This window comes from Rana temporaria, chromosome 2, assembly GCF_905171775.1.
Source record: "Rana temporaria chromosome 2, aRanTem1.1, whole genome shotgun sequence".
Lineage (NCBI taxonomy): Eukaryota > Metazoa > Chordata > Amphibia > Anura > Ranidae > Rana > Rana temporaria.
In genome coordinates, this window is record NC_053490.1 from 33,960,151 (window position 1) to 34,032,239 (window position 72,089).

The following is a 72,089-nucleotide window of genomic DNA, read 5'->3' on the forward strand; positions in this document are numbered from 1 at the left end:
AAGTTATGACACAATTTCACCATCAAGTGACTTCATTATACCAGAAAGTGATGACACCATTCTACCAACAACTGACGTCATTATACCAGAAAGTGATGACATCATTCCACCAACAAGTGACGTCATCATACCAGAGAGTGATGACACCATGCCACCAAGTGATGTCATTATACCAGAAAGTGATGACACCATTCCACCAACAAGTGACGTCATCATACCAGAAAGTGATGACACTATTTCACCAACAAGTGACATCATTATACCAGCAAGTAATGACACCATTCCACCAACAAGTGACGTCATTATACCAGAAAGTGATGACACCATTCCACCAACAAGTGACGTCATTATACCAGAAAGTGATGACACCATACCACCAACAAGTGACGTCATCATAGCAGCAAGTGATGACACCATTCCACCAACAAGTGATGACACCATTCCACCAACAAGTGACGTCATCATACCAGAAAGTGATGACACCATTCCACCAACAACTGACGTCATTATACCAGAAAGTGATGACACCATTCCACCAACAAGTGACGTCATCATACCAGGAAGTGATGACACCATGCCACCAAGTGACGTCATTATACCAGCAAGTTATGACACCATTTCACCATCAAGTGACTTCATTATACCAGAAAGTGATGACACCATTCTACCAACAAGTGACGTCATCATACCAGAAAGTGATGACACCATTCCACCAACAACTGACGTCATTATACCAGAAAGTGATGACATCATGCCACCAAGTGATGTCATTATACCAGAAAGTGATGACACCATTCCACCAACAAGTGACGTCATCATACCAGAAAGTGATGACACTATTTCACCAACAAGTGACATCATTATACCAGAAAGTGATGACACCATTCCACCAACAAGTGACGTCATTATACCAGAAAGTGATGACACCATTCCACCAACAAGTGACGTCATTATACCAGAAAGTGATGACACCATTCCACCAACAAGTGACGTCATCATACCAGAAAGTGATGACACCATGCCACCAAGTGACGTCATTATACCAGCATGTTATGGCGACTTCCAGGGGGGTTTCAATGGACATCTGTGCATGAACCTGCACAGATATCTTTCAAATCACCCCCGAACTCGCACTGAAATGCAGGTTTGAAATTGTTCGATTTCAAACCCACCTTTAGTGTGAATCGGGGCCAAGTCCGGGTTCACACTGCCTGCAATTTCAAAGTCGCAAGCCTTTGAAGTCAGACTCCCAGTGTGACTTCGGCAAAACTTGCATGCCACTTCTTTAGAGGCTTACAGGTCACGCTCGACCCACCTACTTCCTGGTCCTGCTGGTTCTCCAACCTTGGAGGGTGGAACGCACGCCAACCACGCGATTGCGGCTCTGCATGTTTTATGCCGGTGACAGGACTCCATCTCATCTCCCCATAATACCCACGCCTTCAACCTCAGTGCCGGGGCTAGGCACCCCATCAAGTAAGAGGCCATTTGGCGTTTGTTCTTCTGTTTTATACAATAAAAAACAATATTATTCTATGGCGATTTTTCCTTCTCTTGTTTTAATATCTCATGTGGCGTGGAGTGTTGTGCTATCAAGACTGTGAGACTGAGGGATCTAAGCCTGGGAAATTATCTCCAATCTGCCTAATTGACCTCTTTTTAGTTAAAGTGGTCCATTATTTGCGGTAAGGTGCCATCCATGAGCACTTTTGGTGGTCTTTTTATATCTTGGTGAAGGTGGAAGATCTTCTGTCTATATTATTGAAGATTCATCATTTATACATATATGGACTCTATTTTATTTCTATTTATTTCTTGGCACATTTCTCACTTTATATTGTGCAATACTATTTATTGATTGTTTTTAACAATTATTGTGGTTAATTTTTGTTATATATGGTCACTATTATTGATTTATACAATTTTTACCTCATACTCACTCATTTATATTTAGGTATTTATGCATAATATTTTTAGTGTTCACACACTATTACCTAGCGCCTCTATATTTCACTCCACTTCTTTAATAGAGGTCAATGCAAGTCGGACCAAAAGTAGTGCAGGAACCTTTTTCCAAGTTGGAGTGACTCAGATTAGAACGGTTCCATTGCACTAAATGAGGTCCGACCTCATGATGCGACAAGTGCTCCATAGTCAGAGCGATTGTCACATCAGTGTGAACCGGGCCTTATAGAGGTCAGTGGAGAATGGCCACCCCTGTTAAGCAAAGAACACAAAAATATTGCAAAGGTGTCCCCTTAATAAACAGAACTGGAAAATTGAAGGTTGGAGCAATGAAGGTGGTGTTCTCTGAATAGAAAGAAAATGACATACCAAAGCTCAACTGCCTAATTAAACTTCAAAGGCTGGAGACCAGTGCTCAGGCTGGGAAGTTCCATCCCCCAATATAGCAAATTCCCAGTCAAAAAGCTGTCAACAGAGAGAGGCCACTGATCTTGTGCCCTTCTCTGTCCTTCTCGATGGATTTATGGGACAGGGTTTCCCGCACCCAACACTTAATATCACCCCATACCCCCATGGCTTCACTGTTGGAGAATAGAACATTTGCCCCGGGCCTTGTTCCCCGCGCATTCGAGTGGTGGACCAATAAGGGTCTCTTGCGTATAGCCGACCTATATGACTGTAAGGGAATGTTCACAGCACAGGTAATGAAGGATAAATACGCTATGCCTCCTAGTGAATGTTATAGATATACTCAGATTGCGCACTATGTACAGACCTTGGCCCAAAAGAGTGACTTACAAATGCTCCTATGGAACAGTTGTGTAAACAGTATGATAAGATGAAAGGCCATATATCCTCGGTTTACATGCTGCTGATGGGAGATTCGAGAAAGCTGGCTAAGGCTGGGTTCACACTACGGTTTTCCCGTCCGTCAGCCGCATACGATTTCAGTATTGAAAACGTACGGGCCCGGACGGGAAAACGTATAGATAGACAATGCATTGCAAATCGTATGCACTCAGATGCATCCGTGTGCGTACGATTTGCTGGCAAAACGCTTTTTAAACGTACGCAAAACCGTGTTCAACCACGGTTTTGCGGCCGTTTTCAAAACAGTATGGCAAACGCATACGTTTTTCTTTAACATTAACGTCAATGGAAAACGCACATATGTGCGGTTCCATACGTTCCCGTCCTTTTCAGCCGCATACGGTTTTTCATATAAATCGTATGCGGCTGACGGACGGGAAAACCGTAGTGTGAACCCAGCCTTATATGACCCAATGGGAAACAGACCTGCAGATTGACCTAGACTTAGCAGAATGGCACTCAATTGCCGCAACGGCATCTCGATCTCTCATCAACACCTCCATAATAGAGGCAAATTATAAAGTCCTCTTCTGGTGGTATATGGTGCCTACTAGGCTGGCTACCTTTGTATCGGGTGCATCCCCCCAGTGCTTTAGGGGATGTGGCCAGAGAGGCACTGCCCACCATATTTGGTGGACGTGCACAAAGGTTAAACGGTTCTGGATTAGGATCTATAACTTTCTCTACTCGCTCACGCAGGTCAATCTGCGGAAAGCGGAACAACAAGCGTTACTGGGGAGCAGAGTGGCGGATATTTCAAAACCCACTAGACAACTAATCTCCTTCATATTTATTGCCGCAAAGATAACAATAGCTAGGAATTGGAAGACCGCAGCCCTCCCATTTGATCAATTCAAGCGTAAACTTACTTGGTTGATGCTAAATGAACGGTTGTCGGCGCTGTCGCAAGACAAGATGGAATTATTCAATAAAGTGTGGGATCCATGGATTTTGTACCTTACTAATGACCCTACCAGGCTCACACCTTAATATATTCCTAGTCAGCCCTACGGGTGCAGGAATGAGACCCCCCCCCTGTTCCCCCCTCCCTTTCTCTCAGGTACTCTTTTACCTTCATCTTGACTGTCCTTTGTTTCTGGCCTGTCCATCTACTCTTTATCTAACCTATTAAACTAGTGGGTAATGTTATAATGGTTTGCTGTTAATTTAGACTGACGGGCTCCGGGCCTGCTCGGCCTGGGGGATTTGCTCCTCAACCCCCACTCTTCTGGGTGGGGGGGGAGGGGGCCCCTAGTGTCGGGGGGCCCCTGCAGGGGCGGCGCTTGTCCCGGGTGATATCTGACCCTGGAGGACACCAATCTGAACCGCTCAAGTTTGTTTATTGCTGGGCCTGCCCTGAGAATGTGCCTTAAAATGTTTGTTTTAGCCACTCGGGCCGCTGTATGCTGCTGCTGCGGGATTACTGTCATTTTGCCAAATGCATCTTGTGAATTTAAAGTATGGTCTTGTACACTTGAAAATTCTTTAATAAACACCATTGAAACCAAAAAGCTGTCAACTTATTGGTTGAACTGGATGGTCTTTTTTTTTTTCTTCAACCAGACTACGTAACTTGGTGGACTTTTCATGGCAAAAACTCTATTGGCTATTAACATGTAGAGGGCCTATAAATGCTAAGACGATAGCACTGAGGAAGGCCGTTGTGGACGAAACACGTTGGCATTTGCAGTTTAAAGGCTGTACATGTTGTTCTATGAATTGCTAAGGGTGTATAAACTATACTAGTGCTTTCTTTTTATGAGAGCCGCTGCTCTTATATTCAAAGCGGACAGGAACTATAGTGGGAGCAACTCTTTCCGACAATACAAAAAGTATAGATGTTAAGCCTTGTACACACAATTGGATTTCCATCGGACAAATCCGTGAAATTTTGTGCGAAAGGCGTTGGCCGTGAACTTGTTCTGCATACAGGCGGCAGAACTTTTTCAGCCAACATAAACGGCACTACGTGTTTTTTCTGCTCTTTACCGCCACCCTTTGTGCAAATTCTGCTAATGTTGTCTTATGGTTAGCATTGGTTTGGAGCATGCGTGTTTGTACTTTGGATTTTATTCCGACAGACTTGTGTACACACGATCGGATAATCCGACGTTTGTTCTCGGAAAATTTGAGAGCATGCTATCCCACATTTGTTGTTGGAAATTCCGATAACAATTGTCCGACGGAGTATACAAACGGTCGGATTATCCAACAAAAACTTTCCATCACACAATTGTTGTCGAAAAATCCAATCGTGTGTACGGGGCTTTAGAGTAATTGAACAATGGTCCAGCGAACACGTACATCTCTGCTTACACACCAGAAATTTTAAAATCCCCTCTGCCTGAAAGTCCACTTATTGTAAAAGGTCAGGAAAGGCCGCTCCCCATACTTTTTTTCATGGCAGGCACTTAAACACCTCTTCCTTGAGCACCAAGTGCCTGAAACTTGTTATTGGAAAATTGTGCAGTGTGATAGAACATGACTTTCTAGCAGTGCCTCGCCTCTAGTTCATGATTCATGAGACAAGCAGAATACAGGTTGGACTTGTACAATAGTAGTATTATGATTATTATTATTATACAGTATTTATTAGACGTGCACAGCAAAAATTTTCGTTTATTTCTGTTTAGTTTCTGTCCGTTTACTGTGATTCGTAACGAGTCGTAATTTCGTAAGACGTTAGTTATCGTATTCGTACTCTTTAGTATTTTCGTAACCCTTTTTTTTTCCGTTTTCTGTTTTTTTCTGTTAGTTTATTTTTCGTTGAATCGAGATTCGTATTTTCGTTATATTTTGTATTCTGCCGCGTTCGTATTTTTAAAATGATTTTATTCGTTCCTTTGTTTTTACGTTGGTTTAATCTTCGTTGTTTTGCTATTCGTATTTACATTATATTTTCCATCATGCCGCGTTCGTATTTTCGTAAGAAATATATCTTCGTTGCTTTATGATCATTCGTATTTTCGTGTCAAATTTCCTTTGATTGTAAAAACGTACTTTTGTAGATTTTATTGCATTCGTAATTCTGTTAGAATACATTTTACAGGAACAGTAGCTGGGCCGTCATTCTCATGGCGTGCACGTGCACGTGAAGACGTGAGGCCGCGCTGCGCTCTCGGGTGAGGAGGAAGAGATAGGCAGCAACGAGAGGAGGGGCGGAACATGGCGTGAGAGAGAGCGAACATCCCCCCATACACACGCCGCATGCTGCTTCTTACCGGCTTACCACGGAGCCGTCGGGACCATCTGCAGCCGTAGATAGCGGTGCCCCGCTCGCCACATCAGGAAGACGGAGTTCAGGCAGTAAGCAGTGAGGGTATAGGAAGCAGCGTCGGGCAGGTATTGGGAGGACAGCACCCGCAACCCACACTAACCCAGGCCAGGTCCCATTGACGTGAGTATGGTGAGCCAGTGGTATACAGTGCTCGATGAGAAGTCTGCACCCCGTCTCTCTGTGGACCCAGAAGGGGAGGTACATTCTCCTTCTTAAAAATATGTCTAAACGTGTCTAAATTCTATTGAAGAAGAATTAGAAGGGCTGTAAATTGTAAACTTCTGTGGACATCATTCAAAGGGAGATACATCAGGATTGGTAGAAAAAACTTTGCTCTTGTTATGATACATGCTGTCTGTTACCCTGTATGATATGCAATATCTACTAGGGGTGTGAAATATGGTCAAATGGAGGAAATGAACTCTGCAAAGTGTTGACAGAACACAGGTATTTTTTTTTTTTTTTTTTTTTTTTGACCAGGTGGACCCAATAGCGGAAGAATTGGGAACTTTCAGATAAGCAACTGACCGTTTAAATTGACCCTGAATAGAAGGGTATACAAGGATACTTTAACTGACTGTAGGGGAATTGATCTTGTCTGACCTTAACTGATTGAACGGGACTAAATATAGAGCGGTTGGGAGGGGGGGGGGGGGGGGGGGGAGTGGGGGGGAGAGGGGGAGAGGGGAGAGGATCAGAAGCAGGCAAAACCTCAAACCTGCACAAATATAAATATACATGTTGTTTCCTTTTTTTTCTTTTTCCTCTCTCTTCCCCCCCCCCCACACTTTAAAGACATCACTTTGAAGACGGGCTTATCCTCCGATATCCTTTAAGCCACTGCGGACCATAGGACAACTATACGCATCCCCTCTGCTGGTCAGTTCATGGTGTGCTTTATTAATTAAGGGCCAGGAACGCGGATATAAGTCAATCAGACCTGCAAAGTATGGTCAGGCATATACAATCAAAACGCATGAGATCTGAGGATCAGTAGCCGGGGTTAATGAGAACCTCAAGGCAAATTGGCTGTCTGTGTAAATAAACCTGGAAGGCTACATAAAAGGGATGGATAGGATGCGTTATCATTGATAACTGGTTGTTACAGCTCATTACTATACTATTAGATTGGGCGGGGACACCTTTATCTTGCATGAAATACCCAGACCAGGTAAAACAGACATATACAGATTCAAGATCTTATCAGTAACACATGGCTTGAACGGTCTACTCTCCCTTCATTGTGCTCTGTTTTTTTTTTCTGCCCGCTGGGAAATTATATCTCACTCTCTTTTTACCCTCTTTTTGGGGAATTTTTGTATGCCCCCTGGGTTCCCTCTTTTTCCGGAGTTCCTCTCTCTTTCAGGATTAGAAAAGAAAGAAGAAAGAAATCTGAAGTTAACTTTTCTCCTTCTTTAAAGTCTTATAAAAAGGAGAAAAAAAAAAAAAAATCTAGACATCTCCCATCTCCCTCCCAGCCCGGTAGGGTACTACATCTATATCAAATTCTGTATCAATCGCTAGAAACAAAGGGTCAAGCTGGGGAAAAGAATTAGAAGGAAAGAATCTAACATGAGCAGAATGATAAGTAGATCAACAAAGGGGGACCCCCCTACCACCCCAAGAAATATAACAGCAACAAGCTCAATAAGGCCTTTTGTGTCCAGTAGAGAAAGCCCACTGGTTTCTGCGACACAGGGAGTAACAAAGCAACAACAAGGAAACAAAGCAAAAAAGATCGAAAAAGAAAAGCCCCATAGTGAAACCTCCGGAGAAACTTCTGTGGAATCAAGAGAGGAGGCATCCATGAGAAATGGATTAGAAAGCAGTAAGATAGATGCACAGTCCCCCTCAAAGGGAGAAATGGCGGAGATGTTGCTAAAATTGGAAAATGTGATAAAGGGGGAGATACAGAACTTACGGACAGATCTGGGTCACATGCTCTCCAGAATAGAATCCGTAGAGGAACAAACTGAGAGACAAGAACAAGAATCAAATTCACTAAAGATACAGATCGAACAGATCCAATTAAAACAGAGGCACATTCTCTATAAATTAGAGGACCAGGAAAATAGAAACCGGAGACAAAACCTGAGGATCAAATCAATACCAGAGAAGAGGGGTGAGGACCTTAGGACAATAATGCAAACGATATTTAACCCCATACTGGAAAGAACAGCAGACAACCCAATCATGATTGAAAGGGTACATCGAGTAGGAAATCCGAAAAAAGTGACCTCCGAGCGAACAAGAGATGTTATAATAAGGTTCAGATTCTATGAAGATAAAGAAGAAATATGGAAGAAGCTGAGGGGACAACCCCCGATAGTCTTTGAGGGGGTCGATCTCCGGATATTCACAGACGTGGCCCCAGAAACTTTGGCAAGGAGATGGCTGTTGAAACCACTTTTGAAACAGATGGTCGATTTAAACATTAAATATAACTGGGGTTTCCCTGCCTGCTTAATTGGGACAAGAGAGGGAAGATCTGCGACATTGAGATTCCCCGAGGACTTAAGTGAATTTTGCGGGAAACTGGATATTCGGGTCCCTGACCTGCCGGGCTGGGAGTAGGGGAGGGGGGCCGAAAGGGGGGGGTGTCCTCCCGGCGACGCCCCATACCTCTTTCTATCCAAACCACCCGGCCCCGTTCTAGGCTAATATCTGTCTCCCTAGGGTCCCTCTTGATGGTGTCCACCTTTTCTTTTCTTTTTTTCTTTTTTCTTCTCTTCCCACCGTCTGCTCCGAGAGATGAGGAAATCCCTGGGGGACGTTGGGAAGATGTTTGCAACTTGTCCTTTAGTCCAAAAGATCTAATGCACCTGGGAACGCCCCGTTGGCTTAAACGGGACAAGAGGGGAGAGAGAGGGGAGATTTGCAATGATAAGATTTTCCGAGGTTCTAAACAAACTCTGCGGGAAATGAGACATTTAGGTACCCGGTCTGTCGGGTTGGGGCTGGGGGGAGGGGGGGCTCTATCTCGAGGCCCCCTGTCCCATCCCCTTCTCTCCGCTCCGCCCTGCCTCGGGCCGCATTGGGTCCTTCTAGGACCTCTTTCTCGATATTCTCCTGGTTTGTCCCTCTGTTTTTCTTTCTCTCCTTTTTTTTTTTTTTTTCTTGTACTCCTCTATTTTATTCCTCGCCCCCTGTCCGCCCGTGGGCCCCGAGAGGACCCCTGGCGGAGTGGGGGGGAGAGGATTGAAGTCCTCCCCCTACCTACCCTGTCCAAAAGACAGGGGGGGGGGAGGAAAAATCCTAAACCTCACCCAGAGCGATCTGGACCAAGACATGGTAGTTGGTTCAGAGGTCTTTAATAGACCAAACGGGAGGGCGGGAGGGGGGGAAAGGGAGGGGGATGAGGGGGGGGGAGGGATAGGGGAAAGGGTCTTTAATAGACCAAACGGGAGGGAGGGAGGGGGGGAGGGGGGAGGGGGGAAGAGGGGGGAGGGATTGAGGGGAGGGGGGAAAAGCCCTGTCTCACCTGGACAACTAGAAGAGAGCGTAACCCATAGAAAAGAAAATCGCAGACCCAGACCCGAGGAGAGAAAAGGGAGGAAGAGGAGGAAAAAAAAAAAAAGAGAGCGAAGATGCCAGTAATTAAATGCCTCTCATACAATGTCAAGGGTCTAAACAGCCCATACAAGAGACATAATGTGCTAAAGGAACTGAAACATTATAGGGCAGATATTGCATTCCTCCAAGAGACCCATCTGACAATAGGGTCAAACGTAAGGATGTATTCGACAGACTTCCCCACTTGGTATTATGGAGACACCATCTCCAAGAGAGCCAGAGGGGTCGCAATAGGGGTAGCCAAGGGGACTAGGTTTGTGCCTACAGATAGACTAACTGACCCAGAAGGGAGATTCCTCTTTTTGAGAGGAAAATTGGAGGAAGAAGAGTATACCCTGGTAAACGTATATGCACCTAACATCTCCCCGACGAAGTACATATTGGGAATCTTAGGAAAATTAAAAGACTTTAGCAGGGGAAAGATAATACTAGGAGGAGACCTAAACTTCTGCATGGATCCGAAAGTGGATAAGTCCCACAGTACACTAGAAATCCAGGACACACAATTAAGAAAGGCCAAAGCTAGCCTACATAGAAATCAGCTTGTAGATGCATGGAGGATTTTTAATCCTACTCAGCGAGACTACACATTTTTTTCCCAGGTACATGGTAGTTATTCTCGGATCGACCACATCTTTGTGGATCATAGAATGCTGGAGGGGGTGGTCGAGACGAGAATAGAGCCCATGACGATCTCTGATCACGCCCCCATTAGTATAACTATAAAAATCTCGGGAAATCAAAGGCCCTATCAAAGCTGGAGATTAAATGAGGAACTACTGATTGAGGAAAAAAGTTTAACAAGGGTTAAAAAAGAACTAGAAGAATACTTTAAGATAAATGAGACTGAGGAAATTTCAGCGGCAACCCTATGGGATGCCCACAAGGCAGTGATAAGAGGGGTTCTGATCTCGGAAGGAGCAAGGAGAAAAAAAGAAGCGATCAGTAAAAAAGTAAAATTAATAGATGAGATCTATAGCTTAGAACAAAAACACAAAAAAGAAGGTAAGCAACGAGATGTATACCTAACTCTTGTCAATAAACGAAATATACTTAAAGATCTCATGAATCAGGAAATAAGAAAAGAATTCAACTCAATAGCAGGTGAAAGATACAAGTGGGGAAATAAAACAAGTAAACATTTGGCTCGGCTGGTGAAAAAAAAGAAATCAAGGAACTATATTGACAAAATCAAAAATGAAAAAGGAGAGGTTGTACATACAACAAAAGAAATTGCCGAAACATTTAGATTATATTATGAAAAATTATATTCAGTAGAACAAAAGACTTGGCAGACAGGAGAGAAAGAAAATAAGATCACAACCTTTTTAAAAGAAGCAAGACTCCCAAAAATTAGTCAATTGGATGCAGAGGGGATGGACAGGCCAATCACGGAAAAGGAAATCAAGTTAGCATTAACAAACTCTGCCTCAGGTAAAAGCCCAGGCCCAGATGGCTTTACAGTAATGTACTACAAAAAATGTAAAGAGATACTACTACCAAGGCTATGTAGGTATTTTAACGGCCTGGGGAAGGGGCACAAATTAAGTAAAGAGGCCTCGGAAGCAATTATAACTGTTATCCCGAAAGAAGGCAAGGACTTGGAGGGTTGCTCGGGCTACCGGCCGATATCTTTGCTGAACACGGATATAAAATTGTTCGCAAGGATATTGGCCGGGAGAATGAAGCAGGAAATGAATAAATTGGTACATCCAGATCAGACGGGTTTCATCCAGGGACGAGAGGGGAGAGACAATGGGGTAAGAACACTTTTGATAATCCGGAAAATGAGGTTGACGGGGTCCCCAGGTCTACTCCTGTCAATAGACGCAGAGAAAGCGTTCGACAGGGTAGACTGGGGACTCATGCTCTCTACTTTAAAGGAAATGGGGTTTGGCAGGGGGATGATGAACTGGGTGGCCGCCCTTTATCAGTCTCCTTCGGCAAAAATAAAAATAAACGGTAGCTTCTCGCAAACATTTCAAATGAAAAACGGAACGCGGCAGGGATGTCCATTGTCACCTCTACTGTTTGTGTTGTCAATGGAACCCCTGCTAGCCAAGATCCGCAACAGTCAAAAAATTAAAGGGATCAAAATAGGAGAGGAGGAACATAAACTCGCAGCTTTTGCAGACGACGTCCTCTTCTATTTAACTGAACCCAAAACATCAATCCCAAACCTATTAAGCCTTTGCCATGAATATGGAGAAGTTTCAAATTTCAAATTGAATATCACCAAAACGGAGATTATGAATATAAATGTTAGTAAGACAGAAGAAAAATCCCTGAAAAGGAACCATTGTTTCGCCTGGGTTAGTGAACTTAAATACCTTGGGATCTTGTTAGCAAAATCATTCAAAAAAACCTACGCGATAAACTTCATCCCACTGTTAAATGAAATTAAGAAAGAGACAAAAAGGGTGGAAAATAGAGCAATATCATGGATAGGACGAATCAATTATTGCAAAATGGTCATCATGCCAAAGATCCTATATAAATTCCAGATGATCCCCATAGCCCTCCCGAGAACGCTACTCTCAGCCCTTAATAAATTAATTATGAATTTTATATGGAAGAATAAGAAACATAGGATATCTTCTCAAACATTAAGGCAACCAAAAAAAAAGGGTGGACTCGCCGTCCCGGATGTTAAGAGATACTACGATGCGGTGATATTAGCAAGGGTGGTGGAGTGGGCCAGAGTCAATAAAGAAAAAAGGTGGGTAAGTTTAGAAAATGAAATATCACAGGCAAGGTTAGATAAGATAATATGGAATCCACCCAAATTTAGGACACTGGATATAAATCTACACGAGATAACAAAAAAGGCACTGAAAACATGGGATATAGTATATAAAAAAATTGAGAAAGAATACAACTCACCTCTCATAGCACTGAAAAACAATGATTTTTTTGCACCGGGTAAGACACAAGTAGGGGGGCATTGGATTAAAAAAGACACTGCACAACTAAGAGATATAATGAGTGAGGGTCACATTAGAACACTGCAGGAGTTAAAACTTAATATAAATTTAATGGAAATCAATGAGTGGAGGTACCGGCAGCTAAACCACTTTATACAGGGTCTTCCCCACCCTTTGAGGTCGGGTGACCAGTTGTCAGATCTTGAGAAAATTTGTACCACAGAAAGATCCAAAGGTATCATCTCAAAACTATATAGGATCCTACTGAGGATGGGGGAGCCGGACGTACCTCCATTCATTGAAAAATGGGAAAGGGAACTGGGCACACAGCGGGATAGGACCACAATAGAGAGATTGTTGGCTCTGACTCACTCCTCTGCGGTTGACAGCCGCACGGCGGAAATGTGTTATAAATGCATCGCTGGTTGGTATATGACACCGGATAAATTAAAACAATTTAAAGAGGGGCAGACAGGGGACTGTTGGAGGGGATGTAGATCACCAGGAAATATGGCACACCTTTGGTGGGGATGCCCCAAGATAAAAGAGTATTGGGAAAATATACTGGGTTGCGTGGAAGAGATCACAAAGAAAAAGATAAAGATGGACCCATGGGTTGTTTTATTTCATGGGGGAGAAGAAGGCATAAAAAGGTACAGGGACTCACTGGTACCGCACCTCCTGAATGCCGCTAAGAGATTAATTCCTAGAAGGTGGCAAGATCCAGACCCCCCTTTAATGTGGGAATGGATTGACGCGGTCGAAGAAACATACAGAATGGAAGAACTGAAAGAGGGGTTAGAGGGTAATAATATCTTATTAAGCACAAAATGGGAAAACTGGAGGATTTTCAAGAAAACATGGAGTTACGCAGAAAAGCTACGGGAAGAAATTTAAACGCTCCCTTAGAAGAAAATTAGAAAGACACATAGGTCTGAAGAGAATGTCTAAGGTGAGACAGGGGGGGAAGGGGTAGGGGTAAGGGGGGGTAAAAATGTGAAATGGTAAATTCTTGGTATAAAAAAAAGAAAGAAAAAAAAAAAAAAAAAAAAAAAAAAAAAAAAGAAAAATAAATATAAAAAATAAATAAATAAATAAATAGATAAATAAAGATGTATAAAGAAAAAGCAACACTAATGATGCTAAACCAAAATAGAGATGCAATGGGCTGGTACGCAGAACATGAGCATAAAACACGCACTCTATGAGGTAGAGTCTGAAGTGAGGAAAAAAAAAAAAAAAAATACATTTTACGTTTATTTGACACACTACTCGTCGTAATTTTGTAATTCGTACTTTACTGTGATTGACTTGACTGTCTTAGTTAGCACACACACCCTGTCTAGAATGAAGTCTGACGTAGAAGAAAACTAAAATATGTCAGATATTACAAATACAAATCTAGAAATTAGATGCACTGCAGTCTAACACAGAAAAAGACACAAGGAGCCAGGAGGTAATGAGAAAGAAGCTCATTGGGGGAAGGAACAAACCTCTTCAGAGGAAAGGGACAGCGCTCAGTGGCTATTGGTCAATGTCCAGAAATATTTCAGTACTAACGAAAGCTAATTTACATTATTTTGTATTTTCGTTGTTTTCATTTCCGTTTTCCGAAGATTCGTAATTTATTTTTCGATAGTTTTGATTTTTGTTTTTTATTCTTGTGATGCATTTGCCTATATGTCTCAGTTTAACTCTCCCTGCTAGCCATGTGTGTGCATTTCGGTTGTTTTCTTTTCGGTCTTTGAATATTAGTAAGTTTGCATTTTCGTTCATTTTGTTTTTCGTAATAATTTTTTTTTCTGGGTTCTGTATTTTCGTTGTTTCTATGTTTTCGTTTCTTTCTTCTTTCGTATCTTCGTTGTTTTCCATATTCGTTATTTTGAAAATATCGTTATTCGTTATTAATTGTGCTAAACCGTTCGTTCATTCGTATGTTAACGAATCAACTAAAATAACGAAAATTTACGGAAAACGTATTCGTAACTAAAAAAATTGCACATGTCTAGTATTTATATAGCGCCAATAGTTTGCGCAGTGCTAGGACAAACAGTACAGTTACAATGAAAAATCAAAAGATGGTGTTGCGCTCCCACACTAAATCATATATAAACCTGTATATGGTGAATAGAAGCAATCCCCGTTGAAGTCACGTGTGAGTGACGTAACGCGTAGGTCACAGGCATACGGACACCAGAAGTGACGCGCCACGGTCCCGAGCTCGCTGCTCGTATTATACACTGTGCATTTACCTCATTGGAAATGTGAGTACTTTCTAACTGTTGAATAAATTGTGTAATTTTAAAACGTAGTACACCAAGAGGCTCTGTATTGTCTCCAATATCTACATCTATGCCCGGCCTTTTGAGCGGCCCTTACCAGTGACCCACACTGTATGAAGTAAAGTACCTATTAGGATCCGCATACACTGGGATACCTTGGAAGGAAGGAACCCCCCTATTTTGAGTGATCAACCCCTCCACCATATTCTGGAATGCTGCTTACCTTACAGCAGTAAGGTAAGAAGGTAGTACACCTACGGGTGTTACTCACACCGAAGAGCCACCTACCATGGAAGTCACAGTGCCACCTGTCATTGTTACAGGGCACCTGTACACTGCACTCTGCACTCTGCACTTTGGATCCAGAAGAATTTTCTCTTTCTGAGATTCGTCAGCACTAACAGCGCCATTGTTATTCTATTATGGACTTTATTTAATTTTATGATCATTACACTCATCGATTTTAATACCTTTGCTTAACCACTTAACTACCGGTCGCCGTCAATTGACGGTGGCACGATAGCTCCATTGTTCTGATAGGACGTCATATGACATCCTCGTCTTTTAGAGCCACTAGGGGGCGCGCGCACCTGCCGAGTTACTGGGAACACGATGCGATTGCCCAGTAACTGACTAGGACGGTGGATCTCTGTGTGTAAACACAGAGATCCACGTCCTGTCAGGGAGAGGAGACCGATCTGTGTCCCTTGTACATAGGGACACAGATCGGTCACCTCCCCCAGTCACCCCCCTCCCCCCACAGTAAATATCACTCCCAGGGTACACATTTAACCCCTTCCTCGCCCCCTAGTGTTAAACCCTTCCCTGCCAGTCACATTTATACAGTAATCAGTGTATATTTATAGCACTGTTCACTGTATAAATGTGAATGGTCCCAAAAATGTGTCAAAAGTGTCCGATGTGACCGTCATAATGTCGCAGTCCCAATAGAAATCGCAGATCGCCGCCATTACTAGTAAAAAAAAATTAAAAAAAAATCATAATTATGTCCCCTATTTTGTAGGCGCTATAACTTTTGCGCAAACCAGTCACTATACGCTTATATTATTATATGTAGAAGAATACGTATCGGCCTAAACTGAGAAAAAAAAAATATATTTTTTTAAATTGCATATTTATTATAGCGAAAAGTGTTTTTTTTTTCAAAATTGTCGCTTTTTTTTGTTTATAGCACAAAAAATAAAAAACGCACAGGCGATAAAATACCACCAAAAGAAAGCTCTATTTGTGGTAAAAAAAGGATGCCAATTTTGTTTGGGAGCCACGTCGCACTACCGCGCAATTGTCAGTTAAAACGACGCAGTGCCAGAAGCTGAAATTTCGCCTGGGCAGGAAGGGGGTATATGTGCCCAGTAAGCAAGTGGTTAATATTTATTCACCTGAGTGACTTGTTACAGCACGAAAGCACTTTACTGTTCATTTACATATTCTTTGCTCAGTTTATCTGATATTTTATTCAGCAATTATTCTTATTTACTTTTGCTGCTATTCACCATATACAGGTATATATGATTTAGTGTGGGAGCACAACACCATCTTTTGATTTTTCTTTATACCAGTTTGTGGGTAGTGTTTGACCCTCACAGTGTTTGCGGCACCCTTTAGTTTTATAGCTGCCTCTCCATATTATTTCAGGAATACTTCTTATAACAGTACAGTTCAGTGGCGGCCCGTCCATAGCGACGCACGGGTGCCGCCCCCCCTCCCGCAGTCAAAAAAACAAAACAAAAAAAAACAGGCCCTTTAAGAACTTTCATTCGGCTAAAATGTAATTTTTACATTTTAACCGCAGTTCCGGCGGCCGTCTATAGAGGGCGCTGCAGCGCCACCCCCTCTCGCAAATAACATACATTCGTGCATAATTGCACGGATGTATGTTATTGTTGGTTGCCAGCTGCCTGGTCTATTCAGATAACCGGACATAGGGCGCCGGTTACCTGAATAACGTCAGCTGGTTGGCTGAGCGGAACTGCCTATCAAAGCCAGCAGCTCTCATAGGCTTTCCAAGTACAGCCCGCCCTCCGGCTCTCGGATGTCTATTCTCGGAACGAGGCCCCCTGCGTTCCTTGAAAAAGACTGACGGCCGTTTCAGCCAATCAGGTTCCCGGATTCTGGTTATCAGGAACCTGATTGGCTGAAGCGTCACCAAGCGGGACAAGACATCAAGGGAGGACATGGAAGCTTCAGGTAAGTTCATTTTACAAGGAAAGGGGCGACAATGGGCACAGAGAGCGGCAAAGGGGACAGAGAGCGGCAAAGGGCACAGTGGCATCAATAAAAGGGCACAGACAGCACAGTGACAACAAAGGGCACAGAGGCGACAATTAAAGGGCACAGCACAGTGGCAACAAAGGGCACAGTGATGACAATTAGCACAGTGGCTGCGTTTGATGGCATGGCACAGTGGTGACAATTTATGGCACAGTGGCTGCGTTTGGCATGGCACAGTGGTAACAATTGATGTCACAGTGACTGCGTTTGATGGGATGGCACAGTGGTGACAATTGATGGCACAGCGGCTGCGTTTAATGGCATGGCACAGTGGTGACAATTGATGGCACAGCGGCTGCATTTGATAGGCACAGTGAGGCTACCATTTTTTTCATTTGCGTCCCCCCAAAAATTTTGAGCACCAGCCGCCACTGGTAAAGTTACAATACAATTCAATACAGGAGGAATATGTAGATCTGCCAGATTTTTTTTAACCACTTGACCACTGGGCACGAAAACCCCCTTAATCACCAGACCAATTTTCAGCTTTCGGTGCTCTCACAATTTGAATGACAATTACTCAGTCATACAACATTGTACCCATCTGAAATTTTTGTCCTTTTTTTCCCACAAATAGAGCTTTCTTTTGGTGGTATTTGATCACCTCTGCGGTTTTTATTTTTTGCGCTATAAAAGAAAAAAGACTGAAAATTCTGTAAAAAAAAAAAAAAAAATCTAGTTTCTGTCATATTAGCAGGTTATTTCTCACACACAGCATATGCATACTACAAATTACACCCCAAAACACATTCTGCTATTCCTCCCGAGTATAGCGATACCACATGTGTGCGACTTTTACACAGCGTGGCCACATAGAGAGGCCCAACATGCAGGGAGCACCATCAGGCGTTCTGGAGCACCCAGGCCAATTCTGACATTTCTCTCCTACATGTAAAAATCATCATTTATTTGCTAAAAAAATTACATAGAAACCCAAAACATTATATATGCTTTTTTTTCAAAGACCCTAGAGAATACAATGGCGGTTGTTGCAACTTTTTATCTTGCACGGTATTTTCGCAGCAATTTTTTGAACGCGTGTTTTTAAAAAAAAAACAGTTTTGTGCTTAAAAAAAAAAAAAAACAGTAAAGTTAGCCCAATGTTTTTGCATAATATGAAAGATGAAGTTACGCCGAGTAAATAGATACCCAACATGTCACCCTTCAAAATTGCACACGCTCGTGAAATTGCGCCAAACGTTGCTACTTAAAAATCCCCATAGGCGACGTATTGCAAGGTATTGGAGTATTGAGGGTATTGCGGAGTATTGGGGGGGTATTGCAGAGTATGGGGGGGTATTGCAGAGTATGGGGGGGGGTATTGCAGAGTATGGGGGGGGTATTGCAGAGTATGGGGGGGGTATTGCAGAGTATGGGGGGGGTATTGCAGAGTATGGGGGGGGGGGTATTGCAGAGTATGGGGGGGGGTATTGCAGAGTATGGGGGGGGGTATTGCAGAGTATGGGGGGGGGTATTGCAGAGTATGGGGGGGGTATTGCAGAGTATGGGGGTGGGTATTGCAGAGTATGGGTGGGTGGGTATTGCAGAGTATGGGTGGGTGGGTATTGCAGAGTATGGGGGGGTGGGTATTGCAGAGTAAAATAAAAATAATGATGAGTGCAATACTCTGCAATACCCCACCCCATACTCTGCAATACCCCACCCCATACTCTGCAATACCCACCCCCCCAGGGTGGGTATTGCAGAGTATGGGGTGGGGTATTGCAGAGTATGGGGTGGGGTATTTCAGAGTATTGCACTCATCATTATTTTTATTTTGCAGAGTATTGCGCAGGGATGGCTGGATCTGTGACTGCAATTGTCACAGATCCAGCCCACAGTGCGGCGGCTGCTGCTGCCGCCCGATCCCCCCCCCCCTCCCTCTCCTCTCACACTGTACCGAACGGTACAGAGAGGAGAGGGAGGAACCGGCGTCATTACATGACGCCGGTTTGTTTACAAGTGATCGCGCCGTCATTGGACGGCGCGATCACGTGGTAAGGAGCCGCTTCCATTGGCTCCTTACCGCGAGTGCTGTTGCTGCGGGTCCCGTAGACCCGACGAGCACCGGCGATCGCGTGTGCGCGCCCGCTCGGGCGCGCACAACGCAGTCTCTGGGAGGACGTACATTGACGCCCTCCTAGAGTACAGTAACCGCTCTGTAGCCGTATTTTGGCTATAGGGCGGTTACCAACTGGTTAATAAGAAAACAAGATGTCGTCCCAGGGGGAAAAAAAAAACATTTGTAGTGCACAGTAAAGCAAAAGAATTGCAGAAGTCTGAGAACTCCCAGTTCCTCCATATGTGTATTAGAAGATGAGAAGTGAGAAGACCGGCGACAGATCTCACACCAGACACGCCTCAACTGCTCAGCTTTCTTACCTGCGGTTATATTTCTCATAAAATTACAAGAACTTCAGCTGTAAAAATCCCACACAAGACAAAGTTTTCTTTTAGATAAATTGAGAAATAAGCCGGTCAAGTTTTCACTGCGGTCTGTGACCCTGTTGGCCGGCTCTAACCTCACTTCCTGTGACAGCAGAACAAGATGACACCTGTTCTCTACCTGGGTCTTTTGCTCTGTGTGGATGCATACAGTGGTCACTCTGTAGAGGTTTTACATGCCGCTTGCCAAGTCAGGCCTAGAGTTCTGCAACGTCTGACGCAGCAGTGCGTTGGTTCTCTGCAGAGAGACCACTGCATCCACAGAGTATGCTGGAAGGAGACAGGCTTTTCTACTTGGCCATTGCTGCTTTCTAAGCTTTCTTCATTCACATGGCCGATCAAGGCCATACACTGTGCCAACAAACACCATAAAAGCTGCTGTGCTAGAGTATGTGAGACAAAAGGAGCATTTGGCTCACTCAGGGAAAATAAAGACATAGGCCCGGATTCAGAAAGAAGTTACGCTGGCGTATCTGTTGATACGCCGCGTAACTTCTAGGATGCGCCGGCGTATCTTTTTTCTGTATTCAGAAAACAAGATACGCCAGAATTTTGCTAAGATCCGACTGGCGTAAGCCTCTTACGCTGTCGTATCTTAGTTGCATATTTCCGCTGGCCGCTAGGTGGCGCTTCTGTAGATTTACGCGAGGAATATGCAAATTAGGTAGATACGCCGATTCACAAACGTACGTACGCCCGGCGCATTTTTTTACATCGTTTACGTAAGGCTTTTTCCGGCGTAAAGTTACCCCTCATAAAGCAGGGGTAAGTCATGTTAGGTATGGACGTCGGAAACGTACGAACAGCGTCGTATTTTACGTCATTTGCGTAAGGCGTCCGTGAATGGGGCTGTACGTAAGTTACGTTCACGTCGAAAGCATTGACTATTTGCGGCGTAATTGGGAGCATGCGCACTGGGATACGTTCACGGACAGCGCCGTTAGTCAAAAACATAATTTACGTGGGGTCAGCCTTCATTACCATACAACACGCACACTGCATGGAAAATTTGTATTCCGCAGGCTTACGCCAGACCACATACGCTACGCCGCCTTAACTTAGGGCGCAGGTTCTTTCTGAATACAGAAGCTGCCTCACTAAGTTACGGCGGCGTAGCGTATCTGAGATACGCTACGCCCGCACAAATTTACGCCGGGCTTTCTGAATCCGGCCCATTTACTTTATAAGCCTTGTGCGTCTCATAGAAAGCGCATTGGGACTTGTTTAACCACTTACAGACCGGAAAGGTTTTCCTGACCAGGCTATTTTGTGCAATACGGCACTGCGTTACATGCTGACAATTGCACGGTCATGCAATGTTGTAAACAAAATGTATGTATTCCCCCTTCCAAAAAAAATTGAGCTTTCTTTTGGTGGTATTTGATCACCTCTGCAGTTTTAATTTATTTGTACGAGGAAAAAAAAAAACAATGTTTTTAACTTTTTGCTATAATAAATATCCAAATTTTGAAAAAAAAAAATTATAAAAAAATCTCTTCATCAGTTTAGGCCAGTGGTCTCCAAACTGCGGCCCGAGGGCCGGATGCGGCCCTTTGCTTGCCTTTATCTGGCCCTTGGGGAACTATCCCTCCCACTGATACGAGACATTATTCTGCCATCTGACACCGACAATAGAGCACCATTTCTCCCATTGACACAACTAATAGAGCACTATTCCTCCCTATGATACCAACAATGGGGCACTATTCCTCCCCCTAACACCAGATGTTTACTCCCACTGATGCCAGGAACATTTTCACTCCCGCTGGCCAAAGTCCGGCCCTCCAAGAGTCTGAAGGACAATAAACCGGCCCTTTGTTTAGAATGTTTGGAGACCCCTGGTTTAGGCCAATATGTATTTTTCTAAATATTTTTGTTAAAAAAAGAAAAAATATGCAATAGGCATATATTGATTGGTTTGCGCAAAAGTTATAGAATCTACAAACTAGGGGATAGATTTATGGCATTTTTATTATTATTATTTTTTTAATACTAGTAATGGTGGTGATCAGCGATTTTTAGCGACATTGCGGCAGACAGATCAGACACTTTTTTGGGACCATTGACATTTATACAGCGATCACTGCTAAAAAATAGCCACTGACTACTGTATAAATGTCAAAAAAATCCCCAAAAAGCGTATATTGATTGATTTGCGCAAAAGTTATCGCGTCTACAAAATATGGGAACAGATTTATGGCATTTGTGATTTTTAGCGAGACTGCGACATTCAATTGACAGATTGGACACTTTTGACACTTTTTTGGAACCAGTGACATTTATACAGCGATCAGTTCTATAAAAATGCACTGATTACTGTATAAATGACACTGGCAGGGAAGCTAGTAACACTAGGGGGCGATCAAGGGGTTAATTGTTCCCTAGGGAGGTGTTCCTAACTGTGGGGAGAGTGTTCTGACTGGAGGAGAGAGAGATCGCTGTTTCTGATCACTAGGAACAGCAGATCTCTCTCTACTCGTCAGAACGGAGATCTGTTTATTGACAGATCCCCGTTCTGGCTCTGTGGAGCAATTGTGGGTGGCTGGCGGACACGTGCATTGGCTCCAGCGTCGTGCACGCCCCCTCCTAAAGCGGCCAACATACGACAGTCGATTCGCGCAGCCGTGCCAACTTACTGCAGCAGCTGGCCGGCAAGTAGTTAGACTACCGTAGAAGAGCCCTTATTTGTAATTTAACCACTTCAGCCACAGAAGAATTTACCCCCTTCCTGACCAGAGCACTTTTTGCGATTCGGCACTGCGTCGCTTTAACAGACAATTGCGCGGTCGTGCGACGTGGCTCCCAAACAAAATTGGCGTCCTTTTTTTACCACAAATATAGCTTTCTTTTGGTGGTATTTGATTACCTCTGCGGTTTTTATTTTTTGCGCTATAAACAAAAATAGAGCGACAATTTAAAAAAAATGCAATATTTTTTTACTTTTTGCTATAATAAATATCCCCCAAAAACATATATAAAACATTTTTTTTCCCTCAGTTTAGGCCGATACGTATTCTTCTACCTATTTCTGGTAAAAAAAAATCGCAATAATCGTTTATCGGTTGGTTTGCGCAAAATTTATAGCGTTTACAAAATAGGGAATAGTTTTTTTGCATTTTTATTTTTTTTACAAGTAATGGCGGCGATCAGCGATTTTGTTCGTGACTGCGACATTATGGCGGACACTTCGGACAATTTTGACACATTTTTGGGACCATTGTCATTTTCACAGCAAAAAATGCATTTAAATTGCATTCTTTATTGTGAAAATGACAGTTGCAGTTTGGGAGTTAAACACAGGGGGCGCTGTAACATTTAGGGATCACCTAGTGTGTGTTTACTAGTGTAGGGGGGTGTGGCTGTAGAACTGACACCATCGATCGAGTCTTCCCTATATAAGGGATCACTCGATCGATGCGCCGCCACAGTGAAGCACGGGGAAGCCGTGTTTACACACGGCTCTCCCCGTTCTTCAGCTCCGGGGAGCAATCGCGACGGAGCGGCTAAAAACAAATAGCCGCGCCGTCGTCCCGGATCGCTCCCCGAGTGGACCCGACTTCCGCATGTACCGGGGGGGGGGGGTCCCGATCGGACACAACAGGGGAAGTTGTAAAGAGCCATCTCAGCTGTGCGGTCTACACTATAAACAGCAGCATTAAGACGGACTCGTTCTATACACTCCACCCACTACGGTCTGGTAAAGTATTGACCTTCCCTTATTTGGGATGGCCTGCTGTATAATCTAATCTATACTGGCTTCTACACTGGACACGGTGCTTAGTTTCAGAACAAACACTGTCAGAAATATGTTTACATTCATTGCTGGTATACCCTGATATTGCCTCCTACAATATAATGCACAGCTATATTTTGCCTTAAAGCAATAGCGAAATACTTGCTTATATAAAGTAAGCCATCCGTGCCATCCTGAATATTGAACGATCAGAGATCAGCATCACTTGTTTATTCCTAAAACTCCGGGATTCTACTGTGATTTTTGAACAACCCCAGGACTAACCATTAATAAGTGCTCAAGTTTATCTACAACTAATATATAGTCCAATTACTAACAATCCAGGAATAACCATCCCCTCCTCTTCCCTCCCCCTCTAAGCCCATGCTCAGCCCCATCATCTTATATCGACACCCTATTGGTTCGATGCAAACAGTCTAGGGACTATACTTGTCCGTATGCACTTTAATTGTTATTATACTTTTGCATCCAATTTATTATAATATATTTTTACTGAGTGTCGATACATGATCGGTCTGAACAGAACGTGTCCGGATCACGTTAATTGTTAAATGTTTGTCTATGTCCTGTCCTTATTTATTGCGCATGTTTCTTGTACTTTTTCATTTGAAGGTAGCCATGTAAAGTCTTTTGGCCACCATTGATATACAGTACTTTCATATCACTTGTAACCTTTAATGCCTTAAACAATTTTGATACTAATAAATAATTTAAACGTATCATTGCTTCCTCCTACTGATCATAATAGTGTTGCTAAAAGTAATCCCTTTAAGCCAACTGGCTGACTTTCTACCTTTTTCTTTTTCTTCCTCTCTAAATCAAATCCCTTCCCCCCCCCCCCCCCCTTTTTCCTCCCTCTCCCTTTCCTTCTTTTTTCTTTTTCCCACCTGAAATTTTTGTGATAGAAGTGATTTGTTCTATATAAACACATCCCTGAGGAAAGAACAAACTTCTGAAACTCATCAGGTGTTTTCCATGCTCATTCTGCCATGGTGACCTTCATCACGGCAGCCCAGGGAATATGGTGAACTGTATGCACCCATGTTCCTTGCATTATGTTGGTTTGAATCGGCCATTTATAGTTGCTTTTTTTTTTATACCCTGACGACAACTCACTTTATGAATATTGTATAATTCAGGCCTCTAAAGTCCCATTAGGGGGTTCTCCTTGTTTGTTTTATATCCAGGATGTTGTCCTTGCCCACGGATTGACCGTACCTGCATTGGGACTTGTTTAACTAGTTACAAACCAGCCACCGCAGTTATAATGCAGCAAGTTGACTCCCCTGCACGAATCACCGTCATTGTACATTGGGCACGTACACGGCGATCTGTGGGCACTAGCAGGGGAGCCAACCAGCAGACTGTCTGTCGGACATCCGCAATCACTCCAGACAGTGAGAACAGGGATCTGTGAGACCTCTTTCACAGTGGGGCGGCACTTTACCGCTGTTATAGCGGTGCTTTTATGCCGCTAGCGGGGTGATTTTAACCTACATTAGCAGCGAAGTATTAATAGTGCCCATGTTGCGGCATATTGGCAGCACCATTCATTTCAATGGTCAGAGCGTTTTGGAAGCGGTGAATACAGCGTTCTCGCACCACCCTAAAGATGCTGCTTGCAGGACCTTTTTCTCTTCCTTTAATGGACGGACACAGCAGCATTGACCTTAGGGTTATATATCCTTCCTTTCAGGAGAGACTAGGCAGAAAAAAAACAGCACTTCTCTCAGTACAGCACCTCCCAGGGGGCGGGTCCATCCCACTCTCTTGCATCATGCAGCCTCTGTTTTATTCTGCCTAGCGTTAGGAGAAGACATGGCCCTTCTGGAGCCCATGTGTTCTGGAGTTTTTTTTACGATTTTTTCGTTTTTATTTGGATTTTTCCTGCATTTTTGGATCCTGGGATCTACTATCAACTGCCGACTGGGTGACAGGCTGGATCTTGATCCTTGCAGTCCCCCCATGTTCGGCCATCGAGCGTGTGCCGGCCTTTAGCTATGCCGTCTACGACATGCCCCGTTGCTCCAGGGGTGGCCGGTGAGCTATATGCTACAGGGCGCACATATGACCGGTCTCTATGGCTGAGTCACAGTGTGCCGGGCCGACAGCCATGCCGTTGGTTCTGTCTGGAATGCCTCCAGCCGGTGGTCGCAGGACGGGCAAGTAGTATCCCCTTGCCTTGGCACTGTGGTTCGGCTGGTGCATTCCTGGGGAGGTCGATTGAGGGTTCGCCCTGCTTTCCTCTCTCTTTCCCTGTTCTGGGTGGCGGCTGTGAGGTCCACCTGGGGGGGGGCTCTGTTACATGCTATTTTTTTTATTGCATTATGGTGCTGTACTGTGTTCTGCTGTGTGTTACTGGGGTTTTTAAAACACGTGTATGGCCGCCATTTTACCGGGGTCGCAGTTCTATGTATCGGCGGCCATTTTCTTGTAGCCCACATGCTGCTTTTCTGCATGTCGGCGGCCATCTTGGAAAACTGTTTGGCCTCTAGTGCCTGAAATAACGGCGCCAAAGCCCGCAGAATACTTGCCGAGGGACAGCACGGACAGTGCTCTCAGCAGCGCTGCACTCTGGTCGGGGTGGGGAGTCTCCTGCTCTCTGTTGCGGCCGGGAGGGTGGCCTGTGGGACCTGCCTTTCAGTACTAGGGCGGCATATATAGGTGGGTCAGCATGGAGTCTGAACCGGAGGCTTCTACCCCAACCACGCCAGAGTTAACCCTTAGTGCCCCTGCGACCTCAGTGGATGCTATGACGGCAGTCCTTGAGGCGTGTGTTGCCAGGATTGAAGCGGCAAGTGGCCAGAAGGGGGGGGTGGAAAGCGCCCCCTCCCTGCGCCTGCCTCTGGGGATGTCTTTGACACGGAATCAGGCCCTGCTATGGCATCTGGCCCTGGTTCCATTATGTCAGATGATGCAGGCTTAGCCCACACAGACAGTGAGGAGGACTCTGCTTCAGGGTCAGCGCATGAAAAGCAATTTGTTGGAGCTCTTATCACTGCGGTGCGGGATACTCAGAAACTTGGATTTGACGGAGGCATTAGAAATGCCAGTCTCTTTTGGATTCCGCAAGCCACCCCGCACCACAAAAGTGTTTTCTTGTGTTCCATATCGGGACAAATTGTTGTACAAGGAATGGGATCGGCTGCAGAAAGTTTTTGCTATTGCAAAATACTTTGCAGTCCGTTATCCCTTTGAAGAGGACTTTTTAAAAAAGTGGGTCTCTCCTCTGTCAGTGGACCCCCACCTTTGTGTCCAGACTGAACAAGGCTACCACGTTACCGGTGGAAGGGGCTCCCGCTTTTAAGGATCCCGCAGATAGGAGAGTTGAGGCTGTGGCCCGTCTATGTTCACAGTAGTGGGGTCGGCGGTGAGACCGGGACTCTGGTGTCGTAGACACTTACCGAACGGGCAAATTCCTTGCTGAAGGAGCTGGAGGCGCAGAATGCTTCTGAGCTCTGTGTGGACCTGGCCGAACGGTTGGTACAGGGCCTAAAGTTTGTCTGAGTCGGCCCTGGATACGCTCCCCTTGCTCTTCAGGGCCTCCGCCTACGCAGTGGTACTACGCCGCCTCGTGTGGCTGACGTGCTGGTCTGCGGACCAGTCTTCTAAAAAGGCTTTAGTGGACTTACCCTTTAAGGGTGAAAGGCTTTTTGGGGGCATCCCTGGATGACATCATAAAGGATGCCACAGGCGGTAAGAGCACTCTGCTCCCACAATCTGGGAAGGTAAAGGAGCCTCATGCCCTCCCTTACTGCCCCAAGCGTTTTTTTCGGCAGGAAAACATTTTTCAGGGAGCTAAAGCGCCCGCTGAAGGGCAAAAGCGTCCCTGGTACCGCAAGCCCAACAAGCCTGCTTCTGCATGAAGGTCTGCCCCGCCCGCATCTCGGGTGGGGGGCCGGCTTCGTGAATTTGCGGCTCGGTGGTGGTCTCTTCTTTCCGACCGTTGGGTTTGCGAAGTAGTTTGCTCGGGGTACAAGATGGAGTTTCTCTCTTGTCCACCAAACAGATTTTTTCCCCTCCAACCTCCGGGTCGCCAGAAGGATCTGTCAGGAGCTGTCCAGGATCTGCTGGTCAGGGGGGTGGTTGTACCAGTTCCCTCAACGGAACAGTTTCAGAGGTTTTACTCCAATCGGTTTGTACTCCCCAAGAAGGAAGGGGTCCGTCCAATACTGGACCTCAAGACCCTCAATTGTTTTGTCAGTGCAAAAATTCATAGAAAAAAGCAGTGCAGCGCTACAAATTAAAATGATAAGTCCAAGTAATGATCAATCGAAGTGATGAAAGGGTTAAACTGACTCCTGGAACCTCACTGGAGGTGTTCAGATGCAAAACTCCTTAAAACACAGCAAACAGATATCCTTAAGTAGAAGTGCAAGCCGCTCACCTGGACCTGTGTGTGAGCAGCAGGTCAAATGCGCTGTCCCTCAACTGAGGGGGGTATAGGTATAACAGTGCCTCCTCGGATGGTCCCTTTCTCCAAACGACTCCTAGGGATGATGTTCATCCGATATACTCTCACGTGGGATGGCGTCATAAAAGGGTATAAAGCAGACACATAGTGCTCTCCGTATGATCACAATCACAGTAAAATTTATTAAAAAGGTATGGCACTCACAAATAAAGCACCAAAAGAAAGCCCCCCGCACGCGTATCGTCCCAAGGCACAGGACTTCTTCCCTCCAACCTCCGGGTCGCCAGAAGGATCGGTCAGGAGCTGTCCAGGATCTGCTGGTCAGGGGGGTGGTTGTACCAGTTCCCTCAATGGAACAGTTTGAGGTTTTACTCCAATCGGGTTGTACTCCCCAAGGAGGAAGAGGCCCGTCCAATACTGGACCTCAAGACCCTCAATTGTTTTGTCAGTGCAAAAATTCAGGATGGAGTCGGTTCGCTCAGTTGTAGCAGCGCTCCATCAGGGAGATTTCCTAGCATCCTTAGATATCAAGGACGCGTACCTGCATATCCCCATATGCACAGAACACCAGATTTCTGCGTTTTGCGATTGGAGAGGACCACTTTCAATTTGTGGCCCTCCCGTTCGGGCTGGCCTCGGCACCACGGGTTTTCACCAAGGTGCTCGCTCTGTTTCTGGCCCTGCTGAGGCAGCGCGGGATCGCTCTCGTAGGATACCTGGACGACCTTCTTCTGAGAGCTTCTTCAAGCTCAGAATTAGAAGAGGACGTGTCTATCACCTGTCAAACCATCCGAGAATTCGGTTGGCTATTGAATACCCAGAAATCGGTACTGGTACCGTCCAACGGCTGGAATACCTGGGGTTAGTCCTGGACTCAGAGGCGAGAGTTTTCCTCCCAACGAAAAAACTACAGACATTGCAGTCTGCGGTGCAGCAGTTGACGACCCAGAAATGGGCGTTGCTTCGCATTTGCATGAGAGTGCTGGGTCACACTCGAGTATTGCAAAAAGTGATTCTGTCACGTTGGGACAAGCTCCCTTCGTCTCTGGATTACCAGATTCGGGTGAATCGCCTGGTCAGATCCTCCCTAGTGTGGTGGCTGACATCTCTGGCACTTCAGGCCGGAAAATAATTTCTAGTCAGCCCCCCAGCCGGACACACCTGCTGTGTCCGTCCATGAACGGAAGAGAAAATAGGATTTTTGTACTCACCGTAAAATCTATTTCTGAGTTCATGGATGGATACAGCACCCACCCCTCCTTTGTTTGTACTGCTTGTTTACAAACTGAGGCTGCATGATGCAAGAGAGTGGGATGTACCTGGGGGACCCGCCCCCTGGGAGGTGCTGTACTGAGAGAAGTGTTTCAACTCTTGAACTGCTGTTTTTTTCTGCCTAGTCTCTCCTGAAAGGAAGGATATATAACCAAGGTTAATGCTGCCGCGTCCGTCCATGAACTCAGAGAAATGGATTTTACGGTGAGTACAAAAATCCTATTTTTCCCCCCGTCCTGCAATCACACAGGGGTAGCTTGAGTCGTTTTTTTAGGCACTATTTTTAGCACCAATAGGCCTGAAAAGCTCCCTAGTGTGAAAGGGGTCTTAGTGTAAACAAACAGATCCCCCGTTCTGTCAGGGGAGTACAGAGAGATCTGATGTTCCTAGTGGTTAGAAATAGCATTTTCTCTCCTCCAGCCCCCATAGATAGAAACACCTCAGTAGGGAACACCCCCTAGTGTTAACCCCTTCCCTGGATTGCTGTGATCAGGCAGCTGTATTTTTTGCAGAAGAGATGCTGCATGTCTATTCTGCAATAAAAAGCCTGCCTGATCACATCAACAGTAGAAGATAAGTTCTGCTTTAAAGAATGTTACCCCAACATTTCATACTCCTGATATATGCCTGCTGTACCATGTACTTTGATGAGAAAGTATCCTGTCATGTTTGTTTGGCTTTATGTGAAATCCCTGGTTTTCCTGCCAATCCCTGTACTTTTCTATTAAAAACAGACCACACTAAGCAGGAGAGCACACCATGGTCAGCTCTCTAGTTGTGCCAGGAACTGAGCCCGCTCTCCTCCAATGATCATACTTTTCCTGGACCCCCGATGTGCAAGGTCAGTGTGCTGCCGTTTCTACCCCAGATCTTATACAGCCGAGAATGGAGGGTATGTAATCACTTCAAAAAAAGGCATTTACAGTGGAACCTCGGATTGCAAGCAATGCGCTATACGAGCGTTTCACAGTGAGCGTTTTTTTAATCGCAACTAGGTTTGCAAGTGTTTTCTCACAAGACTAGCAGGATTCAATCTGCAGGGGTGTGCAGTACAGTACTGCATTTGGACAGAGGTGTGGGGGGCGCCAGAGACCCTGTTCCCGAGTACCTCTAGCCACCTACAGTACTGCATAGACTTGCAGCGACACTGAAACCAATTATCCAAGTTTCCATTGATTCCCATGAGGAAGCTCACTGATATACGAGCGCTTTGGCTTACAAGCATGCTTCTGGAACAGATTATGCTCGTAATCCAAGGTACTACTGTATAGTGTTTTTTTTTTATATCTATACACAAAAGGTATGTCTTTCATTTTGAAATTGAATGGGCTTGTTTTACATGCACTTTGGCATTCAGAACAAAATATTCTTATGATTTTAACGAGTGCGAGGGTGAATGAAGAGATTTTAAAAGCAAAAATTGAAGCTGCACTCTACATCCAAACTAAATGGTTGCCAGGGCAATAAACTGAATTTTTGCTCCAGCTTTTACAAGCTGTTCTTTAATTCACATTATACAGGTTAAAATAACTTTTTTCCCCCACTTGACTAAAAATGGAGGAAGCACGGAATTGGGGTGGAACAGGAGAGAGGCCATTTTACAACCCAGCCTAGGTACACCCTTTAATTCAATCTTAATTTATTACCGGTTCAAAGGGATAAAAATATTGGATTATGGTAGTGGGGTGATGGAGGCTTCCCCCCCCCCCTCCCTTTTCTTACCTCTCAAAAGTTTGAGTAGATGGAAGAAGAACTTTAGAATTAAATGCTTAATTGCTTAATTATAGGCGACCGCAACATTGAATGATCTATATGCTCTACAATTGTCATGCGTTATGTATCATGTATATATTCAAAACTTTTTGAATGTTATGTATTGTGTTTGTCTTTAAAACCAATAAATAAGTTTAAACAAAAAAGATAAAGATAAGATTTTTATGGTGTTTTTTTATTTTAAAGAGTTTGAGCTGGTATCCAAAAGCATCAGGTCCTGGCCTTCAACATCCTGCAGAGAAAAAAAAAAAAAAAACACATCAAGACTCGCAGTATGGGAATGAAAGTATTACACACTTAATGGCATTACAATTGTTCATTGTAATCAACTCTCCAGGAGTTGCTTAAAGTGTTAAATTTCCCCCCTCCCCAAAAGGGGGGGACTAACCCCCCCCCCCCCTTACCTCCAGGGATGCTGAGCTGTGAAGTACCCATGCAGCCACACCAGTGATTTGAAATTCTCACTCTTCCGTGCAACACTTCTCAGAATGGATCAATAAAGTATTCACTGTGCCAAACGGTCCATCCCAGAAACATTGCAAAGAATGGCGAGATTTAAAATTCTGGGACTGCTGGACCCTATGTGGGCACTGACATTGCAGCATCCCTGGAGGGGATTTCAGGGGGTGGTGGGGTGCAGTGTTAGCACACTTAATTTTCCTGGAAAGATGAACACTTTAAAGAAATGCGACAATTAAAAAAACACCTTCTCAGACAAATGCCTCAAGGACATCAAGCAACGGGCAGTCTCGACTCAGTGAACCAGCAGCCACAACACAGAACGTGATGCAAGCAGCAGCCCACTGGGAAAAGGTTTACCCATTCAGACTCGTCATCGTATCATCACCGAAGGCTCATTTGTACCCCAGGAAAGTTGTGTTGGCTTCAGTACTTACCCATTATGCAGTGGGTACAGCCGGTGGCATGACGGGTGGCTGGGCTGGATCAGGCTTTGTTCCTTTCTGCTCAGAGATGGGAGTAGTTGGCAGGATCTCATCTTTAGGCTCCACAATGCTGACGTGGTCAGGCAGGGGCTTCTTGGGGCCAATCTTGCCACTGGGATCCCAAGGAAGCATGATCTTCACCTTGATACCCAGCACACCTAGGGGTGAATAATTCTATTAGAAACGAAACATGCATTTGTACAATTCCCTGGCTTTCATCACATTTTCCTGGTGTCCTTCTCAGACAAATGCCTCTAAATCAATCAGGAGTATGGACACAAATCCGGTGGAGACCCCACATACAGAGACACAGAACGTGGCTTTGTATAGGAGAAACCTCCATCAGAAACGTCCAAATCTGACTCGTCATCGAATCATCACTGAAGGACAGGAATTGCAAGAAACCCCACCATTTGTCTTGTTCTACCTTCACAAAGCAAAAACCTTTACTGGTTGTGACAAAAGCAAATTCCAGCATCTTCTGGACAATTAAACTTTGGTGACTAGAAGCACTTTTAGACCTTAAAAGGGATTGTACACCTGTTTTTTTTTTAAAAACCATACTTTCCTCCACTGTGCAGTTCGTTTTGCAGTGTGGCCCCCGATAGTCTTCTGGGTTCCCCCGGCAGTACTCGCAGCTCCTCACATTGGTAAACCCCCCCTAGGAGAAGCGCTCTACCCGGGGGTTACCTTGCGGGCACACTCCCGAGTTGAGCATTTGTGTCCACACAGAATGCTGGACTCAGTCCAGCATCATTGGATTTGATTGACAGCAGCGGGAGCCAATGGCTGCACTGCTATCAATCTATCCAATCAAGAGCCAAGAACCCCCGGCAGAGGGGTACAGCACATCTCCACCTGAGGCAACGAACATGCTCAGGTGAGTAAAAGAGGGGGCCGGGTCAGTGTCAGAATGCATCCCCAATCTCCCAAATATTTGCAATATAAAACAAGTTGTGGTCAATTCCATTCTTGCACATTAGTACGGAATTCTCTCCTGTACCAACAACATACCTTACTCCAATTTTACCAGTTTGCATTAGAAGCTGCAGCAATGCAGAGCCCACCTTGCTTTCTGTTTAGGGCACATCAGCATCATGTAGCCCTTTCCTTAGCTTGTTACTGACCTTCCCTTTTTGTTTACAGGACTTCAGTTTTCAAATCGAGGCCACGCACCACTTGGAAGCATAACCTGGGACAGCCAGTTTCCAGAAAGCTATGTATATAGCACACCCCTTCCACCCAGCCATGATCTGCCCGTATTGCATTGGGAAGCACAACATTAGGTCTAAAACAGTTATATTTAAATATGTTTTTAGTACAAATATGTGAAGGGAGGGGTGGGATGATACTGGGAAGACAAAACATAAGCAAATTAAGAAACTTTGTCTTTAATCTTTGACTATATTTATGCGGCCTCTTAGCAGGTGGGTTTTAAAGCAGTAGTATACCACAGCAAACAGCCAGGCCACCAAGCATAACATTTCCCCACATGCCTCAATGCCAGTTATTCCTGTAGCATGTTTCTTACTTTTTTGTGCTTTATTACTTGTTCCTGCCGAAGACGGCACCGTGTTTGTCGTGTCTACCTATTCCACGTAGTGGTATACTTTTGTGTGTGCGAGACAATCTCGCACATGCGCAGTCTTCAGCAGGAACAAGTAATGGGCCTGAACTCCGCGGAATTGCAATGCCATGGAGTGCTGATGAGGCACGGGACCTGTTATGAAGAGGCTGACGGCACCACTGAGCATGCCATCCATTGGGGACAAAATGAGCACGTGACAGACTGACAAAGATCAGGTGAGATCTACCTGGCACAGGTTGGAATACCATAAAAACACCTACACGCAAGTCTTCACTGTTGCACATGGCACCAGAGTAGGTCAGGAGACTTTACTACCACTTTAACATTGTGTGGCTGCATATATTAGTCTATATGTAAACATTTTACTGTGCTGAGTAACAAAACTGTCGTAGAAAGCTCCCAATACATACTTGAAAGAAATCTGGAGTTTTTGATCATGTGAACACTGACAGCCAACCACACGATCGGAATGCCAACCTACCGGAATTTCCATCCACTTAAGGCCTGTAGGCTGCGGTTGGAAGTGCCAAAGATTAAACATTTTATTCTTTCCTTGCAACAAATCTAGTTCAGTAAAGGATGAAAAGGGAGGGCTGAATCAGGGAACGGCTTTCTCTGGATGAGGAAGCACATTCTGCCCAATGCAGGTAGGTACTGATCCGCAGGGATCCTTTCATTCCGACTTACTCTGCACAAACTGACCCCTCAAAACCGTGGCACCATCTTTAAGCCCCTTCACTACATCAATTACATTTCTGAGTCACAGTTTAGTCCAATCTGGAGGAGGAGGAATAAGAGGCTTCTCACCTTGTCTGAGGAGGACGTGACGTACAGCTGTGTCTACATAGTAGTTAACTGGGTCTCCACTGTGGATCATCAGGCCATCCACGAACTTCATGGACTTGGCTCTCTGACCTCTCAGTTTGCCGGACACAACCACTTCACAACCCTTGGCTCCGCTCTCCATGATGAAACGCAGGACACCATAGCAGGCTCTAACAGAGGAAGAAAAATCCCAAACTTCAGACAAAAACCCTTTAGTACGTAAAAATCTTAATATGCGACTACATTTTTAACAGGTTACATGTTTAGTGTTAGAGGAGGTCTTTGGCTAGAATTATTGCTCTTGCTCCAATGCACACGGCAATACATGTGTGATATGAACAACACTGTTTACATATGTGGGCGTGACTTGCGCATTTGCTCGCTTCTGTGCACAAGCACGCTGGGGCTTTAATTTCTTTGTATTTTTAATATTTTCTCTTTAGAAAAAATCTTTTGTAATAGGAATAGTGCATGACAGGTCCTCTTTATAGAGACCTGGGGTCTAAAATAACTCAGATCGCTCCACCAGGTTGGAAAGGCCAAGATAAGAAAATAAACGGTCTCAACCTTTCCAACTTTCGTCGGCCAGGACATGACGTCATAACGTCCCGCCTGGACTTACGAGGGTCATAGAGCTCCACAATGCTGACGTGGTCAGGCAGGGGCTTCTTGGGGTCAATCTTGCCACAGGGATCCCAAGGAAGCATCATCTTTACCTTGATACCCAGGACACATGGAGGTAAATAATTATATTAAAAAAAAAAAACCATGCATTTGTACAAGTCCCTGGATTTCATTTCATTTTCCTGGTGTCCTTCTCAGACAAATGCCTCTAAATCAATCAGGAGTATGGACACAAAACCAGCGGAGACCCCACATACAGAGACACAGAACGTGGCTTTGTATAAGAGAAACCACCAGAAATGTCCAAATCTGACTCGTCATCGAATCACCGAAGGACAGGAATTGCAAGAAATCCCCAGAAATTCATCTTGCTATTGGATGTAAAAAAAACAAAAAAACTTTAATTTTATAGAATGGTTGTGACAAAAGCCAAGTCCAGCATCTTCTGGACAATCAAACTTTGGTGGCTATAAGCACTTTTGGCCCTCAATGCAAAGACAAAGGGCTCCCTAATATCCCAAGTATTTGCAATCTATGTTTGTACTGGATTCTCTTCTGTACTGAAATGACTTACTCCAATTTCACTGCACTCAATGTGCATTAGAAGCTGTAGCCATTGAGAGCCCACTTCACATTGTTTGGGGGGACATCAGCATCATCTAGCCATTTCCTTGGCCTGACTGTCATTGGACTTTCCATCTGGTTTACAGGATTTAGGTTTTCAAATCAAGAAGGCCAAGCACCACTTAGGGGCATAACCTAGGATGGTCTCCTGTTTCCAGAAAGCTATATACAGCACCCCTTCCACACAGCCAGGACCTGCCTGCATTGCATAGAAAAGCATACAAACGGTCTAAAACAATGTTATATTCAAATGTCCTTTGTATAATTCTGTGGAGAGATTAAAAGTGGGAAAACAAAACATAAGCAAATAAAATGTCAGCTTTAACCTCTGGAATAGTGTGGGACAGGTTCTCTTTGTGGAGAGATCTGGGTCTATAAGACCCTAGATCTCTCCTCCAGGCTGGCAAGACAGAAATAAAAAAAAATAAAAAAAAAAAAACATCTCGCCCTTTTTAGCCACTTACTCTGACGGCCTGTACGCAACATTCACAACGTCGTGCCCAGGCCTCCGAGGGTCGTAGAGATGACTGGGGACCACCAGAAATCTCTATGCTCAACTTCCTGCGGCAACCGATTCATTCTCTGGCTCGCCAGTAGAAACACCGGAGGGCAGCAGCATGTGCGGGAGTGACAGCACAGCTCCAGAGGCCGAGGCCGTGATACCCGGAACTCCTGGAGCGACGTCGCCAGCCGAAGCCGTGTACTGGGACCACTGCAGGGGCTTCGACCCAAGACGAGCATTTAAAAATGAACTACTCGGTCATTATGCCTTTGTCTTACAGGTTTACAGCCACTTAAAATGCTAAGTTCACCTTTACAGAAAAAAATCTATGAGGTGAACTTACACAGGACCCCTTCCTCAACCACCCCTCCCACTGACTTGGAGCACAGCGATCTCCCGTTCCGAGCCCTGCTATAGCCACTTCACCGGTTGGGCCTTAGAAATCCCCTCATTTGCAGGTCTTCCCCCACGGGTTCTGATTGGTTGGACCAATTAGAATGCTCCTAGATGTCCCTCTTGATGAGGTACGTTTCAGAGATTAAGCTGCAGGGATTGTGAAACCCCCCCCCCTCCCCCAGTTAGGTCCATATGATGCACAGACCTGGCAGCAAAAAGGGTTAAAGGCAGATAAAAAAAGCCAAAGGAGCAGCTGGAAAAACGTGAAGTGTGCAGAGGCCTAAACTACTTGCTGACCAATATATGTACTGATGGTTAGGGATACCCCAGCTTTAGAGAATACTCAATAGGTAAAAATCAACAACCTTCATGCTACTATCACACTTCACAGAAGGCATTTTCAAAGACAAGCCTGGGCAACATTCCAGCAGACTAGTCCAATATTCTCAAGCCACCGTGTGTTCATTAGATCTCATCTCACCTCCTCACAGCCAGTCCTCCCAGGAGTTTGTAACGCAGGGATTCAGCCTGAGCGATGGCACACAGACCTCTTGTGGCAACTTTTTCTGCATACAGCTAAAGGAAGAAAGGAGGAATAGTAAAACATTTTGTCCTCAATTTCCATAATATCTTTAAACAATTTCCTTCAATTAAACCAACAAAAACTGAAGTCATGCTTGTTGGCACACCCCACCCATCAATTACACCAGTCCTAGCAGCTCATCTATAGATGGCACTGTACTTGAGCTTCAGTCTAAACTCAAAAATCTAGGGGTGATATTTGATGCTAGTTTAACCTTTGAGCCACATATCCAAAATGTTGTGAGAACATCTTCTCCACTTGAGAAACATTGCTGGGCTGCATCCTATGCCATCATCCACTGCAGCTGAAAAGCTGATTCATACATTTGTTTTCCCGACTTGGCTATAGCAATGCTCTACTTGCTGGTGTACCGAAATCTATTATAGACTTTAATATGTTCAAAAATCTGCAGCCAGAATACCGACTAGGTGATCACATTACCCCTATCCTGGAGTCCTTGCACTGGCTTCCTGCCAGGTTTCGCATGGACTAAAATCCTCTTGCTCACCTATAAGGCTCTTCATGGCCTGGCACCCTATTATCTCTGAACTTGTATCAACCTCCCCACCCCCCCTCAAATTCTGGTTTGCTGTGTGTCCCCCCCCCCCTACACTCAATAGGGGACTGAGCCTTCTGCTATGCTCCAAAATTCTGGAATTTACTTCCTACGAACATCAGAGTCATCTTCTCTAAACTCATTCAAATCAAAAAACGTTGTCAATTCGTCGATTCAATTTTACATCATACCCCAGCTAATGGGATTGGTTTCAGATATTGCTTGCTCTAGATGGGATATCCATTTATTGAATGTTTGTGAATCATTCGATTTCTGATTTTGTATTTATTAGGTGCCCTACGTACCAGTGTGGTTCTCTTTTTTGCATCTTCTATTGTAAAAACTAAAATACATTTAAAAAAAAGATATCGAATAACGTTTTAGACAAGCTTTCATTTAATTGTCTTTTTAGGTTACTTCGTCTTTTCCTTGTAAAGCACTTTGAGAAGCCAACCTTAAAGTGGTTGTAAACCCGCACCCAAAAAAAAAAACAAAACAATACAAAGGCATAATGAGTTATGGCGGCCAGGGCTACGAGGACTATCTCCCTTATTTCCGGGCATCGCAGCTCCGGTGCTGTGATTGGTCGGAGCCGCCGTAACGTCACATTTAACTGAAGTAACGGCATGACACGCCATTGCTTCAGTACGCATGTACCGATGACTTCGACACATGCAGACACAGGGAGATATCTCCTAAACCGTGCAGTTTTAGGAGATATCCAGGGTAGCTACAGGCAATTCTTAATATAGGCTTACCTATAGCATAAAGTGTGTAGTAAGGGTTTACAACCACTTTAAAGGCGCTATATAAAGTTTATTAGCATATTAAGGGGAAAAGGCAAAAATTATAAGCAAAGCTGAAGAAACAGCAAATAGTAAGGGATCGTTCACAATTAAATAGATTTAGCATGTGGGCAGCTGCAAGTTATGGAGATTTGGCAGGGAGGGGTGCGATGAGCATGTGACACCAATTCTCTCTATTTGAACTGCTGAAAGCGTCACTAAACGTTGCGCTGACGTGTGGCGGCATGCAGCATCTACATTTGGGCTACAATGCAGCATGTCTAATTTACTGCAGCTCATTGCACCGCAGAGTGAACAGATCTTGTTCCATAGAAAATAAATTGTTTTCTATGTGCCCTAGTGGTGACTGGTGTTCATCCACTGCGGAAAAATACCAGTCACCACACTGAACGAACCGAACCCTTAAAAATGTTGCTTGAATTTTCCCTTTATACATACCTGTAAATAATCCCCAAATCAAACCCCTTTCCCATTAAATACAAAGATTATCCATTTTCATTCCATAAAGAAAAAAAACCTCTTGTATACAAAACCAGAGTCAGAGTTAATGTAAAAAGGGAATTGTGGATGTTTCTCAGACAAATGCCTCGAATCAGTCTTCACGCTTCACCAATCACACATGCCAGGAGTAACGGGCAGGCAGCAAAACACTGCCCATCCATACCACTGGCAGTGCTAGGAGAGAAGTTGGACTCGTCATCGAATCATCACAGAAATCATCCAGCAAAGCGAGACCAACACCGCCAGATCATCCAACAAACTCACCTCCACACTGCCCTCAGGGAAACCGAACCTCTTCTGGACTACGGCTGTCAGCTCACGGATACGGCGCCCCTTCTCACCAAGGACATTCTGGGTCCTGCAAGTAAATATATTCGTGTAACAGTTACAAAAATCAGCATGGGCTAGAATTATACCATGGTGTAAAGTTTAGGAAAACCAAGATGCCTGCACCCTCTAACAGGAAAATAGTAACTAAAGCAACCATAACCGCTTATTGGGTGCTGCAGGTGAACAGGCACTAAAGGTATACACTGCATTTCCAAACGGAGCAAATTTTTAATCATGGTTCTTTGTAGATTTTGTGGGGGGGCTTTCATGGCAGCATGGAATAGCAGAGAGTATTTACCCCTTCCTGCCCCTTCAGGGCTGGAAAGGCCAGAAGGCGAACGATTGGCTGTCACAACCGACAAGCTCCCAATAGAATGCAATTGGAGCTTTCCGGTAACCGCTGGTTACCATGGCAAGTGGTTTAAACCGGGCTGATTATATGCTGCAACTTAATTGGGTTAGGGTTATGGTAATCTTTAACCACTTAAGGACCACCGCCTGCACATATACGTCAGCAGAATGACACGGCTGGGCACATGTACGTACAGGTACGTCCTGTACCCAGCCGTGGGTCGCGGCGCGCAACCGCGGTCCGAAGCTCCGGGACCAGCGGACCCGAAGAAAGCTGTGTGTAAACACGGCTTCCCCATGCTTCACTGTGGCGGCGTCAACGATCGTGTCATCCCTTTTATAGGGGGACACAATCGATGATGTCACACCTACAGCCACACCCCCCTACAGTTGTAAACACACAACCCCATCAGCGCCCCCTTGTGGTTACCTCCCAAACTGCAACTGTCATTTTCACAACAAACAATGCATTTTAAATGGTGCCAAAAATGTGTCAAAATTGTCCGCCATAATGTCGCAGTCACGGAAAAAAAAATAAAAAAAATTCACTGATCGCAGCCATTAGTAAAAAAAATAATAAAAATGCAAGAAAACTAACCCCTATTTTGTAAACGTTATAAATTTTTCGCGAACCAGCCGATAAACGCTTATTGCGTTTTTTTTTTAACCAAAAATAGGTAGAATACGTATCGGCCTAAACTGAGTAAAAAGATTTTTTATATACATTTTGGGGAATATTTATTATAGCAAAAAGTAAAAATTATTGCATTTTTTTTTCAAAATTGTCGCTCTATTTTTGTTTATAGCGCAAAAAATATAAACCGCAGAGGTGATCAAGTACCACTAAAAGAAAGCTCTATTTGTGGGGAAAAAAAAGGGACGCCAATTTTGTTTGGGAGCCACGTCACACGACCGCGCAATTGTCAGTTAAAGCGACGCAGTGCCGAATCGCAAAAAGGGGCAATGTCCTTTAGCTGCATTTTGGTCCGGGTCTTAAGTGGTTAATAGGTGGTACCGCACAAAATGTTCCTCTGAATGACAGATTTAGCATGTGGGCAGCTGTAATTTGTGGACTGCAGTGAGATATTTTAACGAATCACAGTTTCTTTTAATATTTCATTTTATCCGAAGGGCTTAAAAGCGACACCAATTGCCATTAAGTGTTGTGCTGCTGTGGTGACATGCGGTGCCTACCTTTGAACTACAAAAAATGCAGCTCACTGCAGAGCAAATAGAATTTGTTCCATAGAAAACAATTGTTTTCTTTGTGCTTTAGTATCCAGTGTGGAAAATACCCATCGCCACCCTGTGTGTGAACGAACCCTTAAAATATTGAAGCAACCATTTTCCCTTTTTACATACCTGTAAACTCTAAAAATGACCCAAGTTAAACCCTTTTTTTAAAAAGATTAAAAAAAACGATTAAGTATACAAATTCATTTCATAAAGAAGAATAAAAACCTGTGTACAGGGACCCAAGCTACTGAAAAGGAAATGGATGTTTCTCAGACAAATGCCTCGAATCGGTCTTCATGCTTCACCAATCACACATACCACGAGTAAAGGGCAGGCAGCAGAACGCTGTCCATCCAAAACCATTGGCAGTGCTAACAGTGAAATCGGACTCGTCATCGAATCATCACAGAAATCATCCAGCATCCTGCCCCCTCTAACACAGGCAAATAGTAACTAAAGCAACCATAACTGAACACCGTTTACACAAAGTCCATTTACACCCACTTTCCCCATAAGGGTGAATTGACAGTTTCAATCAAATCTGTCTGAAAAACTGACAGGTGGACCCTATGTGTGAAAGGGGCCTTAACCTCTGTACGCCCTCCACCTTCAGTAATCTAACATGGAACTGGATTTCTTTTTTTACTCCGCATACATTCTCGTCTGAAGACAGCAGGTAGGTTTATTTTACTGCTGAAGGGTCACTGCATGACTCTCGTGTAATAAGAGCTGATCTGCTCGAAGATTTCTCATTTCGTACTTTTAGTTTCCACCCAAAGTAGAAGATTCAGACATTTGGTTAATCCTGCTCACCTGGTAGCCAGAATGATGATCTCAGTCCTGGTTGGGGTGACTCGGACTTCCACACCGGAGTAGCCATCTTCAGCCAGCTCTCGGGTCAGGAACTCGTTCAGTTCAGCTTTGAAGATGCCATCGGCGACAAACTGTAAACACACAAGTCATTTTTAATTCTATGCACTAATCCATTTCTACACTACGTACTGATCCTTACAACGTACTAATAATTGGAAACTTGGGCCTGAGCAATGCATCCTGGGAATAAGGCAACACATCCTCTCACACCCAGGACTATCAGATATTTCTGAGGGCCCCAAAAAAAGCACCATGGGAGAACAGCAAAAGGTGTGCATTAAATTTACACTCAAACTTCGGAGTATCAGATATTTGAGGGCCCCGAGTGATGTGAGAAGGGAAAAGGTGCATTAAAGATTGGTTAGGGATATGTGGCTTTCCAAGAAAACCTGCCACTCCGGCCTTAATGGGCAAGTCACCCGCCTCGTATAATGCCCCCCAAACGTGTAGAGAATTGTATCCCCATTGACACCACCTGAACCCAGGGCTTAAATGCTAAACCCCCCTCCTTTAGCAATATGTCACATCCAAATTTAGGGTGTACCATTTTGCCAAGCATGCAGGGTTCTTCAAATTTGAAATTGCAAGAGATCTGTGAATGAAAGAACTACAAGTCTCACCCTGCCTCTGGCAGACCGGTTTGTAGTTCTCAAAGGGATAGAATTGGGGTGATTAGTGTCAACTTATCCTTTAAATCAGTGGTCATCAACCCTGTCCTCAGAGACCACCAACAGGCCAGGTTTGCAGGATAACTGAAATACAGAGGTGATATCATTTGCTGCCCAGTGATTGCAGTATTCTAGTCTGCATCTCCCCAATACATAAAACCTGGCATGTTAGTGGGCCCTGAGGACAGGGTTAAGGACCACTGCTTTAAATTGGCAAAAAAAAAAAAGGTGAGTGATGTGGGAAAAGCCGGGTGTCCCCGGTCTGTAAGATCCCTACAATATGAACAGCCGTGTGTAACAAGCACGCCAATGTCATGTTCCCAATTCATTGGAAGATTATTAAGACCCCTTTCACACTGAGGCGCTATAACGCTAAAAATAGCGCCGCGCCATTCACTCCAGTGTGAAAGCCAGGGGCTTCCACATTGGAGCGATGCGCCAGCAAGACAGTAAAAAAAAGTCCTGCAAGCAGCTTCTGAGGCATAGCAGTTAGGTCCGGTTCACACTGGTGCAATACGAGAACCATGCGAATCCACTGCGGGTTCCTGCATCGCAACCGACTCGCACGGCAGTTCTCACTGCCACATGGGAACTGCTGGGGAGTGTCATGTTAACGACACCCCCATTTCAGCTCACGTGTCGCACTGCGAACTGACAGTTCGGACATGAATCAGATCGCATATGTGTGAACACACATGCGGTCCTGGTCTGAACAAAATAAGGGTCCTTGGACAGAATGAGGTGCGATATCAGCCATACTATCTATGGCTGAAATCGCACACACATTGCATGCAACGTGAACAGCAGTGCGCTGCAAATTACATGCGATGTCTGGCATCACACAAGTGTGAACCAGGCCTAAAGGGTCGCTGGTTCAAATCCCAACCACGCCACTACCTGCCTGGAGTTTGCATGTTCTTCCTGTGCCTGTGTGGGTTTCCTCCCGCACTCCAGAGACATGCCGGTAGAATAAAGTGGTTGTAAACCCTCGTTTACAACTTTATGTTACAGGTAAGCCTATATTAAGGCTTACCTGTAGCTAACAAGGATATCTCCTAAACCTGCACGGTTTAGGAGATATCCCTGTATTTGCATGTGCCGGCGTCATGCGACATGTGCACTTAAGCCAAGTGAAGCAATGACACTACGTGCCGCTGCGTCAGTTGTACTGTGCCATTCCTGCGCGCATGCAAAGGAGTGACATCGCCGCGGCTCCGGCCAATCACAGCGCCGGAGCTGCAATACACGGAAGTGATAGTCGGTGGCCCAAGGGGGGAGACGTGGACAGCTGTGGGGGCTTCGATCGGAGGCAAGTATTACATAATGAGCTAGTGTGCTACGCATACTAGCTCATTATGCCTTTGTCTTGCAGGGTCTTTTTTTGAGGTTTACTTCCTCTTTATTTGGCTTCTGTCTGAATTGGCCCTAGTATGTATGAATGCGAGATAGGGACCTTAGAGCAGGGGAGCCCTCTGATGTGGCCCGCCGAGCCCCCTGATGCGGCCCGCAATCTCCTGCTCTGGGATGGAAGACTTAAAGGTCAGTTCATTACTAAAACCACAGTGTATATATAGGCATATGTGTTCTGCAGTGGTCACTGGGCTGCTTTTAAACTAATCTGCATATGCAGAGCGGACATGGACCTGCCGCCCGCTCCACCGATTGTGGCCCGCGACCAGTTACTAAGTCGCTTAAGTGGCCCTCGCTCTACAAAAGGTTGGGCACCCCTGACTTAGAGTGTAAGCTCGGACGTGAATGTACAAATTTATTTATATATATATATATATATATATATATATATATATATATATATATATATATATATATATATATATATATATATATATATATATATATATAGCGCTGCATAAGGCTTTTTTCCAGGGGGAACTCAGTTGCACCCCCTCTTGCGCAGACCCTTTGGTGCCTGTTCACCACAATCACTTGTAAACACACAAGTCCAGCTTCTGTATTTACAAGTGACAGCTTTGTAACCCCCCTGAACTCTGCATGTAATGCAATTCTGGTATTTAATGCCCTTTTAAGACCCTTCTACTGTTTGTGAAATCTGAACTGGTCGTGGTTGAGTTCCTGCACCTATTTTTTGCGGGGAAAAAAGCACTACAAGTACCCAATTATGTGCCCCTGCCTATTGAAATCAATCTGAAGCAGCACTTTTAACCCTCAGCCGCTAGCGGTGGTTAAAAGCGCCCCGCTAGCGGCCAAATAGCACAGCGAAGACGGTAAAGCACCACTAAAGATAGTGGCGATTTACCACTGACGCAGCCAACTCCCCAGTGTGAAAGGGGGTCTTATAACACGCATGTGACCTATATGCCCACTGCAAAATATATACACACACACACACACACACACACACACACACTGTATATACTCAGGACCTCTATACAAGATACAGAGGCATTAGACACATGTAACTTGCAAACCAAGAAAAGATCTGTAACCAGGAGCACACATTATATCCCCAATACAGAGCACAGACCTCCTCAGGGCAACATGAGAACACATACATGTACATAACACACACATCTATGGTGTCTCTATGATTGAAGAGCTGTGTACAAATCCTGCACACCATATACTGATCATGACACAGATGGAAGCAGCCCTGACCCAGGCACCAATAGAAGCAGAGCTCTCCATACACAGAGTCAGACTCTCTCTCCACACACTCCAGGCACAGAATACACACAGTACCCGCACGGTGCTCAGTCCTCCCAGCCGCCATGACAGCCGGCCAGCCCAGGCCGACCTGTATCCGTCGCCATCCTCCACCGTCTTCCCTCCTCACCCCCCGCAACTTCATCCCCTGCATCGTACACAGCCCTGTCCATACCCCCAGACCTGTATTCCCCGCCGACACCGGCCCCGTCCGCCCTCACCTTCCTCTTCTTCGAGATCTGCACCGCCATCTTGCGCCGCGCTGCTGGAACGAAAGGGAGTACTTCCGGCGGAAGTTTCTAAATAAGGCGACGGGCCGCCGGAAGTAGTGTGGCTCCAGCCGCAGGGGGTGATGGGAGATGTAGTGCTTGGAGGGTCAGAGAGCTTATTATGGTTTTGCTCAGTCGGGCTCTATGGGTGCAGTGTGTGATATTATGTGTATACAACGACAGTGCTCCAATAACAGTAGTAATAATATTAATAATAATAATAATAATAATAATAATAAAGATTTATATTGATCACTGCAATCCCAGCAATCTGTTCTCCATGTCATGTATAGATGAGGTGATTACATGAGGGGGTTTGTCTGTATAATGCATACCTCTCATGTTTTTTTTAGATGGACACCTATCAGCAAAAGTATGTAGCATAGTACACCCCATCACACCCACTTAAAGGAGAATTAAACAAAAAAAAGATTAGTTAAAGCGCAACGTTGTATAGTCATTTTGTTAACTTTTACCTACAAGTAAGCCTATAATAAGGCCTACCTGTAGGTAAAACAAATATCTCCTAAACCTTAACGGTTTGGCACAGTGACTGCGTTTGATGGGATGGCACAGTGGTGACAATTGATGGCACAGCGGCTGCGTTTAATGGCATGGCACAGTGGTGACAATTGATGGCACAGCGACTGCGTTTAATGGCATGGCACAGTGGTGACAATTGATGGCACAGTGGCTGCGTTTGATAGGCACAGTGAGGCTACCACATTTTTTTCTTTTTTTTCATTTGCGCCCCCCCCCCCCCCCAAAATTTTGAGCACCAGCCGCCACTGGGTTTAAGAGATATTCCCCTCGCAATGAGCCGCTGACTGCAGCCGCGCATGCGCAAAGAGGATTCTCGGCTAAAGGCCCGGCAGACGCCGGACCTTGCCGGAAAGAAGTATTAAAAAAAAAAAAATGGGTCACTTTTATTCCTATTGGGCCCCATGCACATGAGAAGCCAGTGCAAACTCTGCTGAACACATATTAAATGCAATAAAAAATAAAAAAATTATATCATTCTAAAAAAAAAATCCTTTTTAAGAACTATAGGCGGATGTGATGTTTTGACGTTGCTTATGCCCTGCAGTGATATGGAGCCGGGTGGGGGCCATCTTCCCCCTCATTGTCTCCATATACAGCAAGGGAGCAGACACGATCGCCTCCGCCGCTGCCGGTGGCTCCGGTGAGTGGCGGAGGGCACCGGAGAGCGGTGGGAGGGGCAAGTGATCTTGCGGCGAGCTACTACCATAACAACGGTATTCCTCTTCAAACAGCCAACGTATTCCTGCGGCGGGCAGTCCGTAAGTGGTTAAACCCACAAGTTTTATTTTTTTTACCACTACAATTCCTTTATATTGGCTTTTGAAGTTTACAAATGCAGCAATTTAGAAATTGGATGAAAGATTTAGTGCTGGGAAACACTTTTTGATAGATAAAAAGTGCATTTTATATACATCTATATAGATCAGACCAAAATGAGGGACAAATGAGGAGGAAAGAGGGACAGAGGGACATTGCTCCAAATCAGGGACAGTTGGGAGCTATGTATAATGGGGTATGCACTATGTCACTCACTTACAAAAATTTAAAATATCATCAAAAAGTTTATTTATTTCAATAATTTAATTCAAAAAGTGAGACTCAGATATTTTATATAGGTGTGTTACACACAGAGTGATATGTTTCAAGCATTTCTTTCTTTTTATTTTGATAATTATGGCTTACAGCTAGTGAAAACCTCAAATTCAGTATCTCGTAAAATCAGAATATTACATAAGACTAATTAAAAAAAAAAGTATTTTTAATACAGAAATTTTGTCTTTCTGAAAAGTATGTCCATGCACAGTATAGTATGCATCCAATACCTGGTCGGGGCTCCTTTTGCATGATGTGGCGTGGCACGGAGGCGATTAGCCTGTGGCGCTGTTGAGGTGTTATGGAAGCCCAGGTTGCTTTGATAGCAGCCTTCAGCTCATCTGCATTGCTGGGTCTGGTGTCTCTCATCTTCCTCTTGACAATTCCCCATAGATTCTGTATGGGGTTTAGGTCAGACAAGTTTGCTGGCCAATCAAGCACAGCGATACCTTGATAATGTAACAAGGCACTAGTGGACAGGAGTCAAGTCCTACTGGAAAATTAAATTGGCATCTCCATAAAGCTGGTCAGCAGAGGGAAGCATGAAGTGCTCTAGAATTTCCTGGTAAAGGGCTGCACTGACTTTGAAATAAAGCAAGAAATGCCAGCAACTCGATGGCTTCAGTGAGACATCTAAAGTGCTAACATGTTTCGGCCGGAGCCCTCCTCATAGCACTAACTTTGGCCTTGATAAAACACGGTGGACCAACACCAGAATATGACATGGCTCCCCAAATCATCACTGACTGGAAACTTCACACTGGACCTCATGCAACTTGGATTCTATGCCTCCCCACTCTTCCTCCAGACTCTGGGACCTTGTATTCCAAATGAAATGTAACATTATCCACAGTCCGTATGCTGGCTGCCTTGGAGGAGAGGGATGAGTGCTGTTGTCTTGTCACATTCGGTTCCCCATCACAGATTGCTCCAGAAGTGACGATTTGTCGAGTGAGAAGGTGGCAAGCGGACATCTTGTTACACCCACCGGAGTTTTAGATTTCATAGTTATTTTCAACACAAAACTAAGCTTATATGCTTAACCACTTGCCGCCCGCCAATGACAGATTGACGTCGGCAAAGTGGTTGTAGAATCCTGACTGGACGTCATATGACGTCCTCAGGATTCTTAGCCGCTGCGCGCCCCCGGGGGCGCGCATCGCGGCGATCGTTGTTGCGGGGTGTCAGTCTGACACCCCGCAACACCGATCTCGGTAAAGAGTCTCTCACGGAGACTCTTTACCACGTGATCAGCCGTTGATGGCTCTTCCTCACTCGCGTCTGACAGACGCGAGTAGAGGAGAGCCGATCGGCAGCTCTCCTGACAGCCCCCCCTCGGATCGCCACATGGACCACCAGGGATGCCCACCAGGAAAGGGCAAAAAAATAAAAAAATAAAAAGTCAAAAAAATAAAAAAAAAGCCAAAAAATAAAATAAAAAGTCTGAAAAAAAAAAAAAAGATGCAAAAAAAAAAAAAAAGATGCCAATCAGTGCCCACAAATGGGCACTGACTGGCAACAAGTAAATCAGTGCCGCCCCACAGTGTCCATCAGTGCCACCCCACAGTGTCCATCAGTGCCACCCCACAGTGCCCATCAGTGCCACCCACAGTGCCCATAAGTGCCACCCCACAGTGCCCATCTGTGCCGCCCATGAGTGCCCATCTGTGCCGCCTATGAGTGCCCAGTGCCGCCCATGAGTGCCCATCAGTGCCGCCCATGAGTGCCCATGAGTGCCGCCCATGAGTGCCCATCAGTGCCGCCTATGTGTGCCCATGAGTGCCGCCTATGTGTGCCCATCAGTGCTGCATACCAGCGCCGCCAATCAGTGCCACCTCATCTGTGCCCGTCAGTACTACCTCGTCGATGTCCATCAGTGCCATCTCATCTGTGCCCATCAGTGCCACCATATCAGTGCCCGTAATTGAAAGAGAAAACTTACTTATTTACAAAAAAATTACAGAAAAAAATAAAAACGTAATTTTTTTCAAAATTTTCGGTCTTTTTTTAGTTGTTAACAAGGTAAATAAGTGATAAGCGCTCCAGGTATGTGACAAATTACAACCAAAGTGTATACGTGAATGAATGAACCACAAAAAAAATGAGTGACCAAACTCAGAGTGTGCAGTGCGTACCGAAAAAATATATATTTATGAGAAAATATATATTTAAAATGTGAAGCACTTTGGGGATGTCCAGTCCCCTGTGAATCTAAAAATCACTGTGATAGACACACATGGAGAAATAAATATATAAAAAATATATATATATATACAAAAGTATAAAATGTGAATATGTGGATGTGTAAAGTACAACAATGATACTGGTAAAAGAGTCTATAAATGGAGATGATGAGATGTTCCCATATTAAGATTTCTGTGTAAAAGGCAGCAGTATGAAAATCCTCATTGGTGTTGTAGTGCCCTTACCATGAAGGTGCTATATGTGCGCATATAGAGATATCCCTCCGGGTCTCCGATCACCTTTCTCCTGGGGTCAGTCACTATACGTTGTGCCAGCTGCTGTATACCATGAAGATGCTCTGGGCGCGTATCCAGTGATGTCCTCCGGGTCTTCGGTCACCTTTCTCCTGGGGTCACTTAATTCAGGTCTGTTCCGACTGCTGCATACCTCCAAGATATTCCCAATTGCGGTGGTCCAATAGGAACAGCAATGGGGTGGGGAGAAAAAAGATTGCCTCCAATGGTGTAGTAGGTTTAGGAATCCAAAAGTATTTATTGTAGTAAAAAACAGGTGGCACAAGAAGCGCTTAAAATGGTAGAACAGCGTTGTGTGTAAAGTTGCAGACGTGGCGTTTAAAATTGCCGCCTTACGTCCGATGGCCTCCGGAGGTGAGCAGGCAGGTCAGGACACTCTCTACTTTGCAGATAGAGAAAGGAGCTGTGTGTTAGTGGGCGTCCTGACACTCCTGCTCGCCCCCTCAAGAGGCTTTCTCCACACCAGGAAGAAAGCCTTGCATTACGGTGGTGAGTTACAGACAGAAGAACAGGAAGTGAGGATTTCTCAGAAGAAATAAGGACATTTAAAAGCAAAATCGAAGGATGAGGTAAGTGAAGGAGGACTGCACTAAGGTAAAGGAAGCTATTTAGGGAAAAAAAATTGCACCTTTACAACCCCTTTAATTGCAATACTCTGCACAATAGGTTATGGGTCCTAGGCACCCAGCAGCACCCAGAGGCACTGGGAAAAATACTCAGTGAGTACAGCAAGTCATTGAATACTGTATACAAGCCACTGAAACATGGCAAGTGGTTCAGTTGAGAAGTTTGCTATTGCAATTCAGAACCATGCCAATTACCAGCTATGGAAGTTTAAACTACAAATGTTTCTTTAGCAAGGATGACTTATGGCAAGTGCTGAATACAGACAGACCCATAAATGGCGAGACAGGGGAATGGGATAGGAAGGATAGACAAGCAAAAGTGACCATAAGCTTACTAGTGGAAGATAACCAGCTTATCCACATAAGAACAGAGAAAACAGCCAAAGGTATGTGGACTTCATTACAGATACTGCATGAGTGTTCAAGTCTAAACAGCAAACTGTTTTTGCTAAGAAAGTTATACAATATGAGACTAGAAGAAGGCCAGCAAATGTGTGCCCATGGAATGCTATGCTAGAGATCATAGAGCAGCTGCATGCCATCGGAGAGGACATCAAAGATAACAATATTGTTGCCCTGCTCCTCTGCATTCTTCCAGAGACATATACTGCTCTCATTAATGCTTTAGAAACCAAACCTGAACAGAAGCCCACACTAGCTTATGTCAAAGGCAAATTAATCGATAAATGTGACAGTAGGAAAGAACATATGCACCATGATGACAAAGCTCTTAAGATGTACAAAGGTACAAAGCACAACAAAGAAAGCAGAGCCTGTTTTCACTGTAAAAGGACCGGTCACTTAAAAAAGGACTGTTCTATATGGAAAGCTGACTAGCGAAAGCTAGAGCTATCCACAAAAGAAAGAGTCAAAGCAATCACAAAGGAAACTGCAGACACATCATGGAGTGGCACCTTTAAAGTAACACAAAGCGGCAAGTTACGCTGCTGGTGCATAAACTCAGGTGCGACAAGCCACATGACTAGCGATGAGACCTTCTTCACAAACATTGATTACAGTGCAAACTGCAAAAGACAACAGCCCAGATTCAGGTAGATTTGCCCATTAGTTGCACATGTGAAGAGCAGCTGATTTGCTCTGCGCTGGGGCAAATTGGAAAGATTGCCACCTGATTCAGGATTCCCTTTGTCTGCTAACTTGCTCCTTTGTAAGGCAAAAATCAGGGCCTAAGGCAGCGCAAGTGAAAGTGGGTGTGCCCTATGCAAATGATCTTTTTTTCCACTCAGCAGTGGTTTGCGCCTATTTTCAGGGCAAATTCTGCCCAGCTGCTTGCACTGAGCAAATAAATAGGGGCAGACCTGCGCAGGTCCTGTGCAAAATTACATCCTGCTTGTTCCACCCCCCCCTGAGCAAGGTAATTTTGCCCTTTTTTCTGAGATGGCACCTCCTGATAAGAAAATAAAAAGAAAAGCAAATTTTGTCTCCGCTGAGATGGATATACTGCTTGCGGCACTGACGCGCCATACTGCCGTTCTTTTTGGTTCAGAGCGGAAGAATACCACCGTAGCCCAAAGGAGGGCAATATATGAGGCTATTACATTGGACATAAATGCCCTGGGCATTGAGGAGAGGTCCTGGGAGGACATACAAAAAAAATTTACTGACATGCGTCGTCGAGTCAGGGTCAAAATTGTCCTAATCAGAAAGCATAGCAGGGGCACGGGAGGAGGACCAGCCTGCTCTTTACGATTAAATCCAGAGGAGGAGGTTATCGCACAGAGTTTAGCGCTGGAGCAGGTGGAGGGACTCCCAGGCTATGACTCCACTGTTGGGGACTTGGGGACTGGTAAGTTTTTTTTCTCATATTTGCTGTGTATCATGGGAGGGGGTAGAAGGGAACATATGAGGGGGTAGAAGGGAAGATGTAAAAAGTTTTTATTTCTCATATCTGCTGTGTATCATGGGAGGGGGTAGAAGGGAACATATGAGGGGGTAGAAGGGAACATGTAACACGTTTTTGTTTCTCATATCTGCTGTGTATCATGGGAGGGGGTAGAAGTGAACATATGAGGGGGTAGAAGTGAACATATGAGTGGGTAGAAGGGAACATGTAACAAGTTTTTGTTTCTCATATCTGCTGTGTATCATGGGAGGGGGTAGAAGGGAACATATGATAAGTGTGTTGCTCCAGCAACATATTTTTTTTGTGTCATCCACAGATGTTGATGATGAGACTGGGCCGTCGTTGGCTGTAGGGCGACCCACGCCATCCCCAGAACATCATGGGGTGCAGTCAGGCCCCATGGAGATACTGGGCATGTTGGTGGAGGAGGATATCGCCCATAGTCCATCTAGGGAGGAGGAAGTGGTGGAGGAGTCCATTATCCTCAACCTGGATGAATCTGTGTACCTCCAGGAGGATCCCACCATCCCTGACCTCCCCACCACCCCCCGACCATAACGTCATCCCCCTCCAGGGCAAGCCCCTCCAGTGTCCCCCCCTCCAGTGTCCCCCCTCCAGTGTCACTCCCTCCAGTGTCCCCCCCTCCAGTGTCACTCCCTCCAGTGTGGCCCCCTCCCCTTCTTCTCCCTCAGTTCATGCCCCAGCCTCTCCTCCAAGGAAGGCTCTATGTAAAACCGGGGGGTGTACCCTCCAGCCTCCGTGAAGGTCTGCAGGAGGAGCAGGCCCGGCAGACTCGCCATATAGGGGACATGGTGGGAGACTTGAGGCGGGTGGCGGACAGCCTGGCATCCTCCTCCTCCTCTCTGAAGGAGGCCCTCACCCTGCATGCTGACCGGGGGATACGAGATACTGAGAGCTTGGAGGAAGTCAGTGCCAACTGTGGAGCCATGGTCACCTGCATGGTCGAGCAGCAGGGCGCCATCGCTTTGCTAACAGCGGAGGTGAGCAGGTTGGCAGGTGCGGTGGAGGCCAACACTGCTGCTGTGCGGGAGGAGGGGAGATTAACCCGGCGGCAGCAGAGGACCAATACCACCCGGCAGCTGCGGATGTTGGCCCAAACCAACAGCGTGCTCACCCGCCTGGCCAACGCCATGGAGGGCATGCAGGCACCACCTGCCAGGAGTGAGGAAGTAGGGGTTGATGCCCCTCCCCCCTCCATCCCCACCCCATGCTCCATCACCACCACAGGCTCCATCCGCAGCCCAGGCTCCATCCCCACCACAGGCTCCATCCTCAGCCCAGGCTCCATCCCCACCACAGGCTCAACCACGCAGACTGAGGAGCCAGAGCCGGGGCACCCTTGGCACAAGGATGTCCAAAAAATATATATATATTTTCCTTTTATTTTTTGTATTTTTTTACCTATCCCTTGCTGCTCATATAATGAGCTTTTTCTATTTATTTTGATTATGCTTATATTTTTTTTTTTGGGGGGATATTTTTTTTTTGCTCAGATTAGGAGCTTTTCTATATTTAGTTTATGCTCAAAGTTTTTTTTTTTTTTTTTTTTTTTGTAGTCCCTACATACGGTGAGGAGTGCTGTAGTTGCTCTCCAGCTGACCTGTGGCCATCTGTTGCTAACTTGCCCCTGCTTTTATAAAGTGCAAATTTGCCCCGGCCAAACAGCTTGCGCGCTTTGGGAGCAAAATGCTCCTTACACGCGCAAGTTTATGAATCAGTGGCAGTTCCTAATTTGCATATTTGCTGAGAGAAAAACATGAGAGCGCAAGTTGCTCTCTGAGCAAAATTGCCCCTTAATTGCGCCGGGGCAGAGAAACTGCCTCCGTGCAAAAATGGCACATTTCAGGCTTAGCTTGCTTTCTGGGTCACCCGCAAATTTGCCTGGGAGCAAATCCGTACTTGCGCGGCGCAAATCACACTTGCTCCCGCGCAAGTCGTACCTGAATCTGGGCCAACGTTTTCCTAGCAAACAGGAAAAGCATCACATCCGAAGGTAAAGGCCAGGGCTTCCTGAACTGCATTTCACCACAAGGAGACAAGCAGAGTATCCTTGTAAAGAAAGTGTTGTATGTTCCAGAACTAGAAGGCAGCCTTCTATCAGTGGAAAATCTTGCAAACGACAGTCTCACAGTTAAGTTTCGGGGTGATCAATGCACAATTCACAATAATAAGTGTAGCGCTACCCCCGAAGGAGCCGCTGATTTGTTTTTGGGATCGGCATATTGAATTACCTTAATGTTGCGTATGGGTGCAGTTGGAGAACAAAGCAGTGAGCGAAGGTCCAGACAGTGAATAAAGGTTTTCCAATGCTTTATTCCAGGCCAAACACGGCCAACATCAACATTAAGTGGGAAGAGCAGGTTGATGAAGAAAAAGAGAACCTTGCGGTGTCAGGCCCGGATATTAATTGAGCAGTACTTGCTCAATAGAGTACCAAACTGTTATTCGTCGCCACTCTAGTTGGGGTGGGTAAAGTGCCCCTGGACAGACCCCTCTCACAAGCCTGGCAGCCGAAGTGTCACTTAGGATTTTCTGGGAGGAACAGATCTCTCTCACAGACCTGGCTCTAGGGCCTCTGCCACAGGCCAATTACTTTAGGTAAGCTAGATGGATAAATGGAGCGAATCCTCCCAGTAGGTTTTAGCATAGGTCACCGGATGACAGCAAAACTTACCTGTCAACATTCCGGTCACCAGATCCCCGATTGGTTCGTTCGAGCCCTGTTGGACAACCTGCCTCCGGGTTTCCCTCCAGCCGACTCCCCAATCGAACGGCACCCAGCCTGGGATCCTTTCAATAGAACCGGGAACCCAGTAAGTCACTGGAGTCCCTTTTTACCTCAGGATGAGGGCTTATGTAGGCTGCAATTCTGGCCTGGTGGGCCTCGCTGGCGGGGTCCATGGATGCACGCACCCTGAATGTGGATGCCGCACCTGGAACTGGGACCCCGCAAAAACTCGGTTAGCACAAGACACCTGTCACAGATATACCCCTCCCCAGCATGCCTTGCAAGGGAGAAAACTTCTCTGATTGGCTGCTGGGGAAAGTTGCTCTGCCAGAACCCCTCTGGTGCCAACTGCTGGCCAGGGATGGTATTGCATCCCTGGAGCACAGACTGACGCAGTGGACATTTCTGGAGTGACAGAAGTCACAATTTTAGCAAATTTTGAATGGGAGCAAAGTAACTCTCCCATTCCCCACTAACTTTAGCGTAGTGCCCATACTGAAAGTAAGGGGGCGCTACATAAGCAATGCCTCGCAAAAGTTAAACTGGATGATCACCTATACAGGCTCATCACCACAGACCAGCAAGTCAATATGTAGGTAGATTCAGTAAGAGTTAGGCCGGATTATCAGTAGATAAGCCGACCTTACTCAGATTCTACGCCGACTTATGTTTAAGTGTATTCTCAATCAGAGATACACTTAAACATATCTAAGATACGACGGCTTGTGGTGTCCTATCTTAGGTTGCAATATTTCGGATGGCCGCTAGGTGGCGCTTCCATTGCGGTCGGCGTAGAATATGTAAATTAGTAGATACGCCGATTCACGAACGTACGCCCGGCCGACGCAGTACTTTTACGCCGTTTACGTAAGAGATAGGCCGCGTAAAGTTAGAGCTAGGCCCTAGTTGGAATACTAATGTTAAGTATGGCAGCTGTTCCCGCGTCAAAATTCGAATTTTTTACGTTGTTTGCGTAAGTCGTCCGTGAATCGGGATTTACGTTGTTTACGTCCACGCCAAAATCAATAGGCCCGTGCGGCGTACGCCCGCCCGCTTTAGGCTACGCCGCCGTAACTTAGCAGGCAAGTACATTGTGAATCATGTACTTGCCTCGCTAACTTACGGCGGCGTAGCCTAAATGTCTTAAGCTACGCTGCCGAAAAGTTGCGGCAATGTATGTGAATCTAGGCAATTGTCTCTAATGACATATAGGTAGATTCAGGTACAATGGCCTTAACTTGCGGCGGCATAGCTTAGCGTGTTTAGGCTACGCCGCCGTAAGTTAGCTAGGCAAGTACATGATTCACAATGTACTTGCCTGCTAAGTTACGGCGGCGTAGCCTAAAACGGGCGGGCGTAAGGTATATAGCGTGGAATATATAAAATATATTGTTATTTTGATTAATACGAAATGGAGAAAGAGGGAAAGGGGAGTGGGGAGTAACAGAGGAAAAAGGGGGAAAAATAAGAAAGACCGAGGGAGAGAGGGAGGACAGAAAAAGAGGAAAAATAAAGAAAAAATTAGATGCTCCTTTATGGTGTGTAAAAATCAATTGTTTATTTATATTTTTTTAAATGATTGTCTTTCAGTTAATATGTCTCTTTACTGAAATGTTATATCCTTATATCTATTTTACTATGATATAATATTTGTACATTGTTTTGTAATGATATCCTAAAATTCAATTCTTATGTATTGATTCTATTCTAATGAAAATAAAAACTTGAATGATAAAAAAAGAAATGCAAATGCTGTATTGAAGCAAAAGCCACACGTGCTCCCATTCCTCAGGCATCTCAAAGAAAAAACACCCACCCCCTGCAGCTCATACCCAGCGACGTATGCAGTCCAATGAAAACTCCAACATCAGGCTTGGAACAGATGACTTTCATTGATGTTTATTCCAGGTACACAACTACGTATCTGATGAAACACAAGAATGAAACATCAGAGAAACTTCAAGAGTTCTTTGCCATGTCTGGCAACAAATTCCAACAGAAACCGGGAATAATACGCACCGACAATAGAGGAGAATACATAAGCAAAGAAGTGGCCTCATATCTTAAAAGAAAAGGTATAGTACACCGGACAACCTCGCCATACACTCCTGAACAAAACAGCGTAGCAGAAAGGAAAAATTGCACTCTTATGCCGCGTACACACCATCACTTTATGTGATGAAAAACAACAACATTTTTAAAAACGTCAATTTAAATGACCATGTGTGGGGGAAAACGTTGTTTTATGTCTTGTGAAAAACGACCAAAAAAAATTGAAGCATGCTTCAATTTTTTGTGTTGTTTTTCTTTTCAAAACGTCGTTTTTTTTTTTTTACAAAAATTGACCCTGTGTATCAAAAAACGACGTTTAAAACGACGTTTTTAAACCCACGCATGCCCAGAAGCTAGTTATGAAGCGAGCTTCAATGAAAAAAAGTGGTGAACGTAACCTCGCTTTGCTAGAGCATTGTGAAAAAACACAATGTGTGTATGCAACTTCGTCTTTAAAAAATTGAAGTTTCAAAAACGTCGTTTTTTACTTCACAGAAAATTTCGTTTTTTTTCCATCACATAAAGTGATGGTGTGTACGCAGCATTAGGCCTCGTACACACCAGCGGACATGTCCGATAAAAACGGTCCACGGACCGTTTTCATCGGACATGTCCGCTGGGATCATTTGGTCTGATGGACAGGATACGCGGTGACATGGCCGCGCCGTGGCCGCGACGATGACGCGGTGATGTGCGCAACCCTGGAAGGTCAATGCTTCCACGCATGCGTCGAATCACTTCGACGCATGCGAGGGCTTTCGGCCGAGCGGACATGTCCGGTGAGTCGTACAGACGACCGAACATGTCCAACGGACAGGCTTCCAGGCTTTCAGCATGCTATGAAACATTTGTCCGCTGGAAACCTATCCGCTAGGCCGGGAATCCGGTCCAGTCGGCCGTACACACGACCGAACATGTCTGCTGAAACTGGTCCGCAGACCAGTTTCAGCAGACATGTTTGGTCGTGTGTACGAGGCCTTATAGAAATGGCCAGATGCATGTTGTCAGATGCCATCCTACCTCACAAGTACTGGGGAGAAGCAGTTATGACTGCAACCTACTTACAGAACAGACTACCCTCAAGAGCCATTAAAAGTACTTCATTCGAAATGTGGCAAAGATCAAAGCCTAGCATAGGGCACATCAGAGTGTTTGGACGTAAAGCATATGCCTATATTCCAAGTGAAAAGCGATCCAAGCTGGAGAACAGAGCCATAGAGGGCATTCTAGTAGGCTACAGTGAGCAAACGAATGCCGTGTACACGATCGGTCAATCCGATGAGAACGGTCTGATGGACCGTTTTCATCAGACCAAACCGAACGGTTATTTATCCATCGGTTAAAAAATTTGAAACTTGTTTTAAAATTAACAGGCACGTCCATCGGTTAAAAATCCATGCATGCTCAGAATCAAGTCGACGCATGCTTGGAAGCATTAAACTTAGTTTTTTTCAGCACGTCGTTGTGTTTTACGTCACCGCGTTCTGACACGATCGTTTTTTTAACCGATGGTGTGTAGGCACGACGGACCATCAGTCAGCTTCATCGGTTAACTGATGGAAAAATCCATCAGACCGTTCTCATCGGATTGACCGATCGTGTGTACAGGGCATTAGTGTTACTGAAAACTGACAAAGTAACAATAAGCTGTAGTATTTATTTTGATGAGAGCCCATCGACAGAAACACCAATCCCTAAAAGCTGTGAAGTGAATACTGTATGCCAAGCAAACCAGAAGAACCAAAGCGAACCTGTGCAGGAGTAAAGAGGTGGAACTCACAATCAGTGGCGTATCCACGGTATGGCAGGCATGGCTAGTGCCATGGGCACACACATGAAGGGGGCGCTGGTGAGTAGCTGTCAGGCTACACGCTGCTCAGATGACTCCCAGCAGAATACACAGTCGGCGCGCTCCTCTCTTGGGAAAGGCTGGTAAAGTGTGTTTAGTGTGTGGGTGAGGGGACTCCCCCCTTCAGCACACCACAGTGTTTTCCCTGCAGGGTGGGCGCTCACTATTCAGTCCGCGGCCGTGCAGTGTATACAGGTGAGCGGGAGGAAGTGGCTGCATGTGGGAGAAAGAGCGGAGTTGTTGCACAGCTGTGCCCCCCCCCCCAAAAAAAAAATTACACACAGAGAATCACTCGTTTTATCTCCCTTCCTCCCTACTGTAAGCTCTCAAGCTGATGGAGGGATAGAAACAGAGGGCCAGATCCACAGCCCCGCAGCGCAACGTAACTTAACAGATTTAAGTTACACTGCCGCAAATTTCCTAAGTTAGGTATCGATCCACAACACACTTACCTGGAAATTTGCGGCGGTGTAACTCGAATCCGTCCGGCGCAAGGCGTTCCTAATCTAATGGAGCGAGTCCCATTTAAATTAGGCGCGCTCCCTCGCCGGACGTACTGCGCATGCTTGTGACGCAAATTTCCCGATGTGCTTTGCGCGATGTGACGTAATTTTTGGATCGTCGCGTAGCGTATTTCCGTATTCCCGTACAGCTTACGCAATCGACGTAAAATTTAAAAATTTGACGCGGGAAGGACGGCCATACTTTACACAGCAGTACGCCTGGTGTGTAAAAGTAGGGCTGGTTTACAAAAGTGTAACTAAGCGACGGGAAACTAACGTAGCAGCGACGTAGCTAACGCGAAAAAGCTTTGAGGATCGACGTAACTCCTCATTAGCATACCCGACGCGTAATTTCGACGATGAATGCCCCCAGCGGCGGTCGCGGTACTGCATCTTAAGATCCGGCAGTGTAAAACTATTACACCTGCCGGATCTTCTGTCTATCTCTTGGAAACTGATTCTGTGGATCAGTTCCAAAGATAGAAACAGGGATACGCCGGCGTATCCCTTTTGCGGATCTGGCCCAGAGAGAGGGGGCCATATTCTCAAAAAATATCCGCCTGCTGCGCTTAGGGCACTTACACTCCGTTGTCCCAACTTACAGGAGCAAGTGCTGTATTCCCCAAACACTTGCTCCATAAGTTGGGACAGCGGAGTGTAAGTGTCCCGGCGTAGCCTGGCGGATCTCCAAGGGGGCGTCTTCTATTCAAATGAAGCGCGCCCCCGATGCGAAAGAACTGGGCATGCGCCGGGCTGCAAAAAGCCCAGTGCGCATGCTCCAGTTCTCGGCGGAAAACGTCAATGACGCACACGTCGGCGTCATTGACGTAAAGTCGTATTCAAGAACGACTTACGTAAACGACGTACTCGACGAAAAAACACGACGGGGACCGACGCCATCCGTAACATGGCCTACGTGAGACTTGCGGAAATTTAATCCTCCATATAGCAGGACTAAATTTCCGCTTACGCAAACGACATTAGCGACGGTTACGCGACGCAAACTCGTTCGGGAATCGGCGTAGAAGGATCATTTGTAAAAAGCAAATGACTCCTTCACGTAAATGCCATCTAGCGGCGGCCGGCGTCATTGCATTTAAGATCCGCCAGTGTAAGTGACTTACAGATGGCGGATCTTAAGTGTTTTTTTTTTTTTTTGAAAAGCCTATGGCGTGTGAACACACCCAAAAAACTCCACCCGGTGCAGAAAAAATGTGCACACACATAAAGAGTGTTCACAAAAACGTGCAGACGGGTGCAACGTCAAGTGGTCCTCCTGTGAAGAGGGACCCAAACCCTGATCCCCCGGGGCGTTAGGCTCCAGACGGGGACTGAGGTACTGTGGTCCGAGCAACCGAAGCCGACACGGACCCAACTTCCTCGGAGGGACTGCCGAAACAGAACCCTCCCAGTACTAGGTGGGGCTCCCCCGAAGGGAGACCCCATGAGAGCAGGAGAACTAAGCCAGAAGGCCATGTCCACCCACTCCCAAGACGTTCAGGGCTGGCCCGAGGACCCGCACCCTACTAATCACACAGTGACAAAACGTGCACAACAAAAAAAAGACAAAAAAGTGACAAACACAGGCTTAAATAAAATAAAGTGGGGGAAGGGATAGTGGAGAGGAGAGTGAAAGAAGTGGCCATTGTGGTGAAACAATGACCAGGCCCTCCGGCCAGGAATAAAAAATTCCTCCGGTCCTAGCCAAAAGGCCCGGCCCAGGAGGCAGGTGCTAAAAAAAAGCGTGTATCTGGTGCAGTGACCGTGGTATCTTAAATCAAAGTGTCCCTCACACACAGGCCCGGACTGGCCATAGGGCATACCGGGCATATGCCCGGTGGGCCGCGGCGGCCCGCGGGCCGGTAGTGGCCCGCGAATGGCCCTTGGCGGCCCGCGGGCCGATCGCGGCCCGCGAACGGCCCTCGGTGGCCCGCGAACGGCCCTAGGCGGCCCGCATGTCACTTCTACCCAGAGGTGTACCAAGGCCCTTGGGGCGGACTGGGCTGGGTTGCAAGAATGCATTTGCCCCCTGGGCTGCTCTAATGTCCTGCAAAAAGGCCACTGAGCTGGCCGAGTGCGCCACCTGCCACAAGTTGTGGATTGTCCACTGGCCACGTCACCTGCCATGTCACCTGGCCACGTCACCTGCCACAAGTTGTGGATTGTCCACTTGCCATGTCACCTGGCCACGTCACCTGCCACGTCACCTGGCCACATCACCTGCCACATCACCTGGCCACATCACCTGCCACAAGTTGTGGATTGTCCACTGGCCACGTCACCTGCCACGTCAACTGGCCACGTCACCTGCCACAAGTTGTGGATTGTCCACTTGCCACGTCACCTGACCACGACACCTGCCACAAGTTGTGGATTGTCCACTTGCCACGTCACCTGCCACAAGTGGATTATGCACTTGCCAAATCACCTGGCCACGTCACCTGCCACAAGTTGTGGATTGTCCACTGGCCACGTCACCTGGCCACGTCACCTGCCATGTCACCTGGCCACGTTACCTGCCACAAGTTGTGGATTGTCCACTTGCCATGTCACCTGCCACGTCAACTGGCCACGTCAATTGCCACAAGTTGTGGATTGTCCACTGGCCACGTGACCTGGCCACGTCACCTGCCACATCACCTGGCCACGTCACTTACCACAAGTTGTGGATTGTCCACTTGCCACGTCACCTGCTTCAAGTTGTGTATTGTCCACTTGCCATGTCATCTGCCATGTCACCTGGCCACGCCACCTGCCACAAGTTGTGGATTGTCCACTGACCACGTCACCTGGCCACGTCACCTGCCACAAGTTGTGGATTGTCCACTGGCCATGTCACCTGGCCACGTCACCTGCCACGTCACCTGGCCACGTCACCTGCCACATCACCTGGCCACGTCACCTGCCACAAGTTGTGGAATGTCCACTGGCCACGTCACCTGCCACGTCAACTGGCCACGTCACCTGCCACAAGTTGTGGATTGTCCACTTGCCACGTCACCTGACCACGACACCTGCCACAAGTTGTGGATTGTCCACTTGCCACATCACCTGCCACAAGTGGATTATGCACTTGCCAAATCACCTGGCCACATCACCTGCCACAAATTGTGGATTGTCCACTGGCCACGTCACCTGGCCACGTCACCTGCCACAAGTTGTGGATTGTCCACTTGCCATGTCACCTGGCCATGTCACCTGGCCACATCACCTGCCACGTCACCTGGCCACGTCACCTGCCACATCACCTGGCCACGTCACCTGCCACAAGTTGTGGAATGTCCACTGGCCACGTCACCTGCCACGTCAACTGGCCACGTCACCTGCCACAAGTTGTGGATTGTCCACTTGCCACGTCACCTGACCACGACACCTGCCACAAGTTGTGGATTGTCCACTTGCCACATCACCTGCCACAAGTGGATTATGCACTTGCCAAATCACCTGGCCACATCACCTGCCACAAATTGTGGATTGTCCACTGGCCACGTCACCTGGCCACGTCACCTGCCACAAGTTGTGGATTGTCCACTTGCCATGTCACCTGGCCATGTCACCTGGCCACATCACCTGCCACGTCACCTGGCCACGTCACCTGCCACAAGTTGTGGATTGTCCACTGGCCACGTCACCTGCCACGTCAACTGGCCATGTCAATTGCCACAAGTTGTGGATTGTCCACTGGCCACGTGACCTGGCCACGTCACCTGCCACATCACCTGGCCACGTCACTTACCACAAGTTGTGGATTGTCCACTTGCCACGTCACCTGCTTCAAGTTGTGTATTGTCCACTTGCCATGTCATCTGCCATGTCACCTGGCCACGCCACCTGCCACAAGTTGTGGATTGTCCACTGGCCACGTCACCTGGCCACGTCACCTGCCACAAGTTGTGGATTGTCCACTGGCCACGTCACCTGGCCACGTCACCTGCCACATCACCTGGCCACATCACCTGCCACAAGTTGTGGAATGTCCACTGGCCACGTCACCTGCCACGTCAACTGGCCACGTCACCTGCCACAAGTTGTGGATTGTCCACTTGCCACGTCACCTGCCTCAAGTTGTGTATTGTCCAATTGCCACGTCATCTGCCATGTCACCTGGCCACGCCACCTGCCACAAGTTGTGGATTGTCCACTGGCCACGTCACCTGGCCACGTCACCTGCCACAAGTTGTGGATTGTCCACTTGCCATGTCACCTGGCCACGTCACCTGCCACATCACCTGGCCACGTCACCTGCCACAAGTTGTGGAATGTCCACTGGCCACGTCACCTGCCACGTCAACTGGCCATGTCACCTGCCACAAGTTGTGGATTGTCCACTTGCCACGTCACCTGCCTCAAGTTGTGTATTGTCCACTTGCCACGTCATCTGCCATGTCACTTGGCCACGCCACCTGCCACAAGTTGTGGATTGTCCACTGGCCACGTCACCTGGCCACGTCACCTGCCACAAGTTGTGGATTGTCCACTTGCCATGTCACCTGGCCACGTCACCTTCCACGTCACCTGCCACATCACCTGGCCACGTCACCTGCCACGTCAACTGGCCATGTCACCTGCCACAAGTTGTGGATTGTCCACTTGCCACGTCATCTGACCACGACACCTGCCACAAGTTGTGGATTGTCCACTTGTCACGTCACCTGCCACAAGTGGATTATCCACTTGCCAAATCACCTGGCCACGTCACCTGCCACAAGTTGTGGATTGTCCACTGGCCACGTCACCTGCCACAAGTTGTGGATTGTCCACTTGCAATGTCACCTGCCACGTCACCTGCCACATCACCTGGCCACGTCACCTGCCACATCACCTGGCCACGTCACCTGCCACGTCAACTGGCCATGTCACCTGCCACAAGTTGTGGATTGTCCACTTGCCACGTCACCTGCCACAAGTTGTGGATTGTCCACTTGTCATGTCACCTGCCACAAGTGGATTATCCACTTGCCAAATCACCTGGCCACGTCACCTGCCACATCACCTGGCCACGTCACCTGCCACAAGTTGTGGAATGTCCACTGGCCACGTTACCTGCCACGTCAACTGGCCACAAGTTGTGGATTGTCCACTTGCCACGTCACCTGCCTCAAGTTGTGTATTGTCCACTTGCCACGTCATCTGCCATGTCACCTGGCCACGCCACCTGCCACAAGTTGTGGATTGTCCACTGGCCACGTCACCTGGCCACGTCACCTGCCACAAGTTGTGGATTGTCCACAATGCAATGCAAACAATTACATTTTTAATGTTTTTTTTATGGTTTTTCATAATTTGCCATAATTTTTGAGATTTCTAATGTAAAAAAATGGGTCACCTTTAAAAACGCCTATAAACGAAATCGCGGCAAAACGCCGGTACCACATTTTGCCGCGTTTAGCAGCGATTTGCGTCTGAAACGCGAAAACTTTTGCGTCTGAACCCAAAATTTTGCTTCTGAAAAAAACGAGCCTAAACCCAACTGCTTTAAAACGCAAAAAAAAAACGAATGTGTGCATGGACACATAGGATAACATTAAATGTGTTCAGGGGCAGTTGAAAAAAATGCCCAAATGGCCTGCTGGCCTGCATTTGATGGGACAAAGTGGCTGCATTTGATGGGGCACAGTGGCTGCATTTGATGGGGCACAGTGGCTGCATTTGATGTAGCACAGTGGCTGCATTTGATGGGGCACAGTGGCTGCATTTGATGGGGCACAGTGGCTGCATTTGATGGGGCACGACGGCTGCATTTGATGGGACAAAGTGGCTGCATTTGATTAGCACAGTGCCTGCATTTAATGGGGCACAGTGGCTGCATATAATGGGGCACAGTGGCTGCATTTGATGGGGCACAGTTTCTGCATTTGATGGGGCACAGTGGCTGCATATAATGGGGCACAGTGGCTGCATTTGATGGGGCACAGTGGCTGCATTTGATGGGGCACAGTGGCTGCATTTGATGGGGCACAGTGGCTGCATTTGATGGGGCACAGTTGCTGCATATATTGGGGCACAGTGGCTGCATTTGATGTTTTTGTTCAGTTCGATTGCTTCCCCCCAAAAAAATGTTGAGCACCAGTGTGAGCCAAAAGGCTTGCACTCACAGATACTCCACTGAAAAGTTATCAATTCTCATTTCACTTTTCAGAGGCATTTGACAGACAGTAAGGAGGTGATGCCTAATTTCCTCCCTGCCTGTTTTAACCTCAGCCAGTCCCTCCAGATATTTCACTTTGTACTCCACCTTATTTTCATTACTCTTTATAGGTATTAGATGTTCTCTCACCTTATTCTTTGCACATCTAATACATAATGAGAGTTCTGGAAATAAGGTGGAGTTCAAAGTGAATTTCTAAACCTAAGTTGAGAACCCCTTTCAAAAGATTTGAGGATATTATTAAACTCAGAGACTGGTGGACTTAGGCCGTCATAAATAGATTGAAATTCTGCCAGTTCAGCAGAAATTTCAATCTATCAATGTGCAGACTGGTTATACAGACTCCGATCTATCAACTGACTTCAGTACAACAATGGGAAATGTCCAACGATTTCTCTCTGTTCCAGCAATGTGGAGTGATTTCTCTCTCTGTGCCACAAATGTGGAGCAGTCTCTCTCTCTGTGCGGGCATCCCATCATTAACCCCCGTCGCGTAAACCCCCCCCCGGGCTGCTCAGTCTAAAATGCCCGGGCCTATTTTTTGTCCCAGTCCGGGCCTGCTCACACACAGTGATTTTCAGATACCCCTGGACTGCCACTCCAGGGGCACATGCACCATAGGCTTTTCGTTCCATATCCGACCCCCCGACCGGCCAGTGCAGCCCTCCACCCCTGCCAGCCAACCCAGCGGATTTACATGGTTCTGCCCCGTCCTACACTGGCCAAAAAAGGGAGTTACGATGGAGTATCTGACTTACTCCATTGTAACTTCACTGAGAATATGGCCCAATATCTCGAATTGCCGATCATCCATTCCTCAGTGTTGGGGCTCCTGCTTGTCATAATGACAAAAGGCAGAGCCAGCTCCAGCAGAAGATCTCTAACCTGTACTGTGTGCAGAAGGGCTCACAGCACAGCAGTAAGATTCAGAGCTGCATGATTATAATTTCAGTGTCCCGACTGCCGACCATCACAGGGAGGAGGGGAGATATTTGCATCTCATCTCACTGTTAGCCTATAGTACTTTTCCCATGTTGCAGCCCCTCCCTCTTCCCCTCCCACCCGCCACATTTTGACTTCAGTTCTAGGAAGAAGAAGAAGAAGCCATAATCAGACCTCAGCATGTCAGCACCCATGTGAGTTTTTTGTCTTTCTTTGTTTACTTCAGAGAGGGGGGAAGGAGGTTCTGCAGCAGCAGAGACAGCCATGTGTTCATTTAGACATTTAGTGCAGGTGACAGAGGAAGAGGGGAACAGGACCAGTATTCTCTTATCTATTCATGATGTCATGTATTTACTCTGCCATTATACCACCTAACCTGGCATAATATACCGTAACCTGGCATAATATACCACCTAACCTGGCATTATACCCTAACCTGGCAAAATATACCACCTAACCTTGCAACTACACTCCCTAACCTGCCAAAATATACCACCTAACCTGGCAACTACATTCCCTAACCTGGCATAATATACCCTAACCTGGCATAATATACCACCTAACCTGGCATTATACCCTAACCTGGCATAATATACCCCCTAACCTGGCAACTACACCCCCTAACCTGGCATAATATACCACCTAACCTGGCAACTGCACCCCCTAACCTGGCATAATATACCACCTAACCTGGCAACGACACCCCATAACCTGGCATAATATACCACCTAACCTGGAAGTATACCACCTAACCTGGCAACTACACCCCCTAACCTGGCATAATATACTGCCTAACCTGGCATAATATACCACCTAACCTGGCAACTACAACCCCTAACCTGGCATAATATACCACCTAACCTGGAACTATACCACCTAACCTGGCATAATATACCACCTAACCTGGCAACTACACCCCCTAACCTGGCATAATATACGCTAACCTGGCATAATATACCCCCTAACCTGGCAACTACACCCCCTTACCTGGCAAAATATACCACCTAACCTGGAACTATACCACCTAACCTGGCAACTACACCCCCTAACCTGGCATAATATACCACCTAACCTGGCATAATATACCACCTAACCTGGCACTATACCACCTAACCTGGCATAATATACCACCTAACCTGGCATAATATACCACCTTACCTGGCATAATATACCACCTAACCTGGCAACTACACCCCCTAACCTGGCATTATACCACCTAACCTGGCATGATATACCCTAACCTGGCATTATACAACCTAACCTGGCAACTACACCCCCTAACCTGGCATAATATACCACCTAACCTGGCAACTACCAGGGCTGTGGAGTCGGAGTTGAGGAGTCGGGGGAAATTTGGGGTACCTGGAGTCGGAGTCGGCAAACAATGCACCGACTCCGACTCCTACTAAATTTAGATTGGAATAAAAAAAAAAAGCAAGTTTAAATGTCCCAATTCACAAAAAGTTATAATTAATGACTTCTCTACTGTAAGAATAAAGACCAATGCATGCAGTGCCTCACGTAACCGCAAAACGAACACGTTAAGTGACCGTGAAGACGCATGCTTTTCATGTGCTTCACTATATGGCACGCAACGCACAATTAGGAGCTGCAATACTTATACTTTTCATAGTGTTGTGTTCTGCTGTTACAGGGAACGCAGCATCCATGTGTAGCCTAGCCTCTCACTGATAAGGGATTAAATAAATATGTTTTTTGCAGGACTAGAGAGTGAGACACTTGTATAAGTGAAGGGAATGGAGGGCCAATAGTTCAAGACTGAAGCTGTAAACCATTGGAAAAACTGCTGTCATTCAGTGTCGAAAGATTATTTTCAGCCCTAAAAATAATAAAGTCTGACTTAAGAGCCTCTATGAAAGAGGATCTGGCAGAGGCAATTCTCTTCCTTAGAACTCTACATTGAATTGATTTGCATTTGCTAAGCCTAGAACTACATTTCAAGATTAATATAAACCATTTCTAGGTTTTACACATTTTGTTTTTGGTCCATTATAGATAAGCTTTGTTTTTGTTCTAAAACAACCAAATAATGTGGTTTGTATTTTTGAACTGGTAAAGATCCTGTTCCTGATGTTTATGCCTGCTGCTACTATCCAGCCACTTGATTGATTAATAAAAAAAAAAAAAAACGTTGTTTTCATTGTGTTTGTCTTTTGCTTAAACTGTGCAATACAGTAGACTGTTGGCTTCCAAGCCAGTAGTCCTGTGGTAGGTTGCGTTTCTTTCCCTCAAGGAATGTATAAAATACATTCGCATATTAATACAGAGGAGTCGGAGTCGGAACATTTATCTACCGACTCCACAGCCCTGGCAACTACACCCCCTAACCTGGCATAATATACCACCTAACCTGGCATAATATACCACCTAACCTGGCATAATATACCCTAACCTAGCACGATACCACCTAACCAGGCATTATACCATCTAACCTGGCACTATACCACCTAACCTAGCACTACACCCCCTAACCTGGCACTATGCCAGGTTAGCCTGGCACTATACCACCTAACCTGGCACTATAACCTAACCTGGCACCATACCACCTAACACCTGACAGGGGCGCAGTTTCAGTGCTTGCCATAGGCGCCATTTTCACTAGATATGCCTCTGCTCACAATACCTAAACCAACTTCCCCACCAGATCCTGCTGAACTGCCTGAAGTCAGAAGATCCTCTCGGACTACAAAGGGGATACCATCCCTCGAGCCGTCATACACTGCAAAACACACAGCGTACTTGAACCAACATCTTGGGAAGACATAAAACTGAGACTGAACTATTTATCCCATTCTCAATGTCGTTTATTAATATGTTCCGTCTCAGTTTTTGAGGATGACGCAAAGTTAAGCAGAGTAATCAACTCTCATCAGGACATGGAAATTTTGCAGAATGACCTGAATAAAATAAAGGAGAGGGCAGACAAATGGCAAATAAGCTTTAATGTGGAGAAATGTGAAGTAATGCACTTTGGGTCAAAAAAAATAAATGTAAAATATTCACTAAGTGGAGTACAGCTGGGGGAGTCAAGGATGGAGAAGGATCTAGGGGTACTAGTAGATGACAGGTTGCAGTGCCAATCTGAAGCTGCCAAAGCTGACAGAATATTAGCATGCATAAAAAAGGGGATATACTCCAGGGACAAAACCATAAGTCTTTTTATAAAGCTCTGGTTAGGCGTCATCTGGAGATTTCAATCCAGTTCTGGTCACCAGTCCTCTGAAGGGATGTGCTGGAGATGGAGAGAGTCCAAAGAAGGGCAACTAAACTAATAAGGGGACTGGAAGACCTAAATTACGAGGAACGGCTGCAAACACTAAATTTGCTGGAGAAAAGACGCTTGATAGGAGATATAATAGCGATCTACAAATATCTCAATGGGGATCATAGCATAGGAAATAAACGATTCATTCATAGAGAGTGTAAAAGGACATGGGACTACACAATGAAACTGGAGAAGAAGCAGTTTAACCTTAACCACTTAAGCCCCGGACCATTTTGTTGCTAAATGCCCAGGCCAGGTTTTGCGATTCGGCACTGCGTCGCTTTAACAGACAATTGCGCGGTCGTGCGACGTGGCTCCCAAACAAAATTGGCGTCCTTTTTTCCCCACAAATAGAGCTTTCTTTTGGTGGTATTTGATCACCTCTGCGGTTTTTATTTTTTGCGCTATAAACAAAAATAGAGAGACAATTTTGAAAAAAAATGCAATATTTTTTACTTTTTGCTATAATAAATATCCCCCGAAAACATATATAACATTTTTTTTTCCCCTCAGTTTAGGCCGATACGTATTCTTCTACCTACTTTTGGTAAAAAAAAAATCGCAATAAGCATTTATCGATTGGTTTGCGCAAAATTTATAGCGTTTACAAAATAGGGGATAGTTTTATTGCATTTTTATTAATTTTTTTTTTTTTTTTTACTACTAATGGCGGCGATCAGCGATTTTTTTTCGTGACTGCGACATTATGGCGGACACTTCGGACAATTTTTACACATTTTTGGGACCATTGTCATTTTCACAGCAAAAAATGCATTTAAATTGCATTGTTTATTGTGAAAATGACAGTTGCAGTTTGGGAGTTAACCACAGGGGGCGCTGTAGGAGTTAGGCTTCACCTAGTGTGTGTTTACAACTGTAGGGGGGTGTGGCTGTAGGACTGACGTCATCGATCGAGTCTCCCTATAAAAGGGATCACTCGATCGATGCAGCCGCCACAGTGAAGCACGGGGAAGCCGTGTTTACATACGGCTCTCCCCGTTCTTCAGCTCCGGGGAGCGATCGCGACGGAGCGGCTATAAACGAATAGCCGCGCCGTCGTCCCGGATCGCTCCCCGCGGGTATCCGACCGCCGCATGTAGCGGGGGGGGGGGGTCCCGATCGGACCCTCGACCCACGGAAAGGCAGGGATGTACCTGTACGCCCATATGCCTGTACGTGCCATTCTGTGGACGTACTTATACATGCGGCGGTCGTTAAGCGGTTAAACTACGTAGGGGGTTCTCAGTGCCGGCCCAAGACATTGTGCTGCCTGGTACCAAGAATGAAATGCAACCCCCCCCCCCAAAAAAAAATACACCCACCAAAATGCCCACACATCCATTATTTATTGATAACTAAAGTGGACCTATCATGGCTCTATACATGTATATAGGAGTATAAAGAGGACCTGTTATGGCTCTATTCATGCAATTAGCCCCACAGTGGAGCGGAGAGCAGAACAGAACGGGAGGAGCGGCCGGGCAGGAATTGGGATGGCGGGCGGGCGGCAATTTGCTGCCCCCCTTAAAGTGCTGCCTGGTACAATAGTACCATCGGGTCCCATGGTAGGGCCGGCCCTGGGGGTTCTTCACTGTTAGGGCAATAAGGATATGGAACTCTCTCCCACAATTGGTGGTGGCTGCGAGGAGTATGGCTATCTTATATGGATATGGGAAAGCATTATAGACACTGATACTCAAGCACCCACACAGGTTGAACTGGATGGACTATTGTCTTTTCTCAGCCTTACCTACTATGTAAGTATGTAACATAGAAAACCTGCCAAAATGTGAAGGCAATAAATGGAGAAAGGCAGCAGAAGAAGAATTAAAGTCACTTCAAGAAAATAAAACCTTGACATTCACAGAGCTCCTTCCTAATCGCAAAACTATAGGAAGTACGTATATACTCGAGTATAAGCCGACCCAAATATAAGCCGAGGTACCTAATTTTACCACAAAAAACTGGGAAAACTTATTGACTCGAGTATAAGCCTAGGGTGAGAATGCAGCAGCTATTGTAAGCGGAAAAGAGGATCAACAATGCCCATTTGCACGCCTCACTGTGCCCATTGCAACCTCACTGTGCCCATTGCAACCTCACTGTGCCCATTGCAACCTCACTGTGCCAACCTCACTGTGCCCATTGCAACCTCACTGTGCCAAACTCACTATGCCCATTGCAACCTTACTGTGCCCATCCTCACTGTGCCAATCCTCACTGTGCCCATTGTCACTGTGCCCATCCTCACTGTGCCCATTGTCACTCTGCCCATCCTCACTGTGCCCATTGTCACTTTTCCCATCCTCACTGTGCTCATTGTCACTGTGCCCATCCTCACTGTGTCCATTGTCAGTGTACCTGAAATTGACAGGCTGCCGGCGTCCATTCATTGTTTAAACCTTGCGGTCTCCTCCTGGTCCCTCCCGTGATAGGCGTTTCTCAGCAGACCCAGTTCCGCCTATCACGGACGTTCTCTCATCCTCCGACTCAGTTTCCCAGCAGACACTGGGCCAGATTCAGTTAGGAGATACGACGGCGTATCTCCAGATACGCCGTCGTATCTCTGAGTGTGCGGCGTCGTATCTATGCGCCTGATTCTCAGAATCAGTTACGCATAGATTTGACTAAGATCCGACCGTCGTATCTTAGTTGAAATTTTACACTGGCCGCTAGGTGGCGCTTCCGTATATTTACGCGTTGAATATGCAAATTAGGTAGATACGCCGATTCAGAAA

At 45.9% G+C, this 72,089-nt stretch overlaps 1 protein-coding gene and 3 non-coding genes across 4 annotated transcripts; all 4 read right to left on the bottom strand.

Moving 5' to 3' along the window:
* Positions 1-30,995: 30,995 nt before the first annotated feature.
* On the bottom strand, positions 30,996-45,257 carry RPS3 (ribosomal protein S3). The gene is made up of 7 exons (XM_040340047.1): positions 45,152-45,257; positions 41,521-41,651; positions 39,055-39,148; positions 36,826-36,920; positions 34,181-34,368; positions 31,738-31,943; positions 30,996-31,073 (listed from the first exon to the last, which is right to left on the bottom strand). Exons 1-6 carry the CDS (start codon positions 45,179-45,181, stop codon positions 31,741-31,743), a joined length of 741 nt encoding a protein of 246 aa, XP_040195981.1. The 5' UTR covers positions 45,182-45,257; the 3' UTR covers positions 30,996-31,073; positions 31,738-31,740.
* LOC120929743 lies at positions 31,547-31,693 on the bottom strand. The gene has a single exon (XR_005747447.1). It is a non-coding gene; the product is annotated as a small nucleolar RNA SNORD15 (small nucleolar RNA).
* LOC120929745 lies at positions 32,021-32,171 on the bottom strand. The gene has a single exon (XR_005747448.1). It is a non-coding gene; the product is annotated as a small nucleolar RNA SNORD15 (small nucleolar RNA).
* Positions 35,012-35,156, bottom strand: LOC120929746. The gene has a single exon (XR_005747449.1). It is a non-coding gene; the product is annotated as a small nucleolar RNA SNORD15 (small nucleolar RNA).
* Positions 45,258-72,089: the final 26,832 nt, after the last annotated feature.

What these genes read in the sequence shown, in the direction of transcription:
- RPS3 (XM_040340047.1), bottom strand. Translation starts at nt 45,181, where the DNA reads ATGGCGGTGCAGATCTCGAAGAAGAGGAAG. An exon ending in AGATCTCGAAGAAGAGGAAG is followed by an intron (nt 41,652 to 45,151) that starts GTGAGGGCGGAC and finishes GTGTGTTTACAG; the next exon opens with TTTGTCGCCGATGGCATCTT. An exon ending in GGAGGACTGGCTGTGAGGAG is followed by an intron (nt 34,369 to 36,825) that starts GTGAGATGAGAT and finishes TTCCTCTGTTAG; the next exon opens with AGCCTGCTATGGTGTCCTGC.